Here is a 69425-nt window from a genome sequence, read left to right on the forward strand (position 1 = left end):
ATAAGCCTTGGTAGACTTAAATACAATTCACACCCCACCCCCCCAGTAAAAAAGGGCAGCAAAGAACATTATTTAGATTTTTTGAACTGTGGTGGCTAGGTCATCAAAGGTCTCTGGGACACACACTAACCCATGCACAAAACAATATTCCAAGCCACTGGAAACAAACCCATGGAGACACACCCCACAGAAACCCAGTTACACCCGATAACACATGGGCACACACTCAGAAATCCAAATGGAAAATCCCCAGGCCAGAGAGCTCAACACCCTCCCCACTTTCTGGACTAAAACTCAGTCTTGCCCCACCCCCAAGTGTCCCAGCTCAGCCGCCAGTTTCGGAAAATGCTGACCTCAAAGGATGGCTGGGGGCTGAAGGTGACATGCCCTCCTGAGACACTAACCCTTCTGCACCCTCTCCCTCCTTCGGCCTGCCCCCTCCCTTTCCTGACCTTCATTCTCAGCAGAGCCGGTGCCTCTCTGGTGCGCTTCTGCCCTTACTCCTTGACTCTCACAGCAGCCCGCAGAAGCACGTTCAATCACAAAAGCACATTCAGTCACATGTGCTTTATACCCCCATTCTCCTGTCACATGAACACACACACACACATCAGCAGCAGCCACACCTACACACTGACCATTATAGGCATACCTCATACTAGAGCACTTATGGGATTCTGTCTCTTATCCTATCTCTCTGTGATCTGTGCCTCCTTGTACCTTCCCAAATGTCAATGCAAATCCTTCTCCCTGTGCCTATGGAGTACAAGACAGGAAAGCCTCCTACCTCACAGGGGAGACCAACGTGTTGAGGCCAAATGGGTTTGTATGGCTGACCTTGTCCTGTCCTTCTGCTACCTAACTGTGAACCCAAGAAGTATCCAGCCCAATCCTGCCTTCACACTCTGCATAACTGGCTGGAAATACTTCAGGATGGAGTGAGACAGTCTGAGCAGAATGACTGTATTTGTCCTTCACCACCGATAGCCCCTTGGAGCAGCAGATTCGGAGCTAGGCGAACTTCTGGGCGTTTCTAGAGGATCAGAAAGCCCCCAGGTTGACAGAGGTGTCTGAGAACTGAGGAGAGAAAAGAGAGAGAAGGCTATGAGAAAATAAGCATTGGTGAATGCTCCACTGTTCTCCATCAACACACCATCCTCTGTTAAGGCTGTTAAGAGATGCCTGCCTTCAATTTCCTACCATATCCATGGGGTGACATTTCATAAATTGTTTCTTAGAGTACATAAGCAGAACAGGAGAATTCTTCAGGTTTTCAAGCCCCCACCCTGTATCACAGGCCCCCATCTCCTGCTCCCTCACTAGCCTTGAGGTGAGAGGATCCACACACTGGTGGTGGTATCAGTGGGAGTGTTGCTGTTGTTTGTAGCTACGGTGGTGGCAGCTGGGCCTCGGGGTTTCTGCCGGTATGTCCTGCGGCTACACTTGAACATCCTGGTAACCCGGCGACGGGACAAGCCCATACCTGGCCTGTGGTAGGGAGAACTCATGCCCCTAGGCCGAGGGGCACGGACAAGCTGAGAGGGCCCCATGAGTACAGAGAGCTTGTGCCATGTACCTGAGGGATGCTGATGGCCAGGGCAGCTGAGGCCTCTATGACATGGAGCCTGCTGAAGGGTGGTGCTCTTTGTTACAAGTCCTGCCTCCCACCATGGGCCAGGCTCCCTCACAATCCTCTCTAAGCAACCCCAATGTGGCTCCTTGGGAAAACAACTCTGAGTAGGGAAAATAATCACAGTTTCCTCACACATCCACATTAGCAATATGTTTTGATTTTTCAAGGTGGGGTCTCACTCTATTCTTGGCTGACCTGGAACTCACTCTGTACCTCAGGCTGGCCTTGAACTCATGGCACTCTCAAACTCACACATATACAAGTGTGAGCAACCCCCTCCTCACATTAACAATATGAGCAATGTTTTTAGATGTTATACCTAACTTTACAAATATTACTTGATTAAATCTCCACATAACCCTACATTCTATCATCAACTTGACTTATCAAGTTGAAGGATTTTTTTTTTTTTTTTTTGAGGTAGGGTCTCACTCTAGCCCAAGATGACCTGGAATTCAGTTTCAGAGTGGCCTCAAACTCATGGATATCCTTTTACCTCTGCCTCCCCAGTGCCGGGATTAAAGGTGCATGCCACCATACCTGGCAGCTTGTTTGTTTGTTTGGTTTTATTTTTTTGAAAAGGGTCTCATTCTAGCTCAGGCTGACCTGGAATTCACTAGTCTCAGGGTGGCCTCCAACTCATGGTGATCCTCTTACCTCTGCTTCCTGAGTGCTGGAAATAAAGGCATGTTATCACCATGCTGGGCTGAAACATCTTATTAATATGTAGTGTTGAGTCATTAACATTGAACTCATTAACAACAGTAATGTAATGTGCCTGAATCAAGATTTTCTAACTTATTAATTCCCTTTAAAATATATGACAGGGGCTAGAGAGATGGTTTAGCAGGTAAAGCATTTGCCAGCAAAGCCTAAGGACCCAGGTTTGATTCCCCAGTACCCATGTAAGCCAAATACACAAGGTGGTGCATGCATCTGGAGTTCTTTTGCAGTGGCTAGAGGCCCTGACATGCCCATTCTCTCTCTCTCTTTCAAACAAAAAATATATTTTTTTAAAAAAGAAAGCATGAGCCAGGCATGGTGGTGCACGTCTTTAATCCCAGCACTCGAGAGGTAGAGGTAGGAGGATCGCTGTGAGTTCAAGGCCACCCTGAGACTCCATAGTGAATTCCAGGTCAGTCTGGGCTAGAGTGAGACCCTACCTCGGAAAAGAAAGAAAGAAAGAAAGAAAGAAAGAAAGAAAGAAAGAAAGAAAGGAAGGAAGGAAGGAAGGAAGGAAGGAAGGAAGGAAGGAAGGAAGGAAGGAAGGAAGCAAGCAAGCAAGCAAGCAAGCAAGCACAGCTTTCTTGTGCTTAGAACCACTAATACTTCAGCATGATAATTTAGGACCATCTGAGCAAGCAAAAATCATCATCAGGGCTGGAGGGATGGCTTAACAGTTAAGGCATTTGCCTGCAAAGTCAAAGGACCCAGGTTCGATTCCCCAGTGCCCACGTTAGGCAGATGCACAAGGTGGCACATGCATCTGGAGTTTGTTTGCAGCGGCTGGAGGCCCTGGTGCACCCATTTTCTCTCTTTCTCTCTGCCAAATAAATTAAACATAGAATATTTTAAAGAAATCATCACTGAAGTGCACATCTTTAATCCCAGCACTCGGGAGGCAGAGGTAGGAGAATCACTGTGAGTTTGAGGCCACCCTGAGACTACATAGTTAATTCCAGGTCAGCCTGGACTAGAGTGAGACCCTACCTCAAAAAAAAAAAAAAAAAAAAATCATCATCAAAGCTGGGCATGGTGGCCCACACCTTTAATCCCAGCACTTCGGAGGCAAAGGTAGTAGCATGTCTGTGAGTTCAAGGTTACCCTGAGACTACATAGTGAATTTCAGGTCAGCCTAGGCTAGAGCAAGACCCTACATTGAAAAAAATATATGTTCTGGCTTTTTGAGGTAGGGTCTCGCTCTAGTCCAGGCTGACCTAGAAATTCATTATGTAGTCTCAGGATGGCCTCAAACTCATGGCAATCCTCCTAACTCTGCCTCCCAAGTGCTGGAATTAAAGGTGTGTACCACCACACCTGGCAAAAAAAAAAAAAAAAAAATCAATATAATGTCTCTCTTTAGCCCAGGCTGACCTGGAATTCACTATGTTGTCTCAAGGTGACCTCCAACTCACAGTGACCCTCCTACCTATACCTACCAAGTGCTAGGATCAAAGGCGTGTACCACCATCCTGGCACTTTAAAAAATATTTTAAAAATATTTGTATTTATTTATTTGCAAGCAGAGGGAGAAAAGAGAGAATGGGCACATCAAGGCCTCCAACTGCTGCAAACAAACTTCAGACTCATGTGCCACTTTGTGTATCTGGCTTTATGTGGGTACTGGGGAATTGGGTCCAGGTCATTAGTCTGAAGGCAAGTGCCTTTTTTTTTTTTTTTTTTTTTTTACTGAGGTAGAATTTGGCTATAGTATAGGCTGACCTAGAATTCACTACGTAGTCTCAGGCTGGCCTTGAACTCACCTCTGCCTCTTTTTTTAAAAATTTTATTTATTTATTTATTTGAGAGCGACAGACACAGAGAGAAAGACAGATAGAGGGAGAGAGAGGGAATGGGCGCGCCAGGGCTTCCAGCCTCTGCAAACAAACTCCAGATGCATGCGCCCCCTTGTGCATCTGGCTAACGTGGGACCTGGGGAACTGAGCCTCAAACCGGGGTCCTTAGGCTTCACAGGCAAGCGCTTAACCGCTAAGCCATCTCTCCAGCCCTCACCTCTGCCTCTTGAATGCTGTGACTAAAGGCATACACCATCATGCCCAGCCCTCCCTTGAACCCCACCAAAAAATATGTGTGTGTGTGTGTGTGTGTGTGTGTGTGTGTGTGTGTGTGTATTTGAGAGACAGAGAATGCAGATGGGTCAGGGCCTCTGCTGATGCAAACAAACTGCAGATACATGTACCTGGTTGTGCATTTGGCTTCACATGGGAACTAGGGAATTGAACCAGGGCCTGTAGGCTTTGCAAGCAAGCACCTCTAATTACTGAGCGTTCTTGTCAGCCCCAGATTTTTCCTTTTCTATGCATGTCCATGAACAATTTCAAAAGTGTCACAAGTGTTGATCTAAATTTTAGTGAGTAGGTGAATTCACAGATGCAAGTTCTAAAAAATGAGAATCTTCTATATAAGGAATCCGAAGCTCTGTGAAGTGAAGTCACAGAATTAGAGACAGTCAAGGGTTCAGATCCATAACTGCCAAGTTCTGAAACCTAGGGTGTCTATCTCTTGCTATTTTATACTAATCCATCCATCCATCCATTCAGGATATTCACTAAGAACTTCACATGTGCTGCGCACCGGGGACATAGATGAATATGAGCTCATCTTCGCTCTTCCTGAGAGGAAAGAGAAAGCGCCTTAGTTGGGCGTGGTGCCGCATGCGGAAGGCAGAGGTACGAGAATCGATTGTCGTGAGTTCAAGGCCACCTTGAGAATACAGAGTGAATTCCAGGTCAGCCTGGACTAGACGGAAACCCTGCCTCGAAAAACAAAAACAAAACAACACACCTTAGCCTGGTATGGTGACACAGGCCTGTAATTCTTCACTCAAAAGGCAGAGGCAAGAGGATTGTTGCAAGTTTGAGGCCAGCTTGGTCTACATTGGGAGTTCTAGGCCAGCCAGAGCTATATAACAAGACTCTATCTCCAATAAATAAATAAAAATTGTGCTAGGTGTGTTGGTACATGCCTTTAATCCCAGAATTTGGGAGGCAGAGGTAGGAGAATTGCTATGAGTTCAAGGCCACCCTGAGACTACATAGTGAACTTCAGGTCAGCCTGACCCAGAGTGAAACCCTACTACAAAAATAAATAAATAAATAAATAAATTGTGCCCAGGCATGGTAGCGTATGCCTTTAATCCCAGCATTTGGGAGGCAGAGGTAGGTGGGTCATTGTGCATTGGAGGCCAGCCTGGGACTACAGAGTGAATTCTAGCGCAGCCTGAGCTAGAGTGAGACCCTGCCTCGAAAAACAACAACAAAAACAAAAAGTCAGTGAAAGAGCTAGAAAGCCAGGCATTATGGTGAACCCTATTAATCCCAGCACTTGGGAGGCAGAGGTAGGAGGATAATTTTCAGTTCAAGGCCATCCTGAGAATACACAGTCAATTCCAAGTCAGCCTGGGCTAAAGTGAGACCCTACTTTGAAAAACAAAACAAAACAAAACAAAACAAAAGCTAAAAAGAATTCATTCCTTCCAGGAAGAGAGCTGACAAAGAAACAAGATTCTGAAGTTGGACTCTTCTTCTCATGCACTGGAAAGACTAGGGGAAAAGAAATGAGCTGTGGGGAGAAATTAGAGAGTGAGGTCTTAGATCACATCGTCTCCCCGGAAGGCCAGAGACCAAATCACTTTCTCTCCTGAAGACCTTCTCATGAAGACAGCATTGACCAAAGTCAGCTCTGGGCATGGAACAGAGCAATCTGGATTCCTAGCTGCTAACCTAGAGTCACCCTACACCATACGTACCTCAGCCCACACTGCAACACTGGTAGACTAAGAGCCACTGTGCAGCCCCCAGTCTGTTCTGCTTCGTTCCAACAAGCTTCCCTCACCCTCTCCAGAGTGTCCAGCACAGTCACCACTTCCCAGCAATACAAGTGTCCTGACATTCTTCTTCCTAAGATTTATTACATGCAGCTCTCAACCTGACAACAGCCTCAGCCGAGCCACTAGGGTCTCAAAACTGGCCAGCTTTACCCAGGACCTCAGATTGGATGCAGGATCAGGCTCCAATCCCTCTGATTCTCAGCACCAAGGAATGGGATCAGATGAAATAAACTTGGCTTAGGCAGTCCTCATGGTCTAAAGCCAGGGTTAGCTCACTTGGACACTGAGGCTGTAATACCCTGCACACATTGCAACTTCATTCCACAGAGGAAGATACAGGAAGAGCCCAGAAAAGAGAAGGAAGACAGCTATGCCAGTTTTAGCCAAGTTCTGCTTTGCTAAAATGCAGGGAAAAGTCCTGCCTGAAAATGACTATAGCCAAAAGTTTACCTGATATGCTATGTAACTCTGAGGAATGATAACAGAAGGACCACAAAACCAGTGCAGATGATACTTTTATGAAATATTAAAAGACACTGGGTCAAGCATATACATTTTATGGGTGTGGCATACATACCTTAGATCCCCTAGCACTCAGGAGGCAGAGGTAGGAGGACTGCTGTGAGTTCAAGGCCAGCTGTGAGCTACAGAGTGAGTTCCAGGTCAACCTGGGCTAAAGTGAGACCCTATCTTGAAAATAAAAAAAGAACCAAAAATATGCATTTTAGGGGGCCAAGAGATGGTTCAGCAGTTAAGTGTCTGCTTAAAAAGCCTGACAGCCCATATTTGGCTCTCCAGTACCCATGTAAAGCCAAATGCACAAAGTGGCACATGAGTCTGGAGTTAGTTTGCAGTGGCAAGAGATCCTGGCAGGCCAATCTTTGTTTAAAATAAATTTCATTCAAAAAAAAATATCTATCTATCTATCTATCTATCTATCTATCTATCTATCTATCTATCTATCTATCTATCTCCTATCTCTCTATCCCTATCTATCTATCTATCTATCTATCTATCTATCTATCTATCTATCTCCTGTTTATGACTCCTCTGAAGAACAGGCTTTACTGCTTTATTTTGGGTCTGAAATCCCACATTTCTCATCTTAATTCTCTCTGCAACCTCCTCTCTGTTTTTCTTTATGAAAGCCATTTCAACCTTTGAGATGTCTGTAGATCTTAAGCATGGTATTTTCCCCATATTGTAACACATTTTTTACAATAAAATCACTTCTTACTCAAAAAAAAAAAAAAAGAATTCATTCCTCAGGGCAGGAATTGTAACGCAGTGGTAAAGCACTTGCCCTGCATGTGTGTAAGGCCCTGGGTTCAGTCCTCAGTAGTACATAAACACCACCACCCCTCTACCATCCCTCTGACAGTGCTTGTTTCCTTTCTGACTTCTCAGTGTTCTTTGTTCTGTGTACCAGAACAAGAAGAAAATCTTTTTTTTTTTTTTTTTTTTGAGGTAAGGTCTTACTCTAGCTCAGGCTGACCTGGATTTCACTGTGTAGTCTCAGGGTGGCCTTGAACTCTTGGCGATCCTCTTATCTCTACCTCTGGAGTGCTGAGATTAAAGGCATGCGCCACCACGCCCAATGTCAAGAAAAAATTTTATTTAAAAACCCCATAACTATTCTGTTATACAGACCAGGAAACAGAGACTGAAACTAAGAAATGATAGAACCAAGAAGCACCTGGTCTGACTGGAAAGCCAAGATTTTTTTGAAGCATTTCTTCATGAAGGATGGTAAAGTGAGAAGAGGGAGGGGGGTTCCAGAAATATTGATGATGATGAGGATTATAGAGTCATGGAATGGGGCGTCTCCTTTGTAGGATCATGGTGCCATCTGCTGGCAAAAGGGGTGTGCATAGTGTTAGAAGACTGGACGACGGGGGAAGGGAAAAAGATAAGGAGGGAGCTGGGGGGAGGGCTTAGTGGTCAAGGCACTTGTCTGCAAAGCCAAAGGACCCAGGTTCAATTCCCCAGGACCCACGTTAGCCAGATGCACAAGGGGGTGCATGTGTCTGGAGCTAGTTTGCATTGGCTGGATGCCCTGATGCACCCATTCTCTCTCTCTCTCTCAAATAAATAAATAAAATATATTTTGGGGATAGAGGGATGGCTTAGTGGTTAAGGCCTTTGCCTGCAAAGCCAAAGGATTCAGGTTCAGTTCTCCAGGATCCACATAAGCCAGATGCACAAGGGGGCACATGCATTTGGTGTTCGTTTGCAGTGGCTGGAGGCTCTGGTGCATCCATTCTCTCCCTGTCTCTTTCTCTGCTGAATAAATAAAAAAAAAAAAATATATATATATATATATATATATATATATATATATATATATATATATTTAAAAAAGAGAGAGAGAGAGAGAGGATGGAAAGAAAGCCGAGCATGGTGGCACATGCCTTTAATCCCAGCTCTCGTGAGGCAGAAAAGGAGGGTCACTGTGAGTTCAAGGCCACCCTGAGACTACATAGTGAATTTGTCAGCCTGGGATAGATCCTACCTTGAAAAACAAAAAAAGGAAAAGAAAAGAATAATAATAAATAAGTAAATAAAGAAGAAGAAAGAGGAGGAGGGCGTGGTGATACATACCTTTAATCCCAACACTTGGGAAGCTGAGGTATGTGATCACCATAAATTTGAGGCCTGCTTGGGACTACAGAGTGAGTTCCTGGATGGTCAGCCTGGGCTAGAGTGAGATCTTGTCTCCAAAAAAGAAAAAAGAAAGAAAAGGCAAGATAAAGGAAGGGGAAGGATGGGGAATTTGAGGTTTTGTAGAGTAAAGAGGACTAAGAACCATTTATTTTCAGGGGAGAAAACAGAAGTTGCCAAACCTTGGTCATTTCCTGGAAAGTATGTGTGTGTGTACATGCACATTCAGGAACACCAGTACAGGACTATGAGTTTCATGTACAAACATATGGATGGCAGACAGGGAGATGTGTGTGCTATATGGCAGTATGTTTGTGTTGATGAACACACAGATGCAGGTTAAGAAGATATATGTACTATTATGCAGGGGCCACACAGACATTCTGGAAAGATACTTGCCCTCCTCCTGTATTCTCCCTCCCCCCACAACTTAAAATCAGGAGAGGCATAGCCTATGGGTGACATTTCAAGGTGAGGACCTGTTGTTGCTGTGGTGCTGGGGACCTATCTGCAGGCAGTAGGGGGCAGCAGGGACAAGGGAGGCTGACTGGCTATGGGTGGGGCCAGCAAGCGGTTGGGCAGGAGGAGGCTTTTAAAGCGCCTGCCTCACCCTCAGGTGAGCAGTGGTGTGTGAGAGCTGGCCGATTCTTGGATCCTTCCATCAGCCCACTGAGTAGCAGCTTCCTGGAGCTATTCTGTTCCTTCAGGAGCCTCAGCAGATCCCTGTCAGAACTTGCTGCCAAGAGCCCTGAACAGGTGATGCCATAGGACAGAGATTATTCTATGAATCAATGCCAATCTGGAAACAGGTTTGGGGATCTGAAAAGGCCAATTGGGACTCTGGAAGGTTCTGAAGTGGTCTGGGGAGGTAGCCTAGGACAGACAGACAGGTATCAGGAGAGAGCACTGCATGACCTGCAGTGTGCGGAGGCTTAGGCTGCCTGTGTAGGAGCCTGAGTATAAGGAACAGAGAGTATCAGGTGCTGGAGGGGTACAGGTGTCAGGATGGGATCTGGGCAAAGTTCTGAGGTGTAGGAGTCCAGGTGTGAAGGGAGCTTGTTGGGAAGTGTGTGCAGAATGCTAGGGTCTGACATGTCAGGGTACAGAAGGACAGGGCCAGCCCAGGTGGGTGAGAGTAAAATAGCATAAGGCCCTAACTTGCACATGTCTGCCTCCCAGGCACCACCATGAAGTGCTTCAAATTCATTAAAGTCATGATGATCTTCTTCAATCTACTCATCTTTGTAAGTATGGAAGTTGTGGGTCCTTTGGGGTTCCCCTACAGGAGCAGGATATGATCTGAGCCTAGGCTGGGGAATGAGGAATATGTGTCCAGGTTCAATCTGTAAACTTCCTTTTATGAGTAATATGCAGAGGTTTTCCCAAATGCTGATTCCTGATCCCACTAATACCAGGTGCCACATAGGGGTTTGAAGATGCTTTAAGGCATCGCCTCCATTCCAGGAAGCTATCAACCCAGGCAAGGACAGCTAGCAGGATTCCCTTCTTTTATAGGTATTCAAGGTTCAGAAGGGAGAGAGGGTTTGCCCAACTCCACCTGGTACAAAAGATAATTTAGTGACCACTGTACTAGGAGAAATTGAAAGGAGTATCCAAGTTTCCTTAGAACAAATGTTTTGTTTCAGAAACCCTTATTCATTCAATAAACATTCATTGGCAGGGCTGGAGTTGTAGCTCAGTGGTAGTGCATCCATCTAGCCTGCATGAGGTCCTACGTTTGATCCTGGAAACCAAAAACAAAAAGAAAAAAAAAAATTTACTAAAACTTTTTTTTTTATATGCTACTGTAGCAGGTAAGCAAGGCCATTTACTAACCTAAGGATCTCAGGTCCAGTGAACAAGACTGGCTGATAATTGCAAAGTAGTTACGTAAGGATTTAGTATAGAAGCTAAAGGAAAACCCCTAGAGGTGCTTAAACCCAGCCTGGTAGGAGAATACTTCCTGGAGGAAGTAGCTGAAGCTGGGAATTTGCATTGGGTGGGGGAGCTATAAAGCACCTATAAAGGCCCAGAGGTAATGAAATTTGATATTGTTTAGAAAACCAGGAACTATATTGGGCTTGTTTGGAAGGCAGAGCTATGAGGCATAAGCGCTGGAGATGGTGGTAGAGATAAGAGGAAATAGATAAAGGACCAAGATGGTGGCTGAAGGACAGGGGAGACTGAAGTCATTAGAAATAATGAACTGGGGCTGGAGAGACAGCTTAGCCCTTGAGGCACTTGCTAGCAAAGCCAAAGGGCCCAGGTTTGATTCCCCAGGACCCACATTAGCCAGATGGACAAAGTGGCGCATGCATCCAGAGTTCGTTTATAGTGGCTGGAGGCCCTGGTGTGCCCATTCTTTCTCTATTTGCCTCTCTCTCTCACACACACACACACACACAAATTGAAAAAAAAAAAAAGGTAATAAACTGGGAGTGTAAGGAGAGAAGAAAAGGGAAGAGGGCTGGAGAGATGGCTTAGCGGTTAAGCGCTTGCCTGTGAAGCCTAAGGACCCTGGTTCGATGCTTAATTCCCCAGGACCCATGTTAGCCAGATGCACAAGGGGGCACATGCGTCTGCAGTTCGTTTGCAGTGGCTAGAGGCCCTGGCGTGCCCATTCTCTCTCTCTCTCTCTCTGCCTCTTTCTCTGTCTGTCACCTTCAAATAAATAAACATAAAACAAAAAAAAAATTTAAAAAGAGAAGAAAACAGGAGAGAGGATAAGGGCCATTCCACAAAAGGGTCACTGGATTTAGCACAGGATGTTACTAAAGAATTTGGGGTCACACTACAGTGGATTTAGTGCTATTTTTTTTTTAATTTTTATTTATTTATTTACTTGAGAGTGACAGACAGAGAGAAAGACAGATAGAGGCAGAGAGGGAGAATGGGCGCGCCAGGGCTTCCAGCCTCTGCAAACGAACTCCAGACGCGTGCGCCCCCTTGTGCATCTGGCTAACGTGGGACCTGGGGAACTGAGCCTCGAACCAGGGTCCTTAGGCTTCACAGGCAAGCGCTTAACCGCTAAGCTATCTCTCCAGCCCAAGATTATAGTGCTATTGAGCAGTTTGGAGAAGTTCTGTGGAGGAGTGGGTAGTCTGTGACTACACAGGGTTCTTCCTGTGGCTGCCAGGAATTAGCTTTTATTCATCTATCTGGAGGGAGCAATGGAATTCCAACAATTGGAGGGGTCAGGCTCTGGACTGATGGGGTTAAAAGCAAATCAAGTTTTGTTTCTGGCCTCTGTTACCCAGGCTTTGCCAGGCTGGGCAGAACAGGGTAGGGAGGCCACAGGCTCCTTGAAATTTGACCCTGTAGGCCGGAAGCTCAGCTCTTTGTTCTTAAGCAAACATGCCTGAATCTAGCCAGCATCTGTCCCCTTACTCCAGCCTTAGTCTCCTTAGCTGCAAAGTGGGAACTGGGCTCTAAATCATTTCAGGCTGATGCAGCCACTGAGGCCTGGGTCAGCAAAGCTTCACTAAGAACTGTGGGAACTGGGCAGGGTCTGCCTCCACCGGAGCCTTTGGATTCCCCTCTGAAGACTGGGGATGAGCCAATGTCTTTAAGAGGAGCTATGCCTATATTCCCCCTCTGGTGCCTGATTTGATTTGGTGAGGCAAGGAGGTCTAGGTGGATAAGGTCTGGCAGCTGATCCCATCCCAGACTGGAAGTAAATGGGGCTTCTGGGCGGGTGAACTTTCTCCACCTCCGCCTTCACCCTCTTCAAGGTTGCCAACAGGTGTAAACCTAACAGAGCTCCACCTCTGATACCATGGTGACTGCTGAGCCTGCTCAACACTACCACTCCCCTACTTCCACCTGTCAGAGGACATGTATTTCCACCTCTGCCTCCCAAGTGCTAGGACTGAAAAATGAGCGATTGAAATGAAAATGCCCATTTTCATTTCTAGCTATGTGGCAGGACCTTGGCAACAGTAAGGGCAAGTCTTATCCCTCCCCTCATCCTGTGGGTATTTTTAGCTGCTCAGGTGTGCTGTCTGATGCAAGTTATGGCTATCCCACTTCCCATCTTTCTAGGGGATATTTCCTTCCATGTATAATAGGTTGTTAAATTCCCTAGCTAAGGAAGGGGAAAGTTTCTCAGGTTCCATCCTCCTGGCTCAGTAAAACGACAGGGATCTACTTGCCAGCACTATTTCAAAGCCTACCTGACTTCTCTGTCCCTAGCTGTGTGGTGCGGCCCTGTTGGCTGTGGGCATCTGGGTGTCTGTTGATGGATCGTCCTTCCTGAAGATCTTTGGGCCACTATCGTCCAGTGCCATGCAGTTTGTCAACGTGGGCTACTTCCTCATCGCCGCTGGCACTGTGCTCTTCGTTCTTGGTTTCCTGGGCTGCTACGGTGCTCATTCGGAGAACAAGTGTGCGCTCATGATGGTGTGTCAGGCTCATTACCAAGGGTCCCTTTATACTTGAACGAGGCCTTGGGGATCCTCAAACCCTACCTTGAATTCCAGGGCCCTATGCATGAGGTGGGGGTTGTCCCTGCCTGCCTTATTTTTTTATGGGGAGGAGTTTAGGGCAAGGAAGGCATAAGAGACAACTCTTCCTAAAAACAGATTCCCCTGTTCTCTTAGTTCTTCCTCATCCTCCTCCTCATCTTCATTGCTGAGATTGCAGCTGCTGTTGTCGCCTTGGTGTACACCACAATGGTGAGGTGCTGGGATGGAACAGAGGAGGGGGACTGGGCAAAGCCCTGAGATGTGGGTTATGAGCTGTGAAGTGGCCATCTTCCCTCTGTGCCCCTAAACACTTGCCTGTCCCACCCAGGCTGAGCAATTCCTGACATTGCTGGTTGTGCCTGCCATCAGGAAAGACTACGGTTACCAGAATGACTTCACCCAAGTGTGGAACTCCACCATGAACGGGGTAAGGTGGGCTGGAAGGATTTTGGGGTGGAGAGACAAGAAGCAATGCCCTGTCAATCATCTATCCCGTCTTGTCTTCAGCTCAAGTGCTGTGGCTTCAACAACTACACAGATTTTGAAGACTCACGCTTCTTCAAAGAGAATCATGTCCTTCCTCCATCCTGTTGTATCGACTCTGTCAATGGCACAGTTAAGGAACCTTGCACTATGGACATAGCCCAGGAAATACAAGTACAGGTATGAGCTGGCACAGAAAGGTAGGGGTTGCTTTAGTGACTTTGCAGTGGCAAAAGAGGGCATGGGGTAGGGTAGCTGGTAACTATAAATGGTCTCCTCTCCAAAGGGATGCTTCAAACAACTTCTGCATGACATCCGAACCAATGCAGCTACTGTAGGTGGCGTAGCAGTTGGAATTGCAGGACTGGAGGTAAATCAATGAGATTAGAGAGTTGGGTGTCAAACTCTATCTCAGACCTAGGCAGTTTAATTCACCTTTGCGACCTCTTTGGATAAGACTTTTTTTGGGGGGAGAGAGGGAGAAGCTCTTTTTTTTTTTCAAAGTAGGGTCTTACTCTAACCCAGGCTGACCAATGTAGCCCTAGGCTGGCCTCAAACTCAGTGATCCTCCTACCTCTGCCTCCCAAATTGCTGGGATTAAAGGGGTGTGCCACTACACCCAACACGGAAATGACTCTTGAACCCAAGGCCTTGTGTATGCTAATTTGCTCCTCTATAAGACCCCTGATCCTGAGATAGACTTCTTTTGTTTGCTTTTGTTGTTTTTTGAGGTAGGGTCTCACTCTAGCTCAGGCTAACCTAGAATTCACTATGTAGTCTCAGGGTGGCCTCCTCCTACCTCTGCCTCCTGGGTGCTGGGATTAAAGGTGTGGATCACCACGCCCAGGTTTGTTTTGAGGTACGGTTTCACTCTAGCTCAGACTGACCTGCAATTCACTTATGTAGTCTCAGGGTGGCCTCGCCTCGAATTCATGGCAGTCCTCCTCCCTCTGCCTCCCTGGGATTAAAGGTGTGTGCCACCACACCCGGCACCTGAGACAGACTTCTAACATAGGGTATCTGGAGGGCAAATATGCAGTCACATCCTTCATCTCCCTGTTCCTCCCCTACCAGCTGGCTGCTATGATTGTATCCATGTACCTGTATTGCAATCTGCAATAAGATGCTTCTGAGTCCACCATTGCTGATGCAACATGGCAGCCAGGAAGAAGCAGCTTGGCACTGCTAAACAGCAGTGATCACAGTAGAGATGAAATCTAACAATGTCACTTGGATCGGAGTGGACTTGTCTTTGCTGCTCTGGACTTGGAGCTAAATAAGGACCATCCCATTTAAGCTGTGTGTCTGATTTTCCTCTCTATTTGTGTTGGCTGGGATGGGACCCATGTGTTCCAGAGCCTGTAAGGCAGCTAGCTCTTCTGCCCATCCCCCATGTCTGTTCTTCAACCTCTGACATGCCCCTAGGACAAGGGGAGCTCTTGATGATCCCAGTACTCCACTGGTGGATGAGAGAAAGGCAGTAACTGCCTGGGCATATTCAAACTCAGAATACTTCAAAACCTACAAATCAATTAAAGTATTTCTATTTGGACTCTGCGTATCTTTGTATTTAGCTTGACTAAATTGTACTAATTCCTGTCAGAAGGATGGAAGGAAAGGGGGGTAGGGGCTGGGTTACAGATCTGGGAGGGATCTTAAGAGGGATGGCCAAGAGGGTCCTCAGGAAGTAAGAGCTGGGCCAGTTGGCCCTCGTATAACATGGGAGGTCTTTGGTCTGAAACTTCCCCCTCCTGGGCAGGAGCACTGGACTGGAAAGTTATGAAAGTAACAAGTTGGGCTGGAGAGATGGCTTAGCGGTTAAGCGCTTGCCTGTGAAGCCTAAGGACCCCGGTTCAAGGCTTGGTTCCCCAGGTCCCACGTTAGCCAGATGCACAAGGGGGCGCACGTGTCTGGAGTTCGTTTGCAGAGGCTGGAAGCCCTGGCGCGCCCATTCTCTCTCTCCCCCTCTATCTGTCTTTCTCTCTGTGTCTGTTGCTCTCAAATAAATAAATAAATAAAAATTATTAAAAAAAAAAGTTTATGCCAAGTTAAAGAAGACTTGCTTATTCTTAGGCGAGTGGGGAGAAGTCACTCCTAAGTCTCTGGGAAGCCCTTCAGGAGCTCCTATCATTGAGTCTAAACCGCATACTCTTACCACTCAGGCAATGCCTCACATCAGTTCCTGCTTTAGAGACCTCACTAACTCTTTGGTATTGGCCTATTAAGCACTCTAGAGGTGATGATTTTTTTTTTTTTTTTCAAGATAGGGTCTCACTCTAGCTCAGGCTGGCCTGGAATTCACTATGTAGTCTCAAGGGTGGCCTCAAACTCACAGCAATCCTCCTTCTGCCTCCCAAGTGGTAGGATTAAAAGCATGCATCACCATGCTGGGACGCCTAAACACCTATATTTTAGTCTTAAACATCCCCATGCTCCAGGAAAGGAAATAAGGAAATGGGTTTAGTAAGGCCAGGTGACTTGCCAGAGTCCCACAGCTTTCTGTGAAAAACCGAGCTTGGACTTGGACCCAGACTGACTGCTGAGCCTCATGAGGCCTGGTGATGGTTCTGTTTGTAGGAGGATTTGACCAGAATGTCCCTGACAAAGATGTGAATGTTGTTGAACTGGAGTGACAGTTCTCCCAGGGCAGCCCAGAACTACTACCCCCTTGCTGAGCCCAAAAAGAACAGTAACTTGACCAGAGCCAAACAGCATAAATCAGTGAGGCCAAGAACCTGCTGGAATACTGGGCAGAGAGGAATTAGTCTTTGCCAGCATCCGGTGCCGCTCATACACTAGCCCTGTACTCCCATAGGTGCCTGGTGTAAAACGTAGGGGTGGGGGAGTGTGAGGGATTTGTTTGTTCAGGGCGGGCTTCCACCTCATGATGGGCTAATTGCTTCTCAGCCAGTTGTTTTGCCACCTGAAACACTATCTCTAGTTCTAGCAAACAATGAAAGAGTCAGGGTGGCAAGTAATGTCCAAGCTCTATATTCAGGAGCAAAGAATAGGAGAAGATCAGGAGTTCCAGTATGTTCCTGACTCCTCGTTAAAGATCTATACCAGGCAGACTCTTATTTACTTATTATTTATTTATTTGAGAGAGGGGTAGAAGAGAAAGAATGGGTGCTCCAGGGCCTCCAGCTGCTGCAAATGACTACAGACATATGTGCTACCTTGTGCACCTGGAGTACGTGGGTCCTGGGGAATTGAACCTGGGTCCTTTGGCTTTGTACGCAAGTACCTTAACTGCTAAGCCATCTCTCCAGCACCAGGCAGAGTCTTTCTTAAAAGGTGGTCTATACGCAGTTACTGATCCTAAGCCCTTCACAGAACCTGTAAATGACCCCCTGCCTTGGCTATCGACCACTTCCTTTGGACAATTCCACTCATTTCAATGACTAGCTCTAGTGACTATGCTCTGAGTCACTAGCTGTGTGAGAATCTGAAGAAAACCATGTCTCACCGGGCATAGTGGTGCACGCCTTTAGTCCCAGCACTCGGGAGGTAGGGGTAGGAGGATCACTGTAAGTTTGAGGCCTCCCTGGGACTACATATTGAATTCTAGGTCAGCCTGGACTAGAATGAGAGCCTACCTCAAAAAACAAAAACAAAACAAAACGTCTTCTCTCCAGAAAAGCATCCAGATATGGAATTTCACATACAACCTACTCCATAAGGGCCACAGAGACACCCTTGCTCCTATGACTGTCTGCAGGCCCAATGATGCCTGCCTAGTATTCTCCCACGAAGTAACATCCCTCAGCCCCTGAAACGGCCATACTGTTGTCTCAGTCACTTCCTTTCCACTTGCGGTAAATTTACTGTTCTCCATTTTCTCACCCAGGCTCAAGTATTCCTTTTTGGTCTTTCCTGTTTCATTTCTGGGGACAGTTACTTGACAATCAAGACAGGAACTAATCTGATGTTTAAACAGTAGGCAAGGGATGTGGAATTGCTGCGTGGAGCTCAGCCCCAAGTACAGTGAGGCTCAAGTTGGCTGGCACCAGGGCAGAGCCTGGCAAAATATCTTGGAGTTTCAAATTTAGGCACCCCTCTGGTGACCAGATGCTTCTATACGGAAGATAAACTTGGGAAGACAGTAGGAAAAACTCATCCATATAGATGATTTCTTCATTCTCACACCTACTCCACTCCCCACAAAATCACAACCACAAAGCACACCCCAGAGGTTCTCTCCTTTTTTAATCAATGACCACCTTATCCAGCTTTGGAAATCTGGACAAAGAAAGAGGAGATTGAGAGGAGGCCTGGTCCAGTGTCTAAGGGTCTCTGAGTGAATCTGTCAGCACATGGGCCCCAGATGGACCTGCCCAATGGTTGGGAACAGCAGTTTCCTGAGTAAGAGCTATCCCCACTCTCGGGCAGCATCCCAGCCCAGAAAGGTATGAAGGCCCTCCGGACAGTCAATAAATAGGTTAGATCCTGAGCCAGGCCTGGGAGGATGGGGTGTATAAAGGACAAGATCAGCTGCTCAGGGATCCCAACGAGTCCCAGGTACTCTCTTGCCTTCTTCCAACAAGGAAGTAAATAAATAGACTTTGAACTCAGGAACAGGGGTGTTGGAACAGGGGGATCCTTCCCCTTAGAGTTAGTAATTAAGTCCCATGTTAAAAACAAACCAGCCCTAACCCCTACCAGCATCTACAAAATCCTATAGGATGGGGTGATGGGCTAGCCTGCCTGGGGGTACACAGTACCCAGCCCTTCAGGGTCCTGGAAGAGGCTTCATGTCTGTTCAGCAGCCCCTGGGGCTCCCTCTTCCTTTGGGGGTGGCTCCAGGAAAATTGGAGTGACTGATGGTGGCTTCTTCACTCTGAAATATTTAACAGGAGAATTTTACATAGAGAAAAGGTGACAGCTATATGCCTCAATCCCCCTAGGGCAGAAAAGGATGACTCACGAGTAAGGAGAGGCTGGGAACCCCACCACCAGAAAGTGGTTTTTCTTCCGAAATATTCTCCACAGGCCCCGGTGGTTACCTCGAACATCCAGGTCCCAAATATGGAGGCACTGGCAGGAATGAGGTAGGGAAGAAAGATGTCAGAGAGCTGTGGGGATGGGCCACTGAGAGCCTACTTCAATCTACAAAAGGCAGTGTCTTTTGAAACATGGATTTAGACAAAGGGGTTGGAAGAAGGGTTCTGGATGCATGATGAGAAAGGTTAAAGACTCCCAGCTTGTAGTGGCACTGCATGTTTTCTGGGGGTCAGGGATGGACAGGGCTCCTGGAAGAGGCATGGCACTGGGACACCTTAGCAAGCTGGGTCCAGGTGGTGAAGTCATCGTCTTTCTCCATTCGGATGAAGGCCACATAGGTATGACCCTCCGTGTCTGGCAGGAATGAGTCTTCACAAGGGTTCTTGCTGTGGTCCAAAACCTTGGCCTCACTGGAGTGGGGAGTAAGAAATTAGGGCAAGATACTTCATAGGTATGTCACGAGGGGCCCTGGGCTTGGTTAAAAGCTCTGATAGTGCCACACTGAAATCCTAATAATGTTTGAACTAGGGACCCTAGTTGTTATTTTGCATAAAACTCCACAAGTTATGGAGCTAAGAATGCCAGTATTTGATTCATTGCTCTCTGCCAGGAATCCCAATTGCCCTAGGCCATACCTGAGTAGCCTGTGAATTTCCACTTCATACGCTTCTTTCTTCAGACTGCAGGGGAGGGAGAGATGGTAGGTAGTAAGGAGCCAAAGGGAAAGGACTATCAAGGACTGGTCCTCAAGTCTTCTAGAATTCTCCCCCTGGCCCTGCTACCAGCCCCTACCTGTCCACATTCCTGAGCTGGACACCTGGAACCGTGTTGAACTTGTGCTTCTTGAAGTAGGCCTCCTGGAGCGGGTGTGAAGATGAAAATCAGGACCTGACCAGGTCTGACCCTCAATTGCTCACAGACCTGCCACATATCTACAAGACCCACAAGTGGAGTCTTGAGCCATGAAAGGGTCCTGTAGTTTCCTCATCTTCTTTGTAAGATGTTACTCACTTGAATTTGAGCTTTACCATTGCTGGAGAGCGCATGCTCACAACAGCTCATGCTACTGATCCATGAGCTAGTCCCTGTTCCTACTGGCTTTCCCTAGGCCTGTTCTAGAGTCTTAGAAGGAAAAAAGGAAGAAGCAGGAGGACCAGAAGTTCACAGTCAGCCTCAGCTTGGGCTACAAGAGACCCAAAACACAATCAAACAAAGAAGGAATTAGCCCTTCTTTACTCAACCAGACAAATGGGCTGAGAGGGAGGAAACTGCTGACTTGGGTGCTGAGAGTGACCTGGGAAAACTTCTCTGGGAAGTGAATGGAACTCTTGTGTGAGCTACATCTGAAGGGCTAGAGAGATGGCTCAGTGGTTAAGGTGCTTGCCTGATCTATCTCTGGGGCTTTCCTAGCTTCTAGGAGGTTGGAAATGGAATCCATTCTTTTCCCTGGGATGTGTCATGTGCACCCTTGCTTTAACAGGGGACGGAACCTCTCCATATAAACAGGTGGACAGCACAGGCCTGAGAAGTTTCTTCTCATCTCAGGATGAGGTATGGGCCCCACCACTTCCAAGGACAGGAGAGGGGAAAATTTTTAGGGCTGTACCAATGCTTAGAGGCAGAAATACCCTTCCATATCTAGTCTAGTAATAATAATAATAATAACAACAACAACAACAACAACAACAATAACAACAACAACAACAGGGCTGGAGAGATGGTTCAGTAGTTATAGGTGCTTGCTTGCTTGTAAAGCCTGACAGCCTGGGATTCAACTCTCCAGTACCCATGTAAAGGCAGATGTACAAAGTGGCACATGCATCTGTAGTTTGTTTACGGTGGCAGGAGGTCCTGGCATACCCATATTCATTTTTCCTGTATCTGTCAAATAAATAATTTTTTTAGTTTTTCTTTGATGTGTGGTCTCACTGTAGCCCAGGATGGTCTTGAATACACAGCAATCCTAACTCAGCCACCCAAGTGCTAGGATTAAAGGAATACACTCACCACACCCAGCTAAATAAATATTTTTAAAAATATTTTATTTAGTTTTAAATATTCTTATTTGAGAGAAAAAGAGACAGAAAGAGAGGACATATGGCAGTACCAGGGCCTCTGCTGCTGCAAAGGAACTCCAGACACACGTGCCATTTTGTGCATCTAGCTTTATATGGGCACTGGGAAATTTAAACCTGTAACAGCAGACTTTGCAAACAAGTAAGTGCCTTTAATGGATGAGACATCTCTCCAGGTCATTTTTTTTAAGAATAGTAATGATAACAATACCAGTTACCCTTACCCTTGTATAATGCTATAATTCTATGAAGTAGATAATACTTTGGGGGTTTTGTTGATTTTTTTATTGCTTTTTTTTGGGGGGGTTATATGTTTATTTATTTATCACGGGGGGGGGGGTCAAGGTAGGGTTTCAGTCTAGCCCAGGCTCACCTGGAATTCACTACAGTCTTAGGTTGGCCTTGAACTCATGGTGATCCTCCTACCTCTGCCTCCTAAGTGCAGGGCTTAAAGGCATATGCCACCACACCCAGTTTATTTTTTTTTTTTTATTTTTTTTTGGTTTTTCGAGGTAGGGTCTCACTCTAGTCCAGGCTGACCTGGAATTAACTCTGTAGTCTCAGGGTGGCCTTGAACTCACGGCGATCCTCCTACCTCTGCCTCCCGAGTGCTGGGATTAAAGGCGTGCGCCACCACGCCCGGCCCAGTTTATTTTTTGAGGCAGGGTCTCGCTCCAGCCCAAGCTGACCTGGAACTCACTCTGTAGGCCCAGACTGGCCTCAACCTCATGATGATCCTCCTACCTAAACTCCTGAGTGCTGGGATTAAAGGCATGTGCCACCATGCCCAGCCTGTTATAGAGCATTTTTTTTTATCCTCATCTTATAGATAAAAGATGGAGAAAAAACAGTATGGTAATTTTTCCAGAATGACATTGTTGGTAAGTGACAGGAGCCTGACACTACCATATCCTTAGCCACTGAGTCACACTATGTCCCATTCCTTTTTGTACCACTCACATGAAAGTAGCCATTCATGTTGAGGCCCACAATGCCAAAGTGGTAGGATCGGGAAACATCAGGGATGATGCACTCTCGGCCCCGGCGCTGTTCAGGCATGCGCATCCACATGTCCCAGTCCCAGAGCTAGGAGCACAGAACATTATGAAGGCTATCAGTTTGGAGCTGGTAAGGAGTTCCAGCTCATTCACGATACTCTGCTGGTTACCTTTTCTGGTGTGGGCCACTTGGGCTCAAGCTCCTCCTTGTACAAGGATTTTCTGAGCACCCAACCTAGTCCAGGCATGGTCTCCACCCGATACAGAAGTGCTGGATCCTCAGCTGTGTGTTCATATCCCTGGGGAAAGAACCATTGAGGGAGGAATAAGCACCATCTTTTATAAACTCACATGTTAACTAACCCCCAGCCACCTCACCTACCTGGTCATTCCAGGCCGAGATGCAGTACAGGCTGTCATCCTCCTCCAGCAGGTGGATGGACTGGCTTAGAAAACTTAGAAAGCCAGAGTTTAAGAGTTCAGAGAGACAGAGAGACATAAGGGCAAACCCAACCTCCATTTATTCTTGTTTGCTTGTTGTTTTTTTTTTTTTTTTTTTGAGGTTGGGTCTCACTTTAGCCCAGGCTGACCTGGAAGTCACTCTAGATTTAGGCTGGCTTCAAACTCACCTCTGCCTCTCAAGTGCTGGGTGGGATTAAAGAAATGCACCACTACGCCTGGCTCTCCATTCCTTCTACTTTATATACAAACCCCAGCACCTGCCCTCCTCCCTTTGTTCAGGATTTTCTCTCACTTTTGAGCTCATTTCCTCCAGAAAGCTCTCTAAGACACCTAACACCTTCTTCCCTGGAGAACCATGTGGTTTTTACGCACTTCAATGGTGGGCCCCACTTTCCTCACCTAAAAAAATCCACAGCGATGTCCAGATCCTCCTCCAGAACCACAGCAAACTTGGCTTCCTACAAAGGGAGGAGGGGATATGATGGTCCCAAGGTCTCTCTCATCCCATGGCCTCTTCTCTCCTATCCCAACCATCCAGCACTACTTCCCCCCACTTTCGAGATCAGGAGGGCAAAGTCAGGGGAAAAAGCTTGCTACACAACAGGACAAGACTTTCGGCCCATATCCTCGGTACTCACCGGAAACAAGTTGAAAGTGGCAGTGAGGCTGGCCTTGTAGTGCTGGGTGGGGAGTGGGAGTTGGGCAAGTAAGATTTGGGGTAAGGATGGGGACAAGGTATCTGCCCCTTCCATCCTTGCCTGGGAGTACCTGAGACACGCGGGCATTCTTGATGCTGATGGGAGTATGCTGGATGCCCCTAAGACCAAACAGCGCCACCACATCCATTGGTTCCTGGGGGCATGGCAACTGGTCATCACGTGTAGCTACTTTTTGCCTGTCCACCTCTATAAGCCCCAACATGCCAAGCTCCTCACACTGCACAGCCCTCACCAGTTCTCAATCACTGGGGCTTAGAGCTCTGCTCTGCCCACACTTCCCTAACCCCCCACTAAGCCCTGCTCACCTCATAGTAGCCATCAATGAAAACTGTTATCATCTGTGGAGACACTCCTTGGGCTGACAGCAGAGAGCGCAGCATCCTGGGGAGTCCAAGGAAGGGTTAGGACTTTGGGCTCCCAAGTCCCGGCTCCCTGTGTTTATAAATAGGCCCATATTCACCATATTCACCCACACAGAATGGGTCTAGAATCTGCCACCTTTCTGCCTACCTCAAGATTTCCTTCTGCAGAAAGATGAGCTAAGCACCCCCCCACACACACACACTTGCTAAGCACCAGCCTGTTCAGTCCACTCCCAGGCTCACCTGTATAGGTAATTGGGTCGGTTTCCTGCAATGACAGCCACGGGCACATTGAGAACCTTATTGTCTGGGAGCTGTGTGAGAAACAGCTTTTAGCTCTTGCCTTATTCCCCCTTCCAACTGGAATCCCCACCTAGGGAAGAATTCTCAGTGCAGTAGGGGGACTCAAGAGCAGCCATGGAAGAGGCCGAGGGTCCTTCCTGATCCTGGCCTCTCGACACACTTAGCTCAAGTCTAATTCCAGGCCACGTTTACACAGCCTGCCCCACCACAACCTTGTCTTTCAGAGTTCAACATCCTCAGCTCCTGGTTCCCTCCCAGGCTGGGGTAGAGAAAGCCTAATTTGGTCTGTTTCTAAGGCCCCTTGCTAAGCTGAGAAAATCAAAACTCACTGCCTAAGGCGCCACTCACTGGGTCAGGGCTGAACTCGATGGGTGTGGGGTCCTTGCAGCTGCACACACTCCCATAGCCCTCCACTTTGCTGCAGAAGCGCCGCCGGCGGCGGTTCAGCTCCGTGTCTGCCCAGTGGCACTCGGCCTCTGAGGGAAGGATGAGGTTGACGAAGGCACCACTCCAGCGTGGGGAGAGCACCACGTACCCAATCAAGGGAAGAAAGCTCCATCAAGAGGTCCAACTGCCCAGACCCTGCCCTAAACCAAGCCCCCAATAGCCCCACCTTCAGCTGAGCTCAGTGGCACATCTGTCTTCAGCAGGACTGGATCTCCCCAAGAGGAGAGGGCAGGAGACTTAGAATGTTTCTCCCCAAGAACAGGACCTGGAGGGAGGCAGGAAGAAGGGCAAATGACAGCCTCGATCCTAGTGTGGGGGCTTCTTCCCAGCTCTCTACCTACTCTAGCCCAACTTACCGCCACTGGCTCCTGCATGCTCCCATGCCATCCCATTTTACCTCCTGGGGGTTCTGCCCCTTCCTTGGAACTACAGGGTGGACAGCCTTTGATGCCCATACCTCCTTTTCGTCCCACAAAGGCCCAGGTATCTCTCCAGCCAAGGGCAGGGCCTGCCTGGCTGCCCAGGCTTCTCAGAAGAGCCTTGGCTGTATCTTTGAGGTGGAAGGAGCCTTCATCCTAGGGAATCAGGGAAGACAATCAGCCTGACTTGTGTAATTCCAGGAGATCTGGCCTCATGGAGAAACATCCATGTCTTAAGCACCATGTATAAAATCTTTTACTTAAATTGGCTCATTAACTGACCACCATAATACTCTTCGGTCTTTTTCAGATATTAAAAAAATTAATTAATAAAACCCTAGGCTGGGCATGGTGGCACATGTCTTTAATCCCAGCACTCGGGAGGCAGAGGTAGGAGGATCAGCTTGAGTTCTTGGGCTAGAGTGATACCCTACCTCAAAAATCCAAAAAAAGTAAAAACAGGGGCTGGAGAGATGGCTTAGTGGTTAAGGCACTTGCCTGCACAATCAAAGGACATAGGTTCGATTCTCCAATACCCACATAATCCAGAGCAAAGATGTTGCATGCATCTGGAGTTCGTTTGCAGTGGCTGGAAGTCCTGGAGCCCATTTTCTCTCTTTCTCTCTCTCTGCCTCTTTCCCTCTCTCAAATAAATAAAGAAAAATAAAATACTTTTTTTTAAAAAAGTAAAAACAAAAAATAAAACAAAACAAAAACCCTGAAGCTGGAAGTGATGGTGCACACCTATAATCCTGGTGCTAGGGAAGCTGAAGCAGGTCGACTGTCATGAGTTCTAGGCCAGCATGGCCTACATAGTGAGTTCAGACCAGCCTGGGCTACACAGTGAGACCCTGTCTCAAAACAAAACAAAAAACAGAACAAGAGAGATGGCTCAGCGGTTAAGGCACTTGCCTGTGAAAGCCTAAGAATTCATGTTCAAATCTCTAGGTTCCCCAGAAGCCAGATGCAGTGACACAAGTGCACAATGTCGCACACGCACATAAAGGGACACATGCATCTGGAGTTTGTTCCCAGCGGCTGATGGCCCAGGAGCACCCATTCTCTCTCTCTGCCTCTTTCTCTCTCAAAAACAAAACAAAACAGCTGGAAATGTGGTGATGCATGCCTTTAATCCCAGCACTTGGGAAGCAGAGAAAGGAGGATTGTTGTGAGTTTGGGGCTAGACTGAGACTACATAGTGAATTCCAGGTCAGCCTGGGCTAGAGTGAGATCCTACCTTGAAAAGACAAACAAACAAACAAAAAAGTAAAAAAGCAAAACACGGGCTGGAGAGGTGGCTTAGCCATTAAAGCATTTGCCTGTAAAGCCAAAAGACCCAGGTTCAACTCCCCAGGACTCATGGAAGCCAGATGTACAAGGGGACACATGCCTCTGGAGTTTGTTTGTAGTGGCTGTAGGCCCTGAGTGCCCATTCTCTACCTGCCTCTTTCTCTTTCTCTCTCACATAAATAAATAAACGAAAAAGCAAAATAGGAGGCCAGGCATAGTGGTGCACACCTTTAATCTCAGCACTTGTGAGGGAGAGGTAGGAGGACTGCTGATTGAGACCATCCTGAGACTACATAGTGAATTCCAGGTCAGCCTGAGCTATAGTGAGACCCTACCTTGTAAAAGAAAAAAAAGAGCAAAAATCAAAACTGGACTGGAGAGATGGCTTAAAGGTTAAGGCGCTTGCCTGCAAAGCCTAAGGACCCAGGCTCAATCACCCAGTCCCCACATAAGCCCGATGCACAAGGTGGCACATGCGTCTGGAGTTCGTTTGCAATGACTAGAGGCCCTGGTGTGCCCATTCTCTCTCTGTCTCTTTCTTTCTCTCTAATTAATAAAATCAAATATTAGAAAGAAAGGCAAAATAACAAAAGTGAAGGTTTAGAAAGTCTAGAGACTCATCCAAAGTCACCCAAATAGTAACTCCATACTATGATCCACAAGATTGGCACCTGTGTCTTTCCCCACCGCTCTCCTCTCTTCTTGTTCTGCGCCACTGGCATCTTTGGTGTTCCTCAAACATGCCTGGTATTTCTCCATTTCATGGCCTTTGCACCGGTCACGCTCTATGGTTCTACCTAGAATGTTCTTCCTCCAGACATTCACCTGGTCCACTCCTCTCTTCCTCCAGTCCTCTGTTCACATGCCATCTCCTGACAGAGGCCCTCCCTTTCTGAGATGCAGCCCTACCATTAGGGCTCTTCACTTTATCCTCCCTTTCATGTGTCATTTCCTGACATCATAGACTTACCTAATTTTTGTTAATATTGCCCAGCTTGTGTTTCACAGGAGTAGGGATTCTATCCTGCTTCCTAGTGTGTCTACAGTGCCCAGTGCAGTGCCTGGCACATAGCTGGTGCTCAGTAACTGATGAACTGATAAAATGTTAAAGCTAGGGCTTGAACCTTACTCACTTCTTTTTTTTTTTTTTTTTTTTTTTCTTTTTAAGATAGGGTGTCAGTGTAAGCCAGGCTGAGCTGGAATTCACTATGTAGACTCAGGGTGGCCTTGAACACATGGTGATCCTCCTACCTCTGCCTCCCAACTGCTGGGATTAAAGGTGTGTGCCACCACCGCCCAGCCGCCAAGTCACCTTTTTGCAGAGGCTTTTCCTTCTATGTTTATGTCATGGGCATACACCCCAGGGCCGTGAGTGAAATCAGAGCTGGGGGAGGGGGCATACAGAAAGAGGCACAGGCAGACAGACTAACCTTGACAGTGCAGATGAGCACACGGCCAGGCGCCACCATGTTGAGGAACAGCACCATGGCCTCATCCTCGTGAGGAGAGTACGTGTCAAACACACGTTTTGCCATCACATGGCCCTGGCAGGGATCAAACCTCCCATGAGTTAGTGTCACCATCAAGGAGAGTCCAGCTACAGACCACTGGATCCTCCTCTCAGTGGGGGCTGAAGAGATGGCTCAACAGTTAAAGGCATTTGCTTGCAAAAACTGATAGCCTGGGTTTGATTCCCCAGTACCCACATAAAGCCAAATGCACTAGGTCCATTCTCATCCCCTCTCCCCCATACCATTTGCAAATTAAATAAATAAATAAATAAATAACAGCAGCAGCTTACGGTGGCCTGGTTGAGTACGATGACGTGGATGCCCCGGCCCTGCTCCCGGGCCTCATCCTCGAGCACCTACAGAGGCAGAAACAAAGACTCTCTTCATGCTGGCACTTAGAATGCCTGACTTGTGGGCACAAAACCTCGCCTGCTCAAACTGCCATTGTTCACAGTTCTACCTCACCCTGAAGGCTGACTCTTCCAGGAAGCCCCTGCAGCACCCTCATCAGAGGAGACCCTATTTTTCTACAACCAACCTCTGAACACTTTCATGGTACCTTGAGCCCTGAACTGTCTCAGCTTCACCCTGTTGATCCCACAATTTTCATCACTTTGAAGTCCTCCAAGCAGGGCAAATCTCATGACCTTCAGGACCCCAGTGCCCAGCCCAAGGCTGAGGCCAAAGAAGAAACCAGGGAATGGTTACAATGAATAAATCAGTAACTTAACTGCCTGCTGGTGCTAATGATCACTTCTGAGATCTCACCACATAAGACATAGCATGTACTTTTCACTTAATCCTAACAAGTCAAAATCATTACTGCTACACTATATAAATGGGGAACTGAAGGCTCCAAAGTCACACAGTCCAAAAGGGCAGACTGCAGTTTCCACTCGGGCAGTGGACCCAGTCAGTGTATCGTGCCCTGAGTAGACCACACCAGGTGCCAGCCCACTCACCGTGGTGCCATCCACTGCCACATATACTTTGCTGCGGCTTGAGTACACCTCCACATCCAAGACCCTCCGGGGACTGCTGCCTCTGCGCCGTGGGGACTCCAAACGGCCCAGGGCCTCATCTGGGGGTGAGAAGTTGCAACAGGCATAGATATAGTCTCCCCAGCAGACTCTCCCCTCCTGCTCTGAAGTTCTAGGCCTCTCCCTGCCCTATCCTCAGCATGGGCTTCACCATAATCTTGCTCTGGCTCTGAGTCTTCATTGGCTTCACTGATTGCTCGACGAGTATCCAGGATCAACTTGATGTTGACAATGACAGTCACCAGCAGGAAAAGGACAGCCCCTGTCTGAGGGAGAGGTGGGTAAGACTGAGGCATACCTACTCCACATTATGGAGGGTCTTTCTGAAAGGACAGCCCTGGGGGCTGGGAGGGCAGTCAGTAGTTAAAGACTGGCTTGAGCAGTCTTGGCCCAAGAGCAGAGAAGACACATGGAAAGAGCCTGCGAGCCCTCTCTTCTTCTGTCTGGCCCTCAACCAAGTGACCATTTTCCCTAGGGAACCTCCAGTCCCCTTCCATTATGCCCTCCCCTACCCACAGCTCTTGGATTCTTCCATTTGAGTCCTGTATTTCCTTGGTCTTCTCCATAGTTAGCTCTTAGAGATGGAGCCCAGGCCCTGAGAACCATGCTGGAGGTCATAAGATCTTGGAAACTAGCCCTTGCTACTTGACAGGTATATGCCATGGGGAAAGATTTCACCAGTTTACAGATTTCTGTTGGAAGCCTTTGAGGTTAAATTTAGGTTCTGATTCCAGAAGTCTGGGTCTGTGTCACTACCTGGAAGGGACATGAGAGGTTTCCCTTCTGGAACTTGCTACCCCGTTCTGTTTAGAAATGGTCAAGGTGAGGCCCAATGTGCACGGGCTAGGTTAGGGTAAGAGTACGAGGAGCTCCCTAGGACGTTTGGGACATCTGTTTACCTGACAGAATCTCCGCAGGGCTCGCTGGTTTGTCAGTTTATACTTCCAGGTAAGATACCAGCTCCGCTTCTTCCTAGCCCCGAAGGGCTTGATTAGGGGACTGGGCTTCCAGTCGTCCATACTGGATTAGGGAGTCACCGCTGTCCTGGCCAATCCATGACTTCAGGAATCTGAGGGGGCCGTAGGGTCACATAGAGTAAGGTGCTTCTCCCAAAGTCTGATGCTTTCTGGAAATGAGGATCTCCTGGCATTCTCTTTGCAAACTGCTGCACTGTGTGACCCAGGGAAACTGGCTCAACTTCTCTGAGCCACGCCAGAAAACCTTCAGAGGGGCTGAATCACCTGAAAATTCCCTGGGGCTGGGGGGTAACTCTCTGAAATAGTGATGCTCAGGGCCTCAGCGCTGGAGGCTTAATAATCTGCTTTCAAGAGTCATCGGTCCCTAAAAGGACTTAGCCCCAGTCCTTTCCAGTCCAGGGGTGGGCCAGTAACAGCGACTTCCCCCACCTTAATCCTCCACCCTCACCCCATCCTATCTGGCTCAGCTCTTCTCCCAGAGCGCGGGGACGCCCAAAGGTTCGGTAGACCTGCCCGGGCCGCGCCACCCCTCCACGACCCGCGCCCAGAAAGGCACTCACGGCTCAGGGGCGCCGGGCCCCCACTCGGGCCCCGCTCGGGCCCGCACAGCTCGGCCCCGCGCGCCGCGGCCTCCGCCTCCTCCATGCCGCTCGCGGCCCCGCCCCGGCCCGGCCGGCCCGCCCCCCCGCTTCCGCCGCCGCCGCCGCGGGGTGAGAGGGCGGCGGGCGGCGCTTAGGACGGCGGCGGCGGGGAGTCTGCAGAAAGCCGTCCGGGAGCGTCCGTCCACTGGACTTCCGTGCAGCTCCGGAGCTCCCGGCACCGCCGCCGAGGACATAACGGGTCCCGGGCCCTTGCACCAGATCTCTGGGCATCCCAGGGTCAGAGGGGCTACAGGCGTCCCTCACAGTTCCCCAGTCCCTTCCAGACCAGGCTGTTTCCCAGGCCTAGGACATGCACAGCTTTTTCTCGTGAAGGGAGGTTAAATATTAGGTTCTGTTGTTCTGAGCAGTATGTTAACCCATTTCCACAACAGTGCATGAGGCATGAGCTATTATTGCCATCCCAATCTTAAAATGAGGTCCAAGGGCCCAAGCTTGCACAGGCTGGGATTTTGATGCAAGTCCGCAATCCCAGCGCTCAGACATAGAGGCAGAAGAATCACTGGCCTCCTGATGGCCAGTCTGGCTTTATAGCGAGACAACGTCTCAGGCTGGGGATGTAGCTCAGTTGTTGACTGCTTGGCCTAGCATCCACAAAGACATGGGTTTGATCCCCACAGCACATAAAACCAAATGTGGTGGTGCATATCTATCGAACAAGCACCTGGGAAGTGGACGCACAGAAATTCAAAGTCGTCCTCCGCTAAATATCAGTTTTTTACCAGCCAGCACTATATCTACACGCTATCTCAAAAACAAAAGACATTGTCTCAAAGTATGGTGTGGTGGCTTAATCCCAGCTGCACTCAGGAGGTTGAAGCCAGTGTATTGCCAAGAGCTCCAGGCTAGCTAGGGCTACCTAGTGAGACCTGGTCTCAGCCAGATGCACATGGTGGTGCATGCGTGAGGAGTTCATTTGCAGTGGCTAGAGGCCCTAGTGTGCCCTTTCTCTCTCCGTCTCTCTCCCTCCCTCTCAAATAAATAAATAATAAATAAGTAATAAATAAATAAAAAGAAAAAAAGGAAATGTCCAATGAGTTTGTCCCTGACTCCCGTCTGTCCTTAAGTTTACTCTGCATAGAAGCTCTTAACCCAGTCATGATCTCCAGTACCAGCTAGATTCTGTAAGTCATATCTGCAGCTCTTCATTTGTAAGCAGAGAGAGGGAGAGAGAGGGAGAGAGAGGGAGAAAGAGAATGAAAATGGGTGTTCCAGGGCCTTCCACCACTGCAAATAAACTCCAGATGCATGCACCACTTTGTGCATCTGGCTTTATGTGGGTCCTGGGAAACTGAACCTGGGTGGACAGGCTTTACAGCCTTAACTGCTGAACCATCTCCAGCCCATACATTTGCAGTTCTAATCTCTCTCCTGATCTCAGGCTATCCTGTGTTTACAGGCCCTCAATTCTAGAGTTATAGGAATCATCTCCTGCTGCTCCCAGATCCCTTTTGGACTCCCTTCCTTGGTAGATTGCACCAGGCCAATCAGCTGAGAGTGACTCTTGACTTCTAGTCTCTCTGGGGTGATCAGTCCAGGGTTGTATGATCATCAGAATACCATACACAAGCTGGGTGTGGTGGCACACGCCTTTAATGCCAGCACTGAGGCAGAGGTAAGAGGATCACCATGAGTTTGAAGTCATCCTGGGACTACATAGTGAATTCCAGGACAGCCTGACCTAGAGTGGAACCCTGCCTCGAAAAACCAACCAAACAAACAAAAACCCCATACACAGTGGTTAGCACACAGCAGGGTCTTCATGATGGTTGTTGAAATCATACTTCCATTTTAATAATTTTTAAAAATTTTTTTTATTTTTATGTATTTATTGAGAGCAACAGACAGACAGACAAAGAGGCAGAGAGAGAGAGAGAGAGAGAGAATGGGCGTGCCAGGGCCTGTAGCCACTGCAAACAAACTCCAACCCGTTCACCCCCCTTGTGCATCTGGCTAACATGGGTCCTGGGGAATCGAGCCTCAAACTCCTGGATCCTTAGGCTTCATAGGCAAGTGCTTAACCACTAAGCCATCTCTCCAGCTCTTTTTAAATAATTTTATTCTTATTTATTTGAGAGAGGGAGAATGGGCACACCAGGGCACCTTTTGTAACTGGCTTATGTGGGTCCTGGAGAATTGAACCTGAATCCTTTGGCTTTGCAGGCAAGTGCTTTAACTGCTAGACCATCTATGGTAGTTTGAATAAATGGTCCCAATATATTCAGTGTTTCATTAGTTTGTAGTTTGCATCTGCAGCCATTTGGCTGGAGGTGGCGTCACTGGGTGGATCTTAAGGTGTGGTGGTGGGCTTAAGATTTCAATCTAAAGATATACAAAGTATGCCTAGGTGGAATTCCTGAAGTGTGCTGTGCTGTGTGGCTTTTGACATTTAGGCATGTGCTTTTGGTCCAGTGGAAGCAGACCAGCTTCTTCACCCATTATGGAACTTCCCCTGGATCTGTAAGCTTCAATAAATCCCTTCCTCAATAACTGTGCCTGGTCTGGAAGTTCATCTCAGCGAACCTGAAGCTGTCTGCTACACCATCTATCCAGCTCTTTTGTTTTGTTTTATTTCTCAAGGTAGAGTCTCACTGTAGTTTGGGCAGACCTGGAATTTACTATGTAGTCTCAGGGGGGCCTTGAACTCATAGCGATCCTCCTACCTCTGCCTCCCAAGTGCTAGGATTAAAGGTGTGTGCCAACTTGCCAGGCTGTTTTTTTTTTTTAAATTATTTATTTAACAGAGAAAGGGGTGGGGGAGAGAGAAAGTGAATGGGCTAGTCAGAGACTCTAGCCACTGCAAACAAACTCCAGATGCAAGCGCCACCTTGTGCATCTGGCTAACATAGGTCCTGAGGAATTGAACCTGGGTCCTTTGGCTTTGCAGGCAAACGCCTTTACCACTAAAAAAATATTTATTTGGGCTGGAGAGATGGCTTAGCAGTTAAGGCACTTGCCTGTAAAGCCAAGGGACTCATGTTTGATTCCCCAGGACCCACATAAGCTAGATGCCCAATGGGGTGCACATATCTGGCCTCATAGTCATGACAATCCATGTTTTAATTTTTTGTTTTGTTTTGTTTCTCTCGACATGGGGTCTCACTCTAGCCTAGGCTGACCTGGAATTCACTATGGAGTCTCAGGGTGGCCTCGAACTCATGGTGATCCTCTTACCTCTACCTCCTGAGTGCTGGGATTAAAGGTGTGCGCCACCACGTCCAGCCTTTAAAAAATTTTTTTTGTTGTTTATTTATTTATTTGAAAGTGACAGACGCAGAGAGAAATGGGGAGAGAGAGAGAGAGAGAGAATGGGCACGCCAGGGCCTCCAGCCACTGCAAACGAACTCCAAACACGTGCACCCCCTTGTGCATCTGGCTAACGTGGGTCCTGGGGAATGGAGCCTCAAACCAGGGTCCTTAGGCTTCACAGGCAAGCGCTCAACTGCTAAGCCATCTCTCTAGCCCATTTTTTTTTATTACTTTTTCTTATTAATAGATCCTGCCATAAATGTATTTGTAGAAACGGCGCAGGACACCTGCCATCTGCAAACAGCCAAGGGGACATGCCAGTCCATCTGTCTTTACATTGGTGGACGGAGAGCTTTACTGTGGGGCCTTGGCACCTTTGGGAGCTTGAGCTGGAGCAGAAGGTGCAGCCTGGGTGGGGCCTTAGCTGGAGCTGCAGCCTGGGCCTTGGGTTTTGTTTGGCAGAGCCTGCCACTCTTGGCGATGTAGGTACGAACATGCTTCCCAAGCTTGGGGTGGGCAATGAAGGCGAGTCACCAAGCTTGCAGCTGGGGTCCTTGGGGAGCTTGGGCTTGGACTGCTTGCTAGCCCATGTTTTAAATTTTTAAAAAAATGTATTTGCAAGGAGAGGGGAGAGAGAGGAAATAGGCATGCCAGGGCCTCCTGCCACTGCAAACAAACTCCAGATGCATGCACCACTTTGTGCATCTGGCTCTATATGGGTACTGGACCATCAAGAAAGAGAGAAAGAGGGGATGGACACAAAAATTTGCAGGCAATCACCTTAACTGCTAAGCCATTTCTTCAGCCCGCCCTTCCATGTTTATTTTATTTTATTTATTTATTTATTTTTTTTTGGAGGTAGGGTCTTACTCTAGCTTAGGCTAACCTGGAATTCACTCTGTAGTCGCAGGGTGGCCTCAAACTCACTGTGATCCTTCTACCTCTGCCTCCCAAGTGCTGAGATTAAAGTTGTGTGTCACCACACCCAGCCCTATTTTTTTTCCCCCCAAGGTAGGGTCTCTAGCTCAGGCTAACCAGGAATTCACTATGTAGTCTCAGGCTGGCCTAGACCTTAAATGCGTGTACCACCACACCTAGCTCCATGTTTATTTATTTATTATTATTTTTATTTATATGACAGAGAAAGGAGGGGAGAGAGAGAGAGAAAGAGAATGGGTGTGTCAGGGCCTTGAGCCACTGCAGACGAACTCTAGACGCGTGCATCCCTTGTGCATCTGGCTAACATGGGTCCTGCGGAATCAAACCTGGGTCCTTTGGCTTTGCAGGCATCCCTACAGCCCTCCATGTTTATTTTTAAAAGAGGTTACTAGACATTTTAAGACCCAAAGCTGGGAGTGGTGACGCACACCTTTAATTCCAGCACTTGGGAGGCAGAGGTAGGAGGATCTGTGAGAGTTTGAGACAACTCTGAGACTACAGAGTGAATTCCAGGTCAGCTTGGGCTAGGGTGAGACCCTACCTCAAAAAAACATAAATAAGTAAATAAATAAATAACATTAAGATCCAAATAAACCAGATGTACAAGGTGGCACATTAGTTCCTTTGCCCTGGCGGTCCCATTCTCTCCCTCTCTCTAAATCGCTCTTCCTCTTTCTCTCTCGCTCAAATAAATAAATATTAAAACTCAATAAGGGCCGGGGAGATGGCTTAGCGATTAAGCACTTGCCTGTGAAGCCTAAGGACTCCGGTTCGAGGCTGGGCTCCCTAGGATCCATGTTAGCCAGATGCACAAGGGGGCGCACGCATCTGGTGTTCCTTTGAAGTGACTGGAGGCCCTGGCACACCCATTGTCTCTTTCTCTCTAACTCTGTCTGTCCCTCTTAAATAAATAAATAACCTAAATAAAGCAAAACTTTTATTTTTTTCTTTTTTTGGTTTTTCGCGGTAGGGTCTCACTCTAGCTCCGGCTGACCTGGAATTCACTATGTAGTCTCAGGGTGGTCTTGAACTCATGGAGATCCTTCCTACCTGTCTCCTGAGTGCTGGGATAAAGACGTGCACCAACACGCCCGGCTACAAAACCGTTTATCATGACCCCTCATTACCTGTAGAATCAAGTCCAAACACCTTGGAAGCGTACTCTATTATCTTGTTACTCAGATCTTAGTCCCCAGACCAGCAGCCAGCAGCTTGGCCATCATTTGAAGCCTCATAGCCATGCAGAATCTAAGATTCTACTCCAGATATATACAGAATCAGAACCTGATCATAACAAGGTTCACAGATGACCCGTACTAGAAGCATCTCCCCTGTCTCATTCCAGGCCTGATCAAGCACAGGCGGACCCCTTCAACTTGAATACTGGTTGCTTCTCATTGGCCTGGGGAACTTGACTTTTCAATTTGATTTCTAGCCGCTGGGAGGTGTATGTAAGTGGCTACATTCTAAGCCACTGTGTTTAGACTCAGCTCTTCCCGGGTAAGCCTTCCAAACTGCAGCTCCGTTACCGCTCTTCCTTAAACTCGCACATTTCTGATTGAGTCCGCTGAGTCTCCTTCCGTCAGCACACAGGACAGCTGCGGCAGGTCTAGAGGCAGTGTCGGCACAGAGAAAAGGCACTGAGCCCTCCCAAAGCTCCAGGATCGCCAGGTCCCACGCCACCCGCGGCCAGAGGCTGTGTGCGCAGCACCCGAGAGCTCTACCCTGGACTCTGCGCCGCTCGTCTGAGCCTTCCGGCGCCCTCCTCCGCCCCCGCCCCGCGCGGGCGCGGACCCACCGGCTGCGCTGCTCGGCGTCCGCGCCCGGCGCGGAGGAAGCAGAGGACCCCCGGGGGAACTGAGCCCCGGCGCCCAGTCGCCTAGCCCAGTTCTAGCCTGGGCCCGCATGGAGGGGACCGCGGAGACCCTGACGCCAGACCTGCGAGACGTGGAGGGCAAGGTGGGCAGGAAGACCCCCGAAGGGCTGCTCCGAGGGCTGCGCGGCGAGTGGGAACCAGGCACCCAGCAACTCCCGGGGACGCCGAGCGCGGGCCCCGGCCTGGGGGACAAGATCATGGCGCTGAGGATGGAGCTGGTGAGTGAGTGTGGGGGCCTCGGGCCGGGCAGGGGAGAAGGTCAGAAGGGATGGGCTCAGGTCTTCAGAGTTAGGCTGGAGAGGAGGGAGTTAGGGAGTCCCTTAACTCCTCAGGATTCCTCCCAGATTAATCCAGAAACCCTGGGAGTGGAAGTGGAGTAGTGTCCATTAATTTGCCCCCCAAGGGTGAGTGGCAAGCGTTGATGGGTCGTGAAGATTGGCATAAGCTCTTAGAAGTTCTTCCTGCCGAATAATCGGGGAGGAGGGAGGTGAAGACAGGGAAGAACCAAGAACCGACTGCATGGGGTGTGAGGCACCTACTCCCTCACAGAACAACCAGTTTTGTGTTTTCTCTTCTCCTGCAAACTCAGGAAGGGTTTAACTTGGGATGATCATGCCTGCTGAACATTGCCTCAGCTAGGAACACTGAAAACATCTCCCTTACCTCAACATTCCACCAGTCCCACTGGAGAGAGGCAACGTTCTAAGAAGCCCCTTAAATGGAATCAGTAGCAGTGTTACCAGATGTGGTCCTACACCTGGGACCTCCCCACGGACCTCCCAAATTATGGGGCTTTTGGATTTCACCTGTACCTTGTTGGGGAGAGGAGGAGGAGGAGGAAAAAGTAGCCCCTCTCCCTTCCCTGGAGCTGCTAGTCTAGATTTACAGCCAAAAGGGCAGCTGGGGCCCCAGCAGGCTCCCCAAGGCGGGGTGAAAGGGGTGATTTACACCTGCCGCCACTTTGCAGCCAGTTCTGCAGAAAAGAGGAATTGCCAGCCACTCCCTGGCCCAGAACCAGGTACTCATAGTAAGTTTGTCATCTAATAAGTCTTCCTGGAACCCTGCCACGTGCCCCCAGCTCTGTGCCAAGCAGATCTCAGAGGGAGCAGGGGTCGATGGGGGAGGTGTATGAGGCCGCACAGCCTAGCCCAGAACTCCCACCCCATGGTAGGAGAGGCCAGGAAAGCTGCCTTGGTGGAATAGTCAGGGAGTATCCCTGGGGGCAGAACTTGAATGCCAAGTGTGCACTTGGCCTTGAAGGTTGTAGTTGAGTGCCAAAGTCTCCAAAGCAGGGCTGTGACTCTGTGCTCACTTCTGAAAAGAGCTTGGTTTTGCTTCACGGTGTAAACATAAGCCCAAGACCTAGAAAGAGCTTACTTAGTCTGACCCTCTTTGAAAACTTTTGTTTTCTTTTTTCTTTTAAGATGTATTTTTTATTTCTTTACTTACTAGAGACAGAGAGGGAGAGAGAGAGAAGGAATGGGAGTGCCAGGGCCTCTAGCCACTGCAACTGTAGACACATGCACCACCATATGCAGCTGGCTTATGTGGGACCTGGAGGATTGAACCTGGGTTCTTAGGCTTCGCAGGCATGCGCCTTAACTGCTAAGCCATCTCTCCAGTCCTGTTTTGTTTTCCTTCTTTGAAAGAGAGAGCTCACCTGTATGTAGCTCAGGCTGTCTTCAAGCTCACACTCCTCTTGCTTCAGCCTACAGAGTTGCTGAGACTATACGCATATGCCACCATGCTGAAAACTAACCTTTACTGAGCATATATGTCAGATGTCATGCTGAGCACTTGACATGCTATGAGGTAGTAGTTTTTTGTTTTTTTTTTTTTGTTGTTTGTTTGCTTTTACCAAAGTAGGGGCTCACTCTAGCCCAGGCTGACCTAGAATTCACTATGTAATCTCAGGGTGGCCTTGAACTCATGGAAATTCTCCTATCTCTGCCTCCTGAGTGCTGGGATTAAAGGCATGTGCCTTATTTATTTTTGTTTTTCGAGATAGGGTCTCACTCTGGTCCAGGCTGACTTGGAATTAACTATTTAGTCTCAGGGTGGCCTCAAACTCGGTGATCTTCCTACCTCTGCCTCCCAAGTGCTGGGATTAAAGGCATATACCACCACACCTGGCTTATTTTTTTTTTTTTTCTTTCTTTTTTTTTAGTTTTTCGAGGTAGGGTCTCACTCTAGCCCAGGCTGACCTGGAATTCACTATGGAGTTTCAGGGTGGCCTTGAACTCATAGAAATTCTCCTATCTCTGCCTCCTGAGTGCTGGGATTAAAGGTGTGTGCCACCACACCTGGTTTATTTATTTTTATTTTTAATTTTAATTTTTTTTTTGAGGAAGGCTTTCACTCTAGTCCAGGCTGACCTGGAATTCAGTATGCAATCTCTGGGTGGCCTCGAACTCATGGTGATTCTCCTACCTCTGCCTCCCAAGTGCTGGGATTAAAGGTGTGCACCACCATGCCCAGCTTTACTTATTTATTTTATATTTTAGAGAGATCCGGAGAGAGAGAATTGGCCTGCCAGGGCCTCAGCCACTGTAGTTGAACTTCAGATGCTTGCACCACCTAGTGGGCATGTGCGACCTTGCACTTGCCTTATCTCTGAGCATTTGGCTCACATGAGATCTGGAGAGAGATTGAACATGGGTTGTTAGGCTTCACAGGCAAGTGCCTTAACTGCTAAACCATTTTTCCAGCCCTGTTCTTTTTTTATTTCATTTGTCTCAAATTTTCAGATAACAGAACCAGACCAATACATAAATTAAGTAGTTTACTCAAATTTACACTGTTATTGAGAGGGCCAATAGTAACATAGGGACAACCGGACACAAAAGGTGCTAATTAAGTTATTAAATAAACAGCCATGAGCCAGGTATGGTGGCGCACACCTTTAATCTCAGCACTTGGGAAGCAGAGGTAGGAGGATCTCCGTGAGTTCAAGGCTACCCTGAGACTACATAGTGAATTCTAGGTCAGCCTGGGCTAGAGTGAAACCCTACCTAAAAAAAAAAAAAAGCCAGATGTGGTGCTACATGCCTTTAATCCCAGTACTGGGACATCAGAGGTAGGAGGATCTCTGTGAGTTTCAGGTCACCCTGGGACTACATAGTGAATTCCAGGCCAGTCGAGCTAAGTGAGACTCTACCTGGAAAAAACAATTAAGTAAATAAATAAATATAAGTAAAAAGCCAGGTGGCACACACTTTTAATCCCAGTACTCAGGAGGCAGAGGTAGGAGGATTATTATGAGTTTGAGACCAGCCTGAGATTACAGAATAAGTGCCAGGTCAGCCTGGGCTAGAGTGAGAAACTATCTTGAAATAAATAAATAAATAAGGGAATAACTGGAGTCCAAGCTGCCAATCACCCCATTAATCTATAAACCACACGGAATTACAGGTGCTGGGACTGAACCCAGGGTCTTCAGGCAAGTACATACTCTATAACTTAACTGCACTCATAGTCCCTAATATAGTCCCTAATCCTACATTATATCTTTTTAAATTTTAATTTATTTATTTGAGAGGGAAAGAGGGAGAGAGAGAGAGAGAGAGAGAATGGGCATGCATGCCAGGGCCTCCAGCCACTGCAAACAAACTCCAGATACATGTGTCCCCCTTGTGCATCTGGCTTACTTGGGTCCTGGAGAATGGAACCTGGTCCTTAGGCTTTGCAGGCAAATGCCTTAAGTGCTAAGCCATCTCTCCAGACCTTTTATTGGTTTTTCAAAGTAGGGTCTCACTCTAGCTGAGGCTGGAATTCACTCTGTAGGCTCAAGCTGGCCTCCAACTCACGGTGATCCTCCTACTTTATTCTGGGATTAAAGAAGGGCATATGCCAGCCAGGCGTGTTGGCGCACACCTTAGGTCAGCCTGAGCTATGGTGAGACCCTACCTTAAAAAAAAAAAAAAAATGAAAGGCATATGATATCATGCCTGGCTCTTTTTCTTTTCTCTCTTTTTTATATCTATTTATTTATTCATTAGAGAGAGGGGGAGAGAGAGAGAACCGGTACACCAGGGCCTCCAGCATACAAACTGCATACAAACTCCAGACGCATGCATCCCCTTGTGCATCTGGCTTATGTAGGTACTGGGGAATCAAACCACGGTCCTTTGGCTTTGCAGGCAAATGCCTTAACCGCTAAGCCATCTTTCCAGCCTTTTCTTGGTTTTTCAAGGTAGGATCTCACTCTAGCTCAGGCTGACCTGGAATTCACTATGGAGGGTGGCTTTGAACTCACAGTGATCCTCCTACCTCTGACATCCAGTGCTGGGATTAAAGGCATGCACCACCACACCTGGTTTATTTTTCTTTTTTAAAAATATTTTATTTAAACCGGGTGTGGTGGCGCATGCCTTTAATCCCAGCACTCAGGAGGTTCCTAAAACAGCTAGAGATTGATCTACCATATGACCCAGCTATAGCACTCCTAGGCATATATCCAAAGGACTCATCTCATTTCCTTAGAAGTACATGCTCAACCATGTTTATTGCTGCTCAATTTATAATAGCTGGGAAATGCAACCAGCCTAGATGTCCCTCAACAGATGAGTGGATAATGAAGATGTGGTACATTTATACAATGGAGTTCTACTCAGCGGTAAAGAAAAATGAAGTTATGAAATTTGCAGAAAAATGGATGGACCTGGAAAGTATTATACTAAGTCAGGTAACCCAGGCCCAGAAAGCCAAGCGCCACATGTTCTCTCTCATATGTGGATCCTAGCTACAGATGACTGGGCTTCTGTGTGAGAATGAAAATACTTAGTAGCAGAGGCCAGTAAGTTGAAAAGGAGACATAAAGGGTGGAGAAAGGAAGGGAGGAGGATACTTAATAGGTTGATATTGTATATCTATAATTACAATGATTGTAATGGGGAGGTAATATGATGGAGAATGGAATTTCAAACGGGAAAGTGTGGGGGTGGGGAGGGAGGGAATTACCATGGGATATATTTTATAATCATGGAAAATGTTAATAAAAATTTAAAAAAATAAAATAAAATAAAAAAGGAAAAAAAAATATTTTATTTAAACCGGGTGTGGTGGCGCATGCCTTTAATCCCAGCACTCAGGAGGCAGAGGTGGGAGGATTGCTATGAGTTCGAGGCCACCCTGAGACTCCATAGTGAATTCCAGGTCAGCCTGGGCTACAGTGAGACCCTACCTCGAAAAACCAAAAAAAAAAAAAAAAAAAAAAAAAAAATATATATATATATATATATATATATATTATTTTAGTTACTTATTAGAGAGAGACACAGAGAGGCTGATATGTGTATGTATAGAGAGAGTGGACATGTCAGGGCTTTCACGAACTGCAAATGAACTCCAGATGCATGCGCCACCTTGTACATCTGGCTTTTGTGGGCAATGGGGAATTGAACCTAGTTTCTTAGGTTTTGCAGGCAAGTGTCTTAACTGCTAAGCCATCACTCCAGTACCTCTTTTTTTTTTTTTTTGATGTGTGTGTATACGGTGTGCATGTACATGTATGTTTCCATGTCTGGACATTGTGTGTGTAGGTACATATGGAGGCCACAGGTTGATACTGGGTGACTTACTCATTCCTCTCCACCTCCCAGCACTCGGGAGGCAGAGGTAGGAGGATCACTGTGAGTTTGAGGCCACCCTGAGAGTACATAGTGAATTCCAGGTCAGCCTGGACTGGAGCGAGATCCTACCTTGAAAAATCAAACAAAAAATAATAATAAAGAAGAAAACACACATACACATATATCTTGAGGCCAGCCTGAGAGTACATAGTGAATTCCAGATCAGTCTGGGCTAGAGTAAGACCATACTTTGAAAAAAAAAAAAAAAAGAATATATATATTGGGGGGGGCAGACAGAGAGAATGGATATGTATTCTAGGACCTCTAGCCACTGCAAATGAACTTCAGACTCATGTGCCACCTGTGCTTACATGGGTACTAGGGAATTGAACTTGGGTCCTTAGGCTTCTTAGGCAAGTACCTTAACCACAGTGAAGCCATCTTTCCAACCCTCTCTCTATATTTTCTTTCTTCTTTTTTTTATTTTTGGTTTTTTGAGGTAGGGTCTCACTGTAGCCCAGGCTGACATGGAATTCACTATGTTGTCTCAGGTCTCTGCGTGGCCTTGAACTCATGGCAATCCTGCTATCTGTGCCTCCCGAATACTGGAATTAAAGGTGTGCATCACCATACCAGGTTTCTATATATTTTCTTACTGTGTATGTATGTGTGTGTACACAAATAAACTCCAGATGCATGTGGCACTTTTTTTTTAACTTGGTGTTTTCTTTTGTTTGTTTGTTTGTTTATTTGAGGTAGGGTCTCACTTTTGTTCTGTCTGACCTGTGAAATTCATTCTGTAGTCTAAGGATGGCTTGAACTCAAGGCGCTTCTCTTACCTCTGCCTCCCAAGTGCTGGGATTAAAGGCATGCACCACTGTGCCCTGCTTCTTTATTTAAATTTAAAAAAAATTTTTATTGATTTGTCTGAGAGAGAGAGAAAGAGGGAGAGAGAGAGTAGGCACATCAGGGCCTCCAGCCACTATAAACAAACTCCAGATGCATGCATCCCCTTGTGCATCTGGCTTACATGGGTCCTGGGGAATCAAACCAAGGTCTTTTGGCTTTGCAGGCAAACACCTTAATTGCTAAGCCACCTCTCCAGCCCTAATTTGGTTTTCTCGAGGTAGGGTCTCCCTCTTGCCCAGGCTGACCTAGAATTCAGTATGTAGTCTCAGGCTGGTCTTGAATTAACAATGATTAAAGGTGTATACCATCACACCCAGTTGTAGCCTTTTTTTAAAATTAATTAATTAATTAAAAAATTTTTTTTTGCCGGGCATGGTGGCGCACGCCTTTAATCCCAGCATTCGGGAGGCAGAGGTAGGAGGATCGCTGAGAGTTCGAGGCCACCCTGAGACTACATAGTGAATTCCAGGTCAGCCTGAGCCAGAGTGATACCCTACCTCGAAAAACCAAAAAAAAAAAAAAAATTTTTTTTTTTTGACATAGGGTATCACTAGTTCAGGCTGACCTGGAATTCACTATGTACTCTCAGGGTGGCCTCGAGCTCATGGCGATCCTCCTACCTCTGCCTCCTGAATGCCCAGCTCAAAAATTCTGATTTTTGCCGGGCGTGGTGGTACACGCCTTTAATCCCAGCGCTTGGGAGGTAGAGGTAGGAGGATTGCTGAGTTCGAGGTCACCCTGAGACTCATGTCAGCCTGGACAGGAGTGAGACCCTACCTCGAAAAATCAAAAAAAAAATTCTGATTTTTGTTTGTGTAATCTTGACCCATTGGGCCTGGGGTCTGAGGCTGGTTTTTGGAAGCCAGAACAAGGAGGAGATCTTAGCTGTGCTTTTCCCCTCCTCAGGCCAAGTTGTCACTGATTTTTTAAAAAAATATTTATTTATTTATTTGAGAGAGACAGACACAGAGAGAAAGACAGATAGAGGAGAGAGAGAGAGAATGGGTGCGCCAGGGCTTCCAGCCTCTGCAAACGAACTCCAGACGCATGCGCCCCCTTGTGCATCTGGCTAACGTGGGACCTGGGGAACTGAGCCTCGAACCGGGGTCCTTAGGCTTCACAGGCAAGCGCTTAACCGCTAAGCCATCTCTCCAGCCCTGTCACTGATTTTTTTTTTGTTTTGTTTTTTTGAGGTAGGGTCTCACTCTAGCCAAGGCTGACCTGGAATTCATTATGTAGTCTCAGGCTGGCCTTGAACTCACAGCAATCCTTCTACCTCTGCCTCTTGAGTGCTGGGATTAAAGGTGTGTGCCACCATGCCTGGCTGGTCTTCTTTTTTTAAATTTTAATAATTTTATTTATTTTCAAGATAAGTAAATAGAGAATGGGTGTTCCAAGGCCTAGTAATACTGCAAAAAGTTGTGTGCCACCACTCCCAGCTGATGTTTGTGTTGTTGTTGTTGTTGTTAATTTTAATAATTTTATTTATTTTCTGACAGACAGAGAGAGAAAGAGGCAGACAGAGAGAGAGAGAGAGGAAGAGAGAGGGAGAGAGAATGGGCGCGCCAGGGCCTCCAGCCTCTGCAAACAAGTTCAGACGCGTGCGCCCCCTTGTGCATCTGGTTAACGTGGGTCCTAGAGAATTGAGCCTTGAACCAGGTTCCTTAGGCTTCACAGGCAAGCGCTTAACCGCTAAGCCATCTCTCCAGCCCATATTTTTAGGATATATAGAGAATGGGTGCTCCAAGGCCTAGTAATACTGTAAACATTCCATACACATGCTCCACTTTGTGTAATTGGCTTTACATGGGTACTGGGGAATTGAACCCAGGCCTTCAGGCTTTGAAAGCAAGTGCCTTTAACCACTGAGCAATCTCTCTTGCCACTGATTTCTTCTTGCACTGTGCCCTGCAAACTGGTACTCATGAAGGACAAGGGGTGGGGCAAGAGGTTTGGGGCCAGTAGAGAAGGACTGACTCAAGCCTTTTTTTTTTTTTTTGGTTTGTTTTTTCAAGTTAGGGCTTCATTCTAACTCAGGCTGATCTGGAATGCACTCTGCATCCCAAGTGCTAGGATTAAAGGCATGAGCCACCAAGCCTGGCCTGATTCAAGCCTTTTAAGGAGTGTCCTTCAATTGTCCCTCTTCCTGCTCTCTCTGTATAGAGGCAGGGACAGGACTGCCCTTCATGCCAAGGTCCAGTCCTGCCTTTTGGCCTCCCCCTCTTGTTTGCTTCCCTAGTCAGAAGCTGAGTGAATAGCCAGATTGTGGGATGTGTGGGAATGAAAAACAATGGCAATATCCCCTCCTAAGTATCCCACCCAGGAATTGTTGCTATGACAACCCACCTCCACAGAGAAGTTTGTGGAAAAACATTAGGCAAGGTTGAGAGAATGGGCATGCCAGGGCCTCCAGCCACTACAAAGGAACTCCAGATGCATGTGCCCCCTTGTGCATCTGGCTTTTGTGGGGTCTTGGGGAATCAAAGCTGCATCCTTTGCAGAAAGGTACCTTAACCACTAAGCCATCTCTCCAGCCCCTCAAATCTTTTTTTTTTGTGTGTGCCACTACACCTGGCTAATAAATAAAAATAATATTAAAAAAAAAAGTTTTGGGCTGGAGAGATGGCTTAGCGGTTAAGTGCTTGCCTGTGAAGCCTAAGGACCCCGGTCCGAGGCTCTATTCCCCAGGACCCACATTAGCCAGATGCACAAGGGGGCGCATGCGTCTGGAGTTCGTTTGCAGTGGCTGGAGGCCCTGGCACGCCCATTCTCTCTCACTCTCTCTCTCTCTCTGCCTCTTTCTCTGTCACTTTCAAATAAATAAATAAACATAAAAAAAAAAACAAAAAAAATTAAAAAAAAAAAGTTTTGACACCGGGCATGGTGGCACATGCTTTTAATCCCAGCACTCAGGAGGCAGAGGTAGGAGGATTGCCATGAGTTTGAGGCCACCCTGAGACAACGACATAATGAATTCCAGCTCAGACTAGGCTAGAGCGAGACCTTACCTCAAAAACTATCTATCTATCTATCTATCTATCTATCTATCTATCTATCTATCTATCTATCCACACAAACATATATCTTATTTATTTGAGAGAGAGAGAGAATGGGTATGCCAGGGCCTCCAGCCACTGCAAATGAGAACTCCAGACATGTCTGCCACCTTGTATATCTGGCTTAAATGGGCCCTCGGGAATCGGGGAATTGGACCTGGGTCCTTTGGCTTTGCAGGCAAGTACCTTAACTGCTAAGCTATCCCTTCAGCTCTCAAATATATATATTTTTTAATTTATATATTTTAATTTAATTTTTTTGAGATAGAGTCTCACTCTAGCCCAGGCTGACCTGAAATTCACTCTGTATTATCTCTGTGTGGCCTCAAACTCAGCTATCCTCCTACCGCTGCCTCCCAGTGCTGGGTTTAATGGCCTACGCCACCACGCCTGGCTTTTTTTAAAAAGGTTTTTTTTTATTTATTTGCAAGCAGAGAGAGAGAGGGAAGGAGGGAGAGGATGGGCACACCAGAGCCTCTAGCCACCACAAACTTTATATGCATGTGCATCTGGCTTATGTGGGTCCTAGGGAATTGGACCTGGGTCCTTTGGCTTTGCAGGCAAGCGCCTTAACCTCTGAGCCATCTCTCCAGCCCCAGTTCAAATCTTGTTTCTGTTTCTGAAGCATTCTGTGATCCTCAGCAGGGCTCACTCACATTCTCTCTCCCTCCTTCTTTTTCTCTCTCTCCTGGCCTCAATTTTCCTGCCTCTTGGTGAGTGAAGTGGGGGGAATTGTGGAACCAGATGATCTGTAAGAGCCCTTTTAGTGATAGTAGTCTGAAAATTTCAATCCATTACCAGGGTCTTAAACAGTTCTTCAGGCTTTTAAAACCCTGAATACCAGGGTTGGAAGAGTCTGATGTAAGAAGTACATATGGGGAGAAGTCTGGAACCCCAGTCTCCTGGGGAAGAGGATTGGGTTGGAGTAGTTTTTCTTTATCCTCTGCTCGATTTCCAAAGAGATGGTGTGAAATGAGTGTTTCTTTTTCTGGCAATAAACCCTTTTGCTTCTATTCTGGGGAGTAAATGCTGTCACAGCCAGGGAATCCCACTGTCACAGCATTAAAGAATCTGGTGCTCAGATTGGTTTCCCAGCAACAGAAGGGCAACCCAGCTCCCTAAGCCCTAGTGACCATCAGAAGGGCCAGATGATAAAGGCAAGAGAATCACAGAACTGAATGTGATCTATAAGATCCTAGGCAGAGAACCTGAAATGAGTTGGGCAGGACAGACTCTTAGGGAGTTCATAGCCTTTGTTAGGAAAGGAGGGAGAGAGACTAAAAACATACAGGTACAGGATGAGAAATGCTATTGGAACAAGAATGGGCCTCCCCAGAAGAGTGGACAATGGAGTGGTCAGGTCTGTGCCAACTGAAATTGGAAGAGGGAACATCTTCTGCTTGGAATGTTTCTTTCCTGTTTGCAGACTAAGTCTTACCTAACCATGAGGTTTCAGCTCATGTGCCCTATCTAGGCTGGGGTTATGTCCTCCAAGTCTCACAGTTTTCTGTAGCACTTGTTTCCTCTAGCATTTGTGGCATTGAATTTTTTTTTTTTTTTGTTTGTTGTGGTTTTGGAGGTAGAGTCTCGCTCTCACCTAGGCTGACCTGGAATTTACTATATAGTCTCAGGGTGGCCTTGAATTCATTGCGATACTAAAGGCATGCACCACCACAACCAGCCAAAAATTTTCTTTTTGATTTTCTCTTTTGGTTTTTCAAAGTAGGGTCTCACTCTAGCTCAGGCTGACCTGGAATTCACTCTGTCGTCTCAGGGTGGCCTCAAACTCACGGCAATCCTCCTACCTCTGCCTCCCTAGTGCTGGGATTAAAGGCATGCACCAACATGCCCGGCTTAAATTTTTCTTTTTGAGATAGGATCTCACTCTAGCCCAGGCTGACGGAATTTACTGTTTTTTTTTTTTTGTTTGTTTGTTTTTGTTTTTTTCAAGGTAGGGTCTCACTCTGGTCCAGGCTGACCTGGAATTAACTCTGTAGTCTCAGGGTGGCCTTGAACTCATGGTGATCCTCCTACCTCTGCCTCCCGAGTGCTGGGATTAAAGGCGTGCGCCGCCATGCCCAGCAGAATTTACTGTTTTTTTTGTTTGTTTGTTTGTTTTGAATTTACTGTTTTTTACAAAAATATTTTTCACAACTTCATGCATAGACATAGTGTATTTTTAAAAAATATTTTTATTTATTTATGTATTTGACAGAAAAGGTGAATGAATGGATGTTCCAGGGCCTCCAGCCACAGCAAATGAACTCCAGATGCATGTGCTACCTTGTGCACCTGGCTTACCTGGGTCCTGGGGAATTGAACCTGGGTCCTTTGGCTTTGTAGGCAAGCTCCTTAACCACTAAGCCATCTCTCCAGCTCAGTATAATGTATTTTGGTCATATTTATCTCCTCCCTTGTCTCTTCCTACCCCTATTAAACTCCTCCTTCCCAACTAGTCCATTTTCTACTTTCATGTCTTTTTTTTTTTCACTTTTTAAAAAGTATTTTATTTATTTATTTTAGAGAGAGAGAGAGAGAGAGAGAGAGAGAGCACGCGCAAGAGTGAGCAAACGTGAGTGCCAGGGCCTGTAGCCACTGCAAACAAACTCCAGATGCATGCGCCCCCTTGTGCATCTGGGTCCTGGAGAATCCAACTGGGATCCTTTGGCTATGCAGGCAAATGTCTTAACTGCTAAACCATCTCTCCAGCCCTTTTCACTTTTCTTTTTGTGACCTACTGTGTTAAATTAGGTTTGCTTGCATGAGCATGGGGGGGGGGGAGTTATTTACTGGAGTATGGGCAATTTCCTAGTGGCTACACCACTGAAGAACATGACTTCCCCTCTCTCAGCAACCATTAACTGCCAGTAGCTCCTCTGGGAGGAGAAGAGTCTAGTAAAGTCCTCCCCTTGCATCATCATGATGAAATGTTTTTTGGTTTTTTTCTTTGTGGGGGGGGGTTGGAGGTAGGGTCTCACCTCAGACCAGGCTGACCTAGAATTCACTCTGTTTTCTCAGGGTGGCCTTGAACTCATGGTGATCCTCCTACCTTTGCCTTCTAGTGCTAGCTCTTAAATTCTTTCTGCCCCTTCTGTGGTATTCTCTGAGCCATGGAGGGTGTGGTATAGAGCTCCCATTTAGAACTCATCACAGTAGTCACTTATTCTGAGCACTTTTGCCAGCTATACACCTCTTCACTAACCTCTGCCCACTAAAAGAAGAATTTTATTATTTATTTATTTATTTTTGGTTTTCTGAGGTAGGGTCTCACTGTAGCTCAGGCTGACTGGAATTCACTATGTAGTCTCAGGGTAGCCTTGAACTCATGGCGATCCTCCTATTTCTGCCTCCCCAGTGTTGGGATAAAGGCGTGCGCCACCACACCTGGCTCTTATTTTGTTTTTGATTCTGTGTGTGCGTGTGTGTGTAATGGGGTGTAGTAGGTGTATATGTGCCTTTGTGGATCTCCATTTTCTGGCCAGTGGTGGGGGTCGCAGACCAGTGTCCCTCTTCATAACTCTTCCACCTGGTCTTGTTTTGATCCAGAATCTCCATTTACTACTTCTGAAGTTTCAGGGTTTTAAAGATTCTCAGGTCTCTCTCTGCTCCCCTAAAGTACTGGGGTTACAGGCTCTGTAGCCATGCCCAGCTTTATGTGGGTTCTGGAGATTTGAACTTGGTGCCTTAATGTTTATGCAGGAAACACTTAACTCCTAAGCCATCTCTCTAGCCCTTTAATTATTTTTTTAAAACCAGGTATAATGGAGCATGCCTTTAATCCCAGCACTTGGGAGGCAGAGGTAGGAGGATTGCTGTGAGTTCAAGACTACCCTGGGACTACAGAGTGAATTCCAGGTCAGCCTGGGGCTGGAGCAAGACATTACCTCAAAAAAAATTTTTTTTTGGGGGGGGTTTCACTGTGGTTCAGGCTGACCTGGAATTCACTCTGTAGTCTCAGGGTGGCCTCAAACTCATGGTGATCCTCCTACCTCTGCCTCCGAGTGCTGGGATTAAAGGCGTGTGCTACCACGCCAGCTTTTTTTTTTTTTTTTTTTTGCTAAATAGAATCTCACTGTAGCCCAGGCTGACCTGGAATTCACTATGGAGTAGTCTCAGGGTGGCCTTGAACTCACGGTGATCCTACTACCTCTGCCTCCTTAGTGCTAGGATTAAAGATATACACCACTATGCCTGACCTTATTTATTAATATTTTTTTTGGTGTTTTTTTTTTGAGGTAGGGTCTCACTCTAGCTCAGGCTGACCTGGAATTCACTATGCAGTCTCAGATTATCCTTGAGCTCATGTCAATCCTCCTGCCTTTGCCTCCTGAGTGCTGGGATTAAAGGTGTGCGCTATCATGCCTAGCTCCTAAAAAATTTTTCAAATAGTTTTTTTTTGTTGGTTTTTTTTTTTTTTTTTTTGGTTTTTTGATGTAGGGTTTCACTCTAGCCCAGGCTGACCTGGAATTCACTATGGAGTCTCAGGGTGGCCTCAAAGTCATGGTGATCCTCCTACCTCTGCCTCCTAAATGCTGGGATTAAAGGCATGCGCCACCATGCCTGGCTTAAAATAGTTTTTAATTAATTAATAAATGTATTTACTTGAGAGAGAGAGAGAGAGAAAGAGAGTCAGAGAAAAATTGGCAAACAAAGAGAGAGACTGGGTGCACCAGGTCCTCCTGCCACTACAAACTCCAGATTCATGTGCCACTCTGTGCATCTGGCTTTACATAGGTACTGGGGAATCAAACCCAGGCCATCAGACTTGCAAAGAAATGCCTTTACCCACTGAGCCATCACTCCAGCCCTAAATAAAGTTTTCATTTTTTAAATTTACATATGTGCATGCACGTGTGTGTGTGTGTGTGTGTGTGTGTGTGTGTGTGTCCATGTCAAGGTCTCTTGCTGCTGCAAATGCTTGTTTGACTTTACATGAGTAGCTGGGCAATTGAGTATGGACCAGCAGGCTTTGCAAGCAGACACCTTTAACCACTGAGCCATCCACCCAGCCCCTAACCTTGAACTTTTTTTTTTTTTTAAATTTTTTATTTATTTAATTGAGAGCGACAGACACAGAGAGAAAGACAGATAGAGGGAGAGAGAGAGAATGGGCGCGCCAGGGCTTCCAGCCTCTGTAAACGAACTCCAGACGCGTGCGCCCCCTTGTGCATCTGGCTAACGTGGGACCTGGGGAACCGAGCCTCGAACTGGGGTCCTTAGGCTTCACAGGCAAGCGCTTAACCGCTAAGCCATCTCTCCAGCCCCAACCTTGAACTTTTTGTTCCTCAAGATAGGGCCTCACCCTAGCCCAGGCTGACCTGTAACTTTCTCTGTAGTCCCAGGCTGGCCTCAAAGTCACAGTGATCCTCTTACCTCTTTCTCCCAAATGCTGGGGTTAAAGGTATGCACCAGTACACCTGGCATGAATGGATATGGCAGGGCCTCCTGCCCCTGCAAACTCCATATACATGTGCCACTTTGTGCATTTGGCTTTATAAGGGTACTGGAGAGTTGAACCCAAGTCACAGGCTTCAAACTCACAGCAATCCTCCTACCTCTGTCTGCTAGAGTGCTGGGATTAAAGATATAGTCAGTCCACCATGCCTGGATCACAGCCCTATTTTAAAAACTTTATTTGTGGGTGGGAGGGGCACTAAGGCCTCTGGCCTCTGCAAACAAACACCAGATGTGCCTATTCTACTTTTTGTGTCTGGCTTATTTGGGGAATTGAACCCTGGGCCAACAAGCTTTGCAAAATAACCACTTTTAACTGCTGAGCTATATTCCCACTTCCTAGGCCCCCTCCCAGCCCTTTTTCATTTTGTTTTGTTTTATTTTCCAGGTAGGATCTTGCTCTTTCCCAGGCTAACCTGGAGTTCACTCTGTAGTCTCAGGATGACCACGAACTCACAGTGATCCTCCTACCTCTCTGCCTCCCAAGTGCTGGGGGGTTAAAGGCGTGGGCTACCACACCTGAATTATTATTATTTTTTTTAAACCTTGAGACAAGGGTCTTACTGAATTGTTCAGACTGGCCTTGAATTTACAATCCTCTCACCTCAGTCTCCCAGTAATTGGGATTATAAACCTGGACCAGCAAGCCAGGTGTGATGGCACACCTTTACTGCTAGCACTTAGGAGACTGAGGTAGGAGGATTGACGTTAGTTTGAGAACAGCCTGGGCAACAGAGTGAGTTTCAGGTCAACCTGGGCCAAGTGAGACCCTGCCTTGAAAAAGTAAACTGTGTTATCAAGTCCAATTCTATATGCATCTGTTAATTTGGTTAAAATCAAAATTAAATAAAACTGAACTTAGCTGGGCATGGTGGCTCAGGCACTACAGAGGCTGAAGTAAGAGGATCACCATGATTTTTAGGAGAACCTGCCTCAAAAAAAAAAAAAAGAAAAAGAAATGAAATTTTAAAATGCCAAGCATGGTGATACACACCTTTAATCCCAGCACTTGAGAGGCAGAGGTAGGAGGACCACTGTGAGTTTGAGGTCACCCTGAGACTACATAGTGAATTCCAGGTCTGGACTAGAGCGAGACCCTAACTCTCAGAACCTCAGAAAATAAATAATAAAAAAATAATAATAGCTAAAAATTTCATGTGGTATGCTAGCAAGGCTGTATTCATGACAGGCTTTTGAATGGCAACTGCTGAAGAGTTTAGATTCTTCCTCGAAGAGCAGTGCAAAACCATGAAAGCTCTGAGGAGGGACAGGTTTAGACTTGTGCTTGGGGAAAGTAATTTATGCACTTGAGCAGGGAGAGGCCCTGGAGATTACTTGGTAGGCCAAACTTACTTCTAGTACAGACAAGGGAGACTGATTTGTGGTGTTGGGAAGCCCTGAATCCCCAGGTATTAGGACTTGGACCCTTTTTAGTTCTGGCCAGCCCTTCCTCCTCTTGGTACCAAGACTTAAGGGAATAGGGAACCAGTCTTCTCTTTGCTCAGTCTCCTGTCCACCCCAGTAAACACCTTGTCTAGCTGTCCTTTGGTTGTTTCTCTCTTGTTGGTGAATCTGTTTTATCTCAGTAGTTAATCACCAGTGACAGCTTTTTTTTGGGGGGGGGGTGGCGGTGTTAGTGATTGAACCTAGGGCCTTGAATATGCTAAGCAGGCACTCTGCTACTGAGCATTAGTTGTAGTACACACTGGTATTGAACTCTTGATCTTCCTCCCTCATCCTCTGGAGTGCTGGAACTTTAGGTATTCACTACCACATACGGTTCACAGTTCAACCATTTTTGTTTTGTTTTGTTTTTTGAGGTAGGATCTCAGTGTAGCCCAGCCTGACCTGGAATTCACTATGTAATCTCAAGGTGGTCTTGAACTCAGCAATCCTCCTCCTTTGATAATTTAGTCTCTGTTTTTTAGTCCATCTATTGGCTTAGTACTAGATGTCAGATGATATAAAATTCAAAAGTCTTTAAATGGGCAAGGAGTGGTAGTGCATGCCTTTAATCCCAGCACTTGGGAGGCAGAGGTTGGATTGCTGAGTTCAAGAACACCCTGAGACTACGCAGTGAATTCCAGGTCAGCCTGGGTTAGAACTTGAAGAAAAAAGTTTTAAAATGACACAGCTGGGCTGGAGAGATGGCTTAGTGGTTAAGTGCTTGCCTGTGAAGCCTAAGGACCCTATTTCGAGGCTCGATTCCCCAGGACCCACATTAGCCAGATGTACAAGGGGCGCAAGCATCTGGAGTTCTGCAGTGGCCAGAGGCCCTGATGCACCCAATCTCTCTCTCTCTCTCTCTGCCTCTCTCTCTCTGTGTCTGTCTCTCTCAAATAAATAAATAAAAATAAAACCAAAAATTTAAAAAATGACACAGCTGAGGACATCTTCCTTCTAAGTTCTGAGGTTCAAATGATAAAAAGGGAAATTACATAAAGTCACATGACTTTGGACATTCCCATGGCCACCAGGGTGGCATATTTGCCATTATCAAGGTTAAATGTTGTGTATACATTCCTGATACTCTGCTAATACCTCATGTACTTTACAAGACCCATAGGAACAGATTCAAACTGTATCAAACACTACTGTGCCATTCAGTGAACAACTGTGAGAATGGATCTCAGTCAGCTCATATGCTCAGATGGTCTTGAGACCATCTCCCTGGGTGTCCTCGAATGCTCTCCAAAGCCTAGAAGTCTACAAAAATGGAAATCCTACAGGCATCCACTTTGCTATGTGCCCACTACCTCTTAACTCCTTGCTTTTATTCTTTCTCCCCAACATCTTCCAGGACTAGCTTCCTGCACTTCACTGTTACACTTTCAGGGTCCTTTAGATGGTTCCACTGAAGGGCTGGAGAGATGGCTTAGTGGCTAAACCAAAGGACTCAGGTTTGAATCCCCAGGACCCACATAAGCCAGATGCCCAAAGTGGCACTGCAACGAGAGTTCATTTGCAGTAGCTGGAGACCCCGGCACACCCGTTCTCTTTCTCTCTTCTTTTGGGGGCAGGGGGCTTTGAGGTAGGGTCTCACTCCAGCTCAATCTGACTTGGAATTCACTCTGTGTTCTCAGGGTGGCCTCAAACTCACAGCAGTCCTCTTACCTCTGCCTCCCAAGTGCTCAGATTAAAGGTGTGCGCCACCACACCTGGCTTCTCTTTCTTTCTATCTGCCTCTTTATCTCTCATTCTCTTAAATAAATAAATATATTAAGATTGTCCTTGCAGTCTCCACTTTGCTAGATCAGAGAAGCTGTCTTCTCCTTATTGCTTGACGGAAGGAGTTACCCAGATCTTCATTTCTACAAATAGACCCTTACCAATCATCTTTACTAACTTTACAAGTTCCAGTAAGCCTTCCCTGGTCTCAGCTCAGCTGAGCTAAGATGAGGGGAGAACCCTCCCTTACTTCCACATGGGTTCTCTACCATCTCTCGCACTCCACATGGCAGGAGCTCTTTGCACTTTCTCCTCTTTTCTTTTCTTTTCCTTTCTTTTCTTTCTTTCTTTTTTTTGAGGTAGGGTTTCACTGTAGTCCAGGCTGACCTGGAATTCACTATATAGTCTCAGGGTGGCTTCAAACTCACAGTGATCCTCCTACCTCTGCCTCCCAAGTGCTGGAATTAAAGGCGTGTGCCACCATGCCTTGCTAGCTCTTACTTATTTTTGAGACATGGCTTCTTGTTTCCCAGACTGGTCTCAAACGTGCTATATACCAGAGGATGACTGAATTCTTGATCTCCTGCCTCCATCTCCCAAGTGCTGGAATTTCAGGCATGTACCAACACACCTGGTTTATGCAATGCTTGGGATTGAACCCAGGATTTTGGTTTTTATTATTATTATTTAATTTTATTTATTTGAGAGAGAGAGAGAGGCGGATATATACAGAGATAATAGGCATGCCAGGGCCTCCAACTGCTGCAGACAAACTCCAGATATATGTACTTCCTTATGCTTCTGGTTTATGTGGGTCCTGGGGAACTAACTGAACCTGGGTCCTTCGGCTTTATAGGCAAGTGCCTTAACTGCTAAGCCACCTCTCCAGCTCCCCCTTTTTTGTATTTTGTTTTTTGAGGTAAGGCCTTGCTGTAGCCCAGGCTGACCTGAAATTAGTCTCATGCTGGCCCAGAATTCCCAGAGATCCTCCCACCTCCACCTCCTAAATGCTGGGATTAAACACATGTACCAACACACCCTGATTTATTTATTTATTTATTTATTTATTTATTTTGAGGTAGGGTCTCACTCTCAGGCTAACCTGGAATTCACTATGTAGTCTCAGGGTGGCTTTGAACTCACAGTGATCATACTCCTACCTTTCCCCTGGAGTGCTGGGATTAAAGGTCTGCCATCACGTCCAGCTGGGGCTTTTTTTTCCCCCCCAGGTAGGGTTTTACTCTAGCTCAGGCTGACCTTGAATCTACTAAGTAGTCTCAGAGTGGACTTGAACTTGTAGGGTTCCTTTTACCTCTGCCTCCCAAGTGTTGGGATTAAAGGTATGTGACACCACACACAGCCTCTGGCTGGGACTTGAAAAAAAATTATTTGAGAGAGAGAATGGGTGGTCCAGGGTCCCTAGCCATAGCAAATGAACTGTAGACACGTGCATCACCTTGTGCATTAGGTGTACATCAGTCCTAGGGAATAAAACCTGGGTCCTTTGGCTTTGCAGGCAAGTGCCTTAACTGCTAAGCCATCTCGCCAGCAATTTTTTCTTTCTGGTTTTTGAGGAAGGGTCTCACTCTAGCTTAGGCTGTCCTGGAATTCACTATGTAGTCTCAGGGTGGCCTCGAATTCTTGTATATCCTCCTACCTCTGTCTCCCAAGTGCTGGGACTAAAGACATGTGCCACCTCGCTGGGCTCTGTGGTTGGTTGGTTTGTTTGTTCATTTATCTATTTATTTTGAGGTAGGTTCACTCTGTGGTCCCATGCTGGCCTCAAACTCAGCAATCTTCTTGCCTCAACCTCCACAGTGCTGGGATTAAAGGCATGTGCCACCATACCTGGCTGAACCCAGGATTTTGTGGATGCTAGACATACTCTACCAACTAAGCTATACTCAGTCTCAGTATTATGTTTTAATACTTAGCATTTTACTAAGACCTCACTGTGCTAGATACTGTGGTAAATGTATTATAGACATTATCACTGCCGCCCTGTAAGGTGAATGATTTTACCTTGATTTTTTTTTTTTTTAAAGTACCATGGGTGTGTTCGCACGTTCCTTTATTTTTATTTATTTATTTATTTATTCTTGGTTTTTCGAGGTAGGGTCTCACTCTGGTCCAGGCTGACCTGGAATTAACTCTGTAGCCTCAGGGTGGCCTTGAACTCACTGCGATCCTCCTACCTCTGCCTCCCAAGTGCTGGGATTAAAGGCGTGCGCCACCACGCCCGGCTTACCTTGATTTTCAATCAAGGAAATTGAAGCTCAAAGAAAATATGATAGCTACTCACAAATATAGCTAATCAGTTAAAAAAGTTGTTTTTCAGGCTGGAGAGATGGCTTAGCTATTAAGACATTTGCCTGTGAAGCCTAGGGACCCAAGTTCAATTGCCCAGTACCCATGTAAGCCAGATGTACATGGCGGCACATGTGTCTGGAGTTTGTTTGCAGTGGCTAGAGGCCCTGGCATGCCAATTTTCTCCCTCTCTCTCTTAAATAAATAAATGAGGTTTTTAAAGGAAAAAACAGCTTTAAAATTTTTAATTTATTTTTATTTTTAATTTTTTTTATTTTTCCCATTTATAGAAAAAATAGAAATGATACAGGATCAAACTGCCAAATTTATTTATTTTTGGCTTTGAGGTAGGATGTCACTCTAGCTCAGGCTGACCTGGAATTCACTATGTAGTCTCAGGGTGGCCTCGAACCATGGTGATCCTCCTATTGCTGCCTCCTGAGTGCTGGGATAAAGGTGTGCGCTACCACGCCTGGCAAAAGCTGTTTTTTCTGTTTTGTTTTGTTTTGTTTTTTGATAGAGACACACAGGGAGAGAGTGAGTGTATGGATGTACCAGGGCCTCCTGCCACTGCAAATGAACTCCAGACACATGTGCTGCTTTGTACATGGCTTTATGTAGGTACTGGGGAATCAAGTCCAGGCTGTCAGGCTTTTTGAGAAAGAATCTTTAAGTGCTGAGCCATCTCTCCAGCCCTCTTTGCAGCTTCTTGAAAGAGAAGCAGAGTTGATAGGTCTACAAGGTCCAGGGCCTTTGGAAACACCAAGGAAGCATATAATCCCAAATTTACTCTTTATTTTCCCACTTCTCCAGGCTTACCTGCGAGCTATTGATGTGAAGATTCTGCAGCAGCTGGTGACCTTGAACGAGGGCATCGAGGCAGTGCGCTGGTTGTTGGAAGAACGGGGAACATTGACCAGCCATTGCAGTAGCCTCACCAGCAGCCAATATAGCCTGACAGGTGGGAGTGCAGGCCACTCAAGGCGGGGCAGTTGGGACAGCTTGCCAGACATCAGCTCCACGGACCGACTGGACAGTGTCTCTATTGGCAGCTTTCTGGATACTGTGGCTCCCAGAGAACTGGATGAATCTGGCCCCCCTGGAGCTCCCTGTCCTGAAATGGACTGGTCAAAGGTTATACCTGGCGAGGACAGGGCCAGGACTGAGGTGGACATGGCATCCACCAGGCTAGAGAATCTGAGGGCTGTGTGGAAGCCCTCAGAGGATGGGTGCCAAGGTGGACCACCTGAGCCACCAGAGGATAAGAGTGCCAAACTGGGTTTTGAGGCCCATTGGTACTGGGGACAGTGCCAGGATGATGTGACCTTCTTGTAACAACTTTTTTTCCCACATCCTTTTGTATTATTGTGATTTTTTTCATTCCTTGTCTCTAAGGTCTCCCAAAATTTATTTTCCCTAAATCTGGGACTACGTATAGACTGTACTGAAATCAGTTAGCATGGAAACCTAGCTCATCATCTCTGTCATCCCTAGGGAGCCTCTGCCTTTATCCCTCAATTATTGGGTCCCTAGAGCTATTTCCATAGAGATTGACTCTCGAGACTTAACCTGTGGCTCCTGGTGTGAGAGTATCTCCATGTTCCTCCCCCAAGTAAGTGAGGGTTTAAGGAATTTAGGATATCACTGATGAAGAGATGGGGGTGTAATCACCTCATCTGAAGTCTAGGAGCCTTGGCTCCCTCAGGCAAAATGGAGGATTGAAGGACATTTAGGACCAAACCTCCATGTATTGGCTTTCCTAGATCGATGTCTTTGGAATTGGGAGACCTGTCTCTTCCTATCTGCCTAATGATGTCATTTCTTGTCAGGATGGACTAATGCTTCTTGTCTCCCAGTCCTTGGTGTAATAGGTCAATGTAGAGGACATCGGAGTCCCTGCTGCTAAGGGAGACCACATCTTTAATGTCCATGCCATTACTTCTTCTATCCCTTCTCCTGGTAGGGAGAGTTCCTAACTGGCAGATGTTTGTGCTCCTTTTCAATTACATTGTTCTCTCTCTCACTTTTATCTTTTTTTTTTTTTTTTTTTTGAGGTAGGGTTTTGCTCTAGCCCAGGCTGACCTGGAATTCACTCACTGTGTTCAGGCTGCCCTCAAACTCATAGTGATCCTCCTATGTTTGCCTCCCAAGTTCTGGGATTAAAGGTGTGCGCTGCCATGCCTGGCAGGATGTTCTTTTTGTCCCAAAGATCTCACTTCTGCAATCAGAAGGGAACGCAAACGCTTGTCCTCGTGCTTTTAGGGTAAGAAATCAGCAAAGGCCTCTACTTAGGCTCTCAAGTCTGCTTGGCTCACTCTACTATAGGTCCCTGTTTTACCTGGGCTGTCCCATTCTTACTTCCTGCCTGCCAGGAGGTTCAACTTGAGTGTCTTCATACCTTCTCAGTTTCGCCTTCAGGGCTCAACCCTTTTATGTGCACATGAACCCTGGCCTTCTCATCCCACTGCTGTTTGGAGATGGGAAGGGTGAGGTCTCAGGGTGCTGGGGACACACCAGAATCCTGGGTGGTGGGATGGGCCCTGACTCTGTAATTACCCTTTGCCCACTCTGTCCAGCCTTTCACTATTTGGTCACAAGATGCCTGCTTGGGGTTGGGACACAAGGAATCCCCTTGTCTGGGTTACAATGTGGAGGCGTGTCAGGAAAAGACAGAGGCTCTTTGGTCCCTGGGAGGTCTAGAAGGGGGGAGAGACTATCGGATGTTCTCTTTCCTCCCTTAGATCAGGCTCATGACTCCTGGGGCCTGAGAAGGGAGCAGGGGATTAGCTGTGGGATTGGGTCTCAAGACCCTAGCTAATTACACCAAAGAAGGAATTCAGAGAAACTGCCAAACTGGGCTTCAGGGAGGGAATAGAAAGGAGGAACAAAGTCTATGGCTTATGTGAGAATGAATCCTTGGAGATAAAACTTTTTTTTTTTTTTTTTCCAGGTAGGGTTTTACGGTAGCTCAGGCTGACCTGGAGTTCATTATGTAGTCTCAGGGTGGGCTTGAACTCATGGAGATCCTCCTACCTCTGCTTCCCAAGTGCTGGGATTAAAGGGATATGACCTGCTGGAGATTAACTCTTACAGCCTCATGTATTGGTAACTATCTTTCTTGGGCCCTGAAATTAGATTACTATAGGGAAAAGGGTGATCTTTGTTCAGTGTGTCCTGAGTTGGAGGAGTCTCCCCCATTTTTCTTTTTCTTTTTAATTTGTTTATTTTTATTTATTTATTTGAGAGAGACAGACAAGAAAGAGGCAGAGAGAGGAGAGGGCACGCCAGGGCTTCTAGCCACTGCAAACGAACTCCAGATGTGTGTGCCCCCTTGTGCATCTGGCTAACGTGGGTCCTGGGGAATTGAGCCTTGAACCAGGGTCCTTAGGCTTCACAGGCAAGCGCTTAACCGCTAAGCCATCTCTCCAGCCCTTTTTTTTAATAAGAGAGAGAATTAGCATACCAGGGCCTCCAGCCACTGCAAACAAACTCCAGATGCATGCATCACCTTGTGTTTGGCTTATGTGGGATCTGGGGAGTCGAACATGGGTCCTTAGGCTTCACAGGCAAGCTCCTTAACTGCCAAGCCATCTCTTCAGCCCCATTTTTCTGCTTTTTATTCCATGTTGGGGAAGGGAACATTGCCACGTTGATCATCTACTATCCCCATTCCCACCATCTCAAGTGTTGCTACTTTGCAACTCCCACCCAAATCCTGAAGCAATACATTCTGTCCCTGGATCTCTCTCTTGTTAAAATTTTTTTATTTATTTGCAGAGAACAACAAAGAGAGAGACAGAAAGTATGGGTGTGCCAGGACCTCTTCCTACTGCTGCATATGAAATATGGATGCCACTTTACATGTGGTACTGGGGAATTGAATCCCAGCCTGGCAGGCTTTGCAGGCAAAGCACCTTTAATCCCTTTCCCATCCACCTTCCCTCTTTTTTTTCCCCCTCAAGTTAGGATCTCACTCTAGCCCAGGCTGACCTAGCTCTCACTCTACTTCCAGGCTGGCCTTGAATTTACAGCATTCCTCCTACCTTGGCCTGCAAAGTATTGAGACTAAAGGCCTGTGCCACCACACCCAGCTCACCTTTCCTCTTGGAAGCCCACTTGATTGCAACTGTAAACTCTGATCTGAAGACATTGCCTCCCTCTTGTGGCCATTGCTAGAGTTGCTGAGTGAAACCTCCACAAATTAAGTACAAATTTTAGTCTTTCAGCATGTGGGAGGCAGAGGTAGGAGGATTGCTGTCAGTTCAAGGCCATCCTGAGACTAGAGTGAATTCCAGGTCAGCCTGGGCTAGAGTGAGACCATACCTCGAAAACAAAAAGAATAGCCCCCTTAATGCACAGACTGGCTAAGAGAGTTAGGCCTAGAGAGGTCATAGGTTTGTACAGTGCTACTGTTGTCAAACTAAATTTCCAGTTTATAGACCCCATTGCCTGCCTGCATGTCCCAGCTCCATCACTTGCTCAGACTTCCCAGTCAACATCTCCAAAGCTCCAAGGAACTGAAAGTCATCTCCTTATTATCATATGTGAGTCCTAGCTGGGAGTGGTGGTGAATACCTATAATTCCAGTACTTGGGAGGTAGAATTAGGAAGGTCAGGAGGTCAAGGTCATCCTCAATTATACATATCAAGTTTGAAGCCAGCCTGAGCTATATGAGACCCTATTTCAAAAAGGGGGGTGCTGGAGAGATGGCTTAGTGGTTAAGGTGTTTGCCTGCAAAGCCAAAGGACCCAAGTTTGATTCCCCAGGACCCACATAAGCCAGATGCACACAAGGGGCACATGTGTCTGGAGTTTATTTGCAGTGGCTAGAGGCCCTGGCATGCCCATTCTCTATCTGTCTCTCTTTTCTGTATCTCTCTCTGCTTGCAGATAAATAAATTTAAAAAAGAAAAACAAAAACAAAAAAATGCTAGAAGCTGCCTGGCATGGTATAGTGACCCTATTAAAAAAAAAAAAATACCGGGTGTGGTGGCACACGCATTTAATCTCAGCACTTGGAAGGCAGAGGTAGGAGGATTGTGGTGAGTCTGAGGCTGCCCTGAGATTATATAGTAATGTGAAACCTTATCTCCAAAAACAAAAAAAGTATGTGTGTGTGTGTATTTCACCCTACTTGAAAGAAACAACTCAGTCTTAACAGAAGGAGTGTCTAAGGAAAGGGATGGGCCTAACTGGATAAAGGGTGCACTGCTCTGGACATCAGACAGGAGGAAAATCAATCTGGGACCAACCTTTTTTTTTTTTTCAAGGTAGGGTTCACCTGGAATTCACTATGTAGTCTCAGGGTGGGCTTGAATTCATGGAGATCCTCCTACCTCTGCTTCCCAACTGCTGTGATTAAAGGTGTGCGCCACCACGCCTGCCTCAATCTTTTATTTTATTTTTCTGGGAATGAAAAGTAAGATATTGGTGTGTCAGTCCTCAGCATTTCAGACCTGGAGGTTAGAAGTCAGATGGAGTGGGGAGCTGTGAAATTAGGAGAACCAGGTTGGTCCAGAGTGCTGGGGTTATAAGCACAAGGCACCATGCTCAGCTTTGGGCATTCTGTCTTAATACCTTAGACTGTACTTTACTTGAAAAGCCCAGGAAACCCAGTAAATATGCATCGCTGGTCCATCCTACCAAAGACTGAATTAGATGAAAACAGGGAATAGAAGCAGCTTGCTGTTCTCTAAATATGCTGAGGCCTTTTTCAGAGCTCATGTAATATACAGATGAGAATGTTGAAAGCACCTTCAGAAATAGCACCTGAGGGGGGAGGGTACTGGGACTAGCCAGCCTGGGTTCATCCAGGGGACAGAAAAGTGGGAGTAAGCAAGTTTAAGAGTACATACTTGGGCTGGAGGGATGGCTTAGCAGTTAAGGCGTTTGACTTCAAATCCAAAGGACCCAGGTTCGATTCCCCAGGAACCACGTTAGCCAGGTGTACAAGGTGGCGCAGGCATCTGGAGTTAGTTTGCAGTGGCTGGAGGCCCTGGCGCACCCATTCTTTCTCTCTCTCCCCCTCTCTCTGTCAAATAAATAAATATATATTTTTAAACTATGTACTTGACAGGGAAGGTGGAGTAAAGTTGAACCCTAGGTTGCTGAAAGCTGAGTACAGTTTCAGTGAGAAACGGTTGCGGGTATTGTGGACAAATATGTATTGTAGTTATGGTGTCAGACACGCACAGGATATTCAGTAACACATTTGGAGAATGGCATAATGGATGTGTGTAAACCCTCAAGGAAATGTAATTTCTACAAAGAAAACCAACATTTAATTCTTAGCAACTCCATGTGAACAGTGTATTGTTAGCAATGCGTTGTTGCTTAGAAATTTAGTAAAGGTAACCAATGGGCCATACTGTCATCACAGTATGGTTGCAGGGCCTTCCAGGAAGTCCTTGACTCCGCACTCTATCCCACTCACACGTACCTTACTCTCTAGAATGGGTTGGTGCTGCTCAGAAGCAGACACCGTCGATTTGTTTCCTGTTATTGATGCAATGAACTACCACAAATTTAGTGACTTAAAAGACACCAGGCACAATGGTACATAGTAGTAATTCCAGCTCTTAGGAGGCTGAGAGGTAGGGGGTTGGGAGCTTGGGGCCAGTCTAGACTACAAACTGAGAACCTGCCTCAAAAAAAAAAAAAAAAAAAAATGCTGTGCATGGTGGAGCACGCCTTTAATCCCAGCATTTAGGAGACTGAGGTAGGAGGATTGCTGTGAGTTCAAGGCCACCCTGAGACTACAGAGTGATTTTCAATTCTGCCTGGGCTAGAGGGAGACCCTGCCTCAAAACAACAACAAAAATGCAGGGGACGTGGTGGTGCACACCTTTAATCCCAGCTCTTGAGAGGCTGAGATAGGAGGATCACAGTGAGTTTGAGGCCAGTCCGAGGCTACAGGCTTGGAAGAATTCCTCAGATCTTTTTAGGTCTATGACACTCCTAAGTGAGCAAAGTGGAGGATCCCTGCAGGCTCTGACCTTGACACTGTCTCCTCGTCATTCTGTGTTCCTGCTTTGCCAGGCAGGAGATAACACTCCCAGCACACCAGCCTAGGTTCTCACTGCAAATCATACACATGTTGTCTCCTTTTAGACCCACTTCTTGTTCTCTTTTGATTCCTGATCCTTATTCTCAGTCCTGTCCCTGACATAGGAATATACTCAAATGTGTTAGTGTATGTTTGGGAGTATATGGATCACTCTGTGCTTTTACATGGTTTATGTATATAAATGTTATACTTTGATAGTCAACTAACTTCTAAAATAAATTGCTCCCATATTCCAGTGATTTAACACACTATGAGATATTTTTCACTTATTCTGCACAGTACAGGGGTTTCTGGGCTAAACAGCTCCCTTGTCCACCATCAGGTCCCAGGCTTCTCCTATTTTCAGATGGTGATATCCTGATCATTATCCTACTATCCATCCATGAGCATTTTATTTCCCAGGATTACAAAACTTGTTTTCTAACACTGTATTTCACCTTCATTTACTAGCTCTTAATTCTGTACAGAAATACTTGTACCCTGAAATAAAGTTAATACCAGAATAAGACAAATACTTATTCTTTTCCCTTATCTCATTTGATTTGTGTGTATATTATATGTGCATGTGTGTATGTATGTGTGCATGGATGTATGTATATGTAGGGCAGAGGACAACCTCAGGTGTCATCTTCGGGTATAATGTACCTCTTTTTGAGATAGGGTCTCCCACTGGCATGGAGCTCACTGATGAGGCTAGATTGCCTGGCCAGTGAGCTCTGAGGATCCTTCTGTTTCTACCTTCCCAGTGCTGGGCTTGGATGTGTATGCCACCAAAGACTGGCATTTACACGGAGATCAAACTAAAGCCCTCCATGCTTGTGAACCTGCGCTTCATTATGGGCTATCTTCCTTCACAGCTTCTTTCTTCTCTTTTTCCTTCCTCTCCCTTCCTTCCCTATCCTTCTCCTCCTTCCAGGGTCTCATGTATTCCAGTCTAGCCTTGAGCTCACTATGGAGCTAGGCTGCCTTAAACTCCTGCCACCACCTACTGGTGCTAGGATTATAGGCCTGTAACCCAACTTTTTCTTCTTTTCCTCTTCTTCCTCCTTCTTCTCTTCTTTCCTTCCTTCCTTTTTTTTTTTTTCTCTTCAAGGTAAGGTTTCACTTTAGCTCAGGTTGACCTGGAATTTACTTTGTAGTCTCAGGGTGGCCTTGAACTCACGGTGATCCTCCTACCTCTGCCTCTCAAGTGCTGGGATTAAAGGCATGCGTCACCATGCTTGGCCCTCTTTCTTTCTTTTTGAGGTAGGATCTCACTATAACCCAGGCTGATGTGGATCTCACTTTGAGTCTCAGAGTCGCCTCAAACTCATAGAGATCCTCCTACCTCTGCCTCCCAAGTGCTGGGATTAAAGGCATGCACCACCATGCTCAATGATACCTCCTCCTCTTTTTAATTTTTACTTATTTTTTTGTTTTGTCGAGGTAGGGTTTCACTCTAGCCCAAGCTGACCTGAAATTCAGTATGTAGTCTCAGGGTGGTCTTAAACTCATGGTGATCCTCCTACCTCTGCCTCCAGAATGCTGGGATTAAAGCCATGTGCCACCACGCCTAGCCAAGAACGCATTTTTGGAATTTGAAAAATATGTACTTATTTAACAAAAAGAGAAAATGGGCACACCAGGTCCTCTTGCCACTGCAAACTGTCAGAACTGGAATATCTGCATTTTTAAACTCTGATATTTCACAATTGTAACTCAACAGTGACCCAGACCACACATGCCAATTGTCAATTCCCTGGAATGGCCCAAATCACCTGTCCAATTATCACTTTCTAAAAGTGTCCCAAGCCCTGAAGCAAAGTGAACTGCCCTACAACCAAAGAATTCCAATGACCTCACTGCCCTATAATGACCTCCTAGTCTATATGGAACATGGCTTCTGACTTGCCTGGCCAGAGCCCTTCTCAGGCTTTCCCCAATAAGGCCTGTCTCAACTGTTGAAACAAGTCTTCCCTCTAGTTTCATGTTCGGCTTTTTTCCTAACAAATTAACTCCAAGGCTGGGTGTGGTGGCGCACGCCTTTAATCCCAGCACTCAGGAGGCAGAGGTAGAAGGATCATCATGAGTTCGAGGCCAGCCTAAGAATACATGGTGAATTCCAGGTCAGCCTGGACTAGAGTGAAACCCTACCTCCAAAAACAAACAAACAACAACAACAAAAAACTAACTCAAGCCGGGGTGACTCAAAACTCAAAAGGCACCATAATGCAGAGAAGTGACAGATGAGTGCACAGCACTGAAAAATCTCTTTCACATCTTCCAAAACTCAGGGTCCACTGTAGAAGAGGTGGCTGAAAGAATGTAAGAGCCAAATGAAGGGTAGGATTTCTTACAATGCAATCTTCCAGACACAAAGTGCCCTGGTTATCCATGGTGCCTGGTACTACCTATGTAAGACCCTCATAATAGAAGAAAAGATGATGACATCAAAATAAGGGTCTAATTGAGAGAGGAAGGGAATATGATGGAGAGTGGATTTCTGGAAGGAAGGGGGGGGTTATCATGGTTTATTGTCTATAATTATGAAAGTTGTCAATAAAAAAGTTTAAAAATTCAAAAGCCAAACACACTTGTCATCACAGTATTTGGGAAGCAGAGGCAGGAGAACAAGGAGTTTAAAGTCACTGGTGTGGCAGCAGTGGCAAAACTTTAATCCCAGCACTCAGGAGGCAGGAGGAGGATCAAAATGAGTTTGAGGGGCTGGAGAGATGGCTTAGTGGTTAAGCGCTTGCCTGTGAAGCCTAAGAACCCTGGTTGGAGGCTGGATTCCCCAGGACCCACATTAGCCAGATACACAACGGGGTGCACGCATCTGTAGTTCGTTTGCAGTGGCTGGAAGCCCTGGCGTGCCCATTCTCTCTCTGCCTCTTTCTCTCTCTCTGTCACTCTCAAATAAATAAATAAAAATGAACAAAAAATTTTTTTAAAAATGAGTTTGAGACCATTCTGAGACTACCTGGTGAATTCCAGGTCAGCCAGGGCTAGAGTGAGACCCTACTTTGAAAAACAAAACAAGGGCTGGAGAGATGGCTTAGCGGCTAAGCACTTGCCTGTGAAGCCTAAGGAGCCAGGTTTGAGGCATGATTCCCTAGGACCCACGTTAGCCAGATGCACAAGGGGGCGCATGCAGTGGCTGGAGGCCCTGGCATGCCCATTCTCTCTCTCTCTCTTTACCCTGGCATGCCCATTCTCTCTTTCTATTTCTCTCTCTGTCTCTGCCTCTTTCGCTCTCAAATAAATAAAAATAAAAAAATTTTAAAAAAGGAAAGAAAAAAGGGTTGGAGAGATGGCTCAAGGGTTAAGGCGATTGCCTGCAAAGCCTAAGCACCTGGATTCGATTTCCTAGCACCCATGTAAAGCCAGATGCACAGGGTGGCACATGCATCTGGAGTTCATCGGCAGTGGCCTGAAGCCCTGGCCTACCTATTCTTGTTTTTTCTTTCTCAAATAAATGGATAATTTTTTTTTTTTTTTAAAGCCAGGTCTTTAGTCCCAGCACTCAGGAGGCAGGGGTAAGAGGATTGATATGAGTTTGTGGCCAACATGAGACTACATAATATATTCCAAGTCAGCCAGGGCTAGAGTGAGGCTCTACTCATAAAGCCAAAAAAAAAAAAAAAAAAAATCTGGGCAGTGCTGGGCATAGCAGCACACACCTTTAATCCTAACACTCGGGAGGCAGAGGTAGGAGGATCTACCTGAAACTACATAGCAATTCCAGGTCAGCCTGAACCAGAGAGAGACCATACCCCCAAAAAAGCAAAAATAAATAAATAAATTAAAATGAGGTTAAAAAAAAAAAAACCTCTTCTCCAGGGCTGGAAAGATGGCTTAGTGGTTAAGGCACTTGCCTGCGAAGCCTAAGGACCCCATGTTCCACTCTCCAGGTCCCATGGAAGCTAGACGCACAAGGTGGTACACACCTCTGGAGTTCATTTGCAGTGGCTGAAGCCCTGCTGTGCCAATTCTCTTTCTTTATTTTTTCTCTCTCATAAAGGCGTGTGCCACCATGCTCAGAAAAACAAAAACAAAAACAAAAACCCTCCAGTTTCTTCTATACCAAGAATCTTGGTTTTCAAGGACCTAGGCAATGATAGTATGTTGAATATTCAGTAATTTTACACAAGCACTTTAAGAATAACAATATTCGGGCAGGAGAAATGACTTAGCGGTTAAGCGCTTGCCTGTGAAGCCTAAGGACCCCAGTTTGAAGCTCAATTACCCAGGACCCATGTTAGCCAGATTCACAAAGGGGCGCATGCATCTGGAGTTCGTTTGCAGTGGCTGGAAGCCCTGGAGTGTCTACTCTCTCTATCTGCCTTTCTCTCTGTATCTGTCGCTCTCAAATAAATAAAAACTTGGGAGGCAGAGGTAGGAGGATCACTGTGAGTTCAGGGCTACCCTGAAACTACAGAGTGAATTCCAGGTTAGCCTGAGCTACAGTGAGACTCAACCTTGAAAAACCAAAAAAAGAAAAAAGAATAACAATATTCAGTGCTAGAGAGATGGCTTAGCAGTTGAGGCACATGCCTGTGAAGCCTAAGGACCCAGGTTCAATTCTCCAGGTCCCATGTAACCCAGATGCACATGGTGGCGCATACATCTGGAGTTCATTTGCAGTGGCTAGAGGCCCTGGCATGCCCATTCTCAATCTCTCCCTCCCTCTGTCTCCAATTAAAAAAAAAAAAATTCAGCTGAGCATGATGGCTCATGCCTTTAATTCCAGCACTTGAGAGGCAAAGGTAGGAGGATTACTGTGAGTTTGAGGACAGCCTGAGACTACATAGTGAATCTCAGGTCAGTGTGGGCTACAGTAAGACACTACCTTGGAAAAAAACAACAACAAAATAACGTTATTCTGGGGTTGGAGAGATTGCTTAGCAGTTAAGGAGCTTGTCTGCAAAGCCTAAGAACACATGTTCGAATCTCCAGGTCCCACAAAGCCAGACACACAGTAACACTATGTTGCACATGTGCTACAAGGGGGGAGGGCACAGGAGTTTGGAATTCATTCACAGTGTCTGAAAGGCCCTGGTATACCCATTCTCTCTCTGTCTTTCTCTTAAAAAAAAAAAATCAGGGCTGGAGAGATGGCTTGGTGGTTAAGCGCTTGCCTGTGAAGCCTAAGGACCCTGGTTCAAGGCTCAGTTCCCCAGGACCCACGTTATCCAGATACACAAGGGGGCTCACATGTCTGGAGTTCATGTGCAGTGGCTCGCTCTCTCTCTGCCTCTTTCTCTGTCTGTAGCTCTCAAATAAATAAATAAAATAAACAACAACAACAAAAAAGCCAGGCATGGTGGTACATGCCTTTAATCTCAGCACTCGGGAGGCAGAGGCAGGAGGATTGCCGAAAGTTTAAGGCCACCCAGAGGCTACATACTGAATATCAGGTCAGCCTGGGCTACAGCAAAACACTACCTTGTAAAAACAAAACAAAAAAAAAGGTGTGGGGGGTTGCTGGAGAGATGGCTTAGCAGTTAAGGTGTTACCTGCAAAGCCAAGGATCTTGGTTTGATTCCCCAGGACCCATGTAAACCAGATACACAAGGTGGCACATGTGTCTGGAGTTCATTTGCTGTTGCTGGAGGCCCTGGCACACCCATTCTCTCTCTCTGTGTCTGCCTCTTTCTCGCTCTCTCAAATAAATAAATAAAAATTTTTAAAAAGTAACAAAGAGCTGGGCTTCGTTGCACGCCCTTTTAATCCCAGCACTCTGGAGGCAGAGGCAGGAGGATGGCCATGAGTTTGGGGC

At 46.7% G+C, this 69425-nt stretch overlaps 5 protein-coding genes across 5 annotated transcripts in view; 2 read left to right on the forward strand and 3 right to left on the reverse strand.

Annotated features, from left to right (window-relative positions):
- LOC101599836 (phosphatidylinositol 3-kinase regulatory subunit gamma) overlaps window positions 1–545 on the reverse strand; it is a 109735-nt gene extending 109190 nt beyond the window's left edge. The window contains exon 1 of the mRNA XM_045149958.1: window positions 453–545. The gene's annotated coding sequence lies outside the window, so the exon portion shown is untranslated. The remainder of the gene's footprint in view (window positions 1–452) is intronic.
- A 488-nt stretch (window positions 546–1033) lies between these two features.
- Window positions 1034–1550, reverse strand: P3r3urf (PIK3R3 upstream open reading frame). Its single transcript, XM_045149961.1, has 2 exons — window positions 1325–1550; window positions 1034–1077 (listed from the first exon to the last, which is right to left on the reverse strand). The coding sequence occupies exons 1-2, from the start codon at window positions 1548–1550 to the stop codon at window positions 1034–1036; spliced, it is 270 nt and encodes an 89-aa protein (XP_045005896.1).
- Window positions 1551–9480: 7930 nt separating this feature from the next.
- Tspan1 (tetraspanin 1) lies at window positions 9481–15362 on the forward strand. The gene is made up of 8 exons (XM_004672144.2): window positions 9481–9620; window positions 10044–10108; window positions 13056–13262; window positions 13463–13537; window positions 13656–13754; window positions 13835–13990; window positions 14097–14180; window positions 14885–15362. The coding sequence occupies exons 2-8, from the start codon at window positions 10052–10054 to the stop codon at window positions 14930–14932; spliced, it is 726 nt and encodes a 241-aa protein (XP_004672201.1). The 5' UTR covers window positions 9481–9620; window positions 10044–10051; the 3' UTR covers window positions 14933–15362.
- A 2637-nt stretch (window positions 15363–17999) lies between these two features.
- Window positions 18000–30050, reverse strand: Pomgnt1 (protein O-linked mannose N-acetylglucosaminyltransferase 1 (beta 1,2-)). Its single transcript, XM_045150399.1, has 22 exons — window positions 29975–30050; window positions 29337–29506; window positions 28589–28703; window positions 28360–28478; window positions 27688–27753; window positions 27317–27430; window positions 24635–24752; window positions 24344–24442; window positions 24079–24206; window positions 23671–23741; window positions 23371–23446; window positions 23115–23198; window positions 22985–23026; window positions 22746–22804; window positions 22267–22339; window positions 22055–22183; window positions 21847–21972; window positions 19604–19668; window positions 19447–19491; window positions 19086–19221; window positions 18735–18844; window positions 18000–18647 (listed from the first exon to the last, which is right to left on the reverse strand). Exons 2-22 carry the CDS (start codon window positions 29454–29456, stop codon window positions 18560–18562), a joined length of 1983 nt encoding a protein of 660 aa, XP_045006334.1. The 5' UTR covers window positions 29457–29506; window positions 29975–30050; the 3' UTR covers window positions 18000–18559.
- A 6047-nt stretch (window positions 30051–36097) lies between these two features.
- On the forward strand, window positions 36098–58617 carry Lurap1 (leucine rich adaptor protein 1). The gene is made up of 2 exons (XM_004672148.2): window positions 36098–36355; window positions 57415–58617. Exons 1-2 carry the CDS (start codon window positions 36167–36169, stop codon window positions 57934–57936), a joined length of 711 nt encoding a protein of 236 aa, XP_004672205.1. The 5' UTR covers window positions 36098–36166; the 3' UTR covers window positions 57937–58617.
- The last annotated feature ends 10808 nt before the right edge of the window (window positions 58618–69425 follow it).

This window comes from Jaculus jaculus, chromosome 5 (assembly GCF_020740685.1).
Source record: "Jaculus jaculus isolate mJacJac1 chromosome 5, mJacJac1.mat.Y.cur, whole genome shotgun sequence".
NCBI classification, from domain to species: Eukaryota; Metazoa; Chordata; class Mammalia; order Rodentia; family Dipodidae; genus Jaculus; species Jaculus jaculus.

Bases quoted from the DNA above. Each gene is read 5' to 3' on its own strand.
- Tspan1 (XM_004672144.2), top strand. From the start codon at position 10,052: ATGAAGTGCTTCAAATTCATTAAAGTCATGATGATCTTCTTCAATCTA. The intron at 13,538-13,655 runs GTGAGGTGCTGG...TGTCCCACCCAG, and splicing joins CCTTGGTGTACACCACAATG to GCTGAGCAATTCCTGACATT. The intron at 13,755-13,834 runs GTAAGGTGGGCT...TCTTGTCTTCAG, and splicing joins GGAACTCCACCATGAACGGG to CTCAAGTGCTGTGGCTTCAA.
- P3r3urf (XM_045149961.1), bottom strand. From the start codon at position 1,550: ATGGGGCCCTCTCAGCTTGTCCGTGCCCCTCGGCCTAGGGGCATGAGT. The intron at 1,078-1,324 runs GCTAGTGAGGGA...TTCTCTCCTCAG, and splicing joins GTGGATCCTCTCACCTCAAG to TTCTCAGACACCTCTGTCAA.
- Pomgnt1 (XM_045150399.1), bottom strand. From the start codon at position 29,456: ATGGACGACTGGAAGCCCAGTCCCCTAATCAAGCCCTTCGGGGCTAGG. The intron at 28,479-28,588 runs GTGAAGCCCATG...TCTCACCCCCAG, and splicing joins AGAGCCAGAGCAAGATTATG to ATGAGGCCCTGGGCCGTTTG. The intron at 23,447-23,670 runs GTGAGCCTGGGA...TGGACTCCCCAG, and splicing joins CGACCCAATTACCTATACAG to GATGCTGCGCTCTCTGCTGT.
- Lurap1 (XM_004672148.2), top strand. From the start codon at position 36,167: ATGGAGGGGACCGCGGAGACCCTGACGCCAGACCTGCGAGACGTGGAG. The intron at 36,356-57,414 runs GTGAGTGAGTGT...CCACTTCTCCAG, and splicing joins TGGCGCTGAGGATGGAGCTG to GCTTACCTGCGAGCTATTGA.